General features: G+C 39.4%; 2 protein-coding genes across 2 annotated transcripts; both read right to left on the minus strand.

Moving 5' to 3' along the window:
• Nucleotides 1-15576: 15576 nt before the first annotated feature.
• On the minus strand, nt 15577-28070 carry thbs1b (thrombospondin 1b). Its single transcript, XM_062437086.1, has 23 exons — nt 27975-28070; nt 27705-27812; nt 26958-27517; nt 26660-26735; nt 26215-26298; nt 25984-26093; nt 25405-25530; nt 24335-24431; nt 23162-23335; nt 22751-22927; nt 22473-22646; nt 22131-22258; nt 21861-22013; nt 21330-21548; nt 21121-21228; nt 20552-20711; nt 20288-20406; nt 18876-19110; nt 18491-18718; nt 18125-18396; nt 17916-18013; nt 17682-17821; nt 15577-17542 (listed from the first exon to the last, which is right to left on the minus strand). The coding sequence occupies exons 2-23, from the start codon at nt 27766-27768 to the stop codon at nt 17535-17537; spliced, it is 3510 nt and encodes a 1169-aa protein (XP_062293070.1). The 5' UTR covers nt 27769-27812; nt 27975-28070; the 3' UTR covers nt 15577-17534.
• A 15036-nt stretch (nt 28071-43106) lies between these two features.
• On the minus strand, nt 43107-50296 carry LOC133997972 (sterile alpha motif domain-containing protein 3-like). The gene is made up of 7 exons (XM_062437713.1): nt 48953-50296; nt 48669-48811; nt 48397-48520; nt 46315-47257; nt 45764-45916; nt 45283-45372; nt 43107-44415 (listed from the first exon to the last, which is right to left on the minus strand). The coding sequence occupies exons 4-7, from the start codon at nt 47248-47250 to the stop codon at nt 44110-44112; spliced, it is 1485 nt and encodes a 494-aa protein (XP_062293697.1). The 5' UTR covers nt 47251-47257; nt 48397-48520; nt 48669-48811; nt 48953-50296; the 3' UTR covers nt 43107-44109.
• Between the last annotated feature and the right edge of the window lie 21793 nt (nt 50297-72089).

Below are 72089 nucleotides of genomic sequence, written 5' to 3' on the forward strand. Positions count from 1 at the left end.
TTTTTTTTGGTCTTACTTACATACTTTCTTCTCGGCCCTCTGTATACTCCACCATCAGCTAATACCCATATTGCAGTCCACTGTAAAGCTCATCATGAAGCTTCACTAAAAAGTTCACAACAGTTAATGACAACAGTAGGCATCTGATAAATTCTCATCGGCGTTAAGATAAAAGAAATAAATTGTAGTCCTCCGCTGGACGTGGCATTGTCCCTGTCCAGTGAAGCACAAAGATAGACAACAACAGAGCATGTCAGTGGAAGTGGCGAGAAGTAGAAGCTGATGTAGCGTGGTGACCCTTCTCAGAGGGCAGTGTTGATTGACGCACAGTGGTGTCGTGTGCAGACAGAAACATGTCAAACAAGGAAATATCTCTTTAACTCTTTCCAGGGGTGTAAAGGACAAAAAAACCCATCTGTAATCAATTGTCAAACTTTTGTAATCTATCAGTTATTTGAATGAGTCTGCCATATTGGTACAGTAACACCTGCTGTTAATATGCTTATTGAAATCCCTTATTGAATTTTGTTTTGAGACTGTCGATTGTACAAACGGAAGATATTCTTCCTATTTTTTATGTTTATTGTCATTATTTTTTCATCTGACGATTATTTTCCCTAAGTATTTGGTCTACACAATGTTAGGAAATAGCGGAAATGTCTATCAAACTTGTCTTTAAATATCTCATTTCCTTAAACAACAATCTAAAACGAAAAAGGTATTTAGTTTACAATGATATAAAACAGCCAATCCTCTAATTGGAGCAGCTGCAATTAGAGTGTAATTGGAAAAGTACTTTTGTGGCTCTATTTTATTTGTTTTTGGTGACTTATTTTCCTTTACATTTCTCCCACTTTGGAATGCACAATTCCCTGTGCAGGGTTCTGTTTTATTTAAATATACTTCTGAAAGGGATTTTTAGTATGAGCATATACTGTATGTAGAATCAAATAGATTGAAGTAGTAGTTTAGTTGTCTATCCACTATGTCTCATGTATGTCCAGAGGCACGGACCACACACTTCTGACCCACAGCTGTTTTGGTTTTAGTTCTTACAACCTCTATCAGGCTCATTTGTGGTTCACTGAAACCACCCACTCCCTTCAATGTGGCCCGCTCATTTCTGTACAAACCCCAGCCTCACACGAACAAACCAGCTACAGGTTTAAATGGATCATTTCCACACTGATATTCACAAACCAAGATCGCTGTGGGAGATTAGATATAATTCCTTGGCCTTCTTACGACCGGAGACACATTTGAGTGTAATTTCTCCTGACAAGTTTACAGACATGATGGTTACACCAGGCTTAACCCTCATCAGGCAATGTGCTTTAAATGGCTTCATCAGCAGGGATGCTGACTAGCCAGCACATGTAATCTCACTACGGTCACTGTCTTAAAGTAAATGCATGCAGTCTTTGAGGTGATGGAAAAATGGGAGTTATTCTCTGCCTTTTTGTGGCGGGCATCTTAAAACTCTTTAATTCCTAAATTGCCATGTAGATAATAACATAAATACATGTTTGCTAAGTGAGCAGAACACTTTAAATGTCAAGCTATGTAATTACAGGAGTTTTGGAGATAAACATAGCAAATGCATAAGTGTTTTGGTACATTCATGGAATGGATGCAGGAAATGTAATATTCAAGCAAAGAATTGAAAAAGCAAATCTAAATTCAGTGAGCCGGTATTATTCCTATTACCCCCAAACTCTTGCTAAATTAGTCTGCGGATGCATTTAGTTTATTTATTTATTTTTTCTCCATTGTGTAAATTCTTAAGTACAAAATCTAAAAAATATTTAAATGTTTGTCTTGTACAAGAGTCTGGGAAAAATGTATAAGACCACTGACTTTAAGCTTATAAAAAGACTTTGGTTAACTCATCAAAAGATAAAGAAAAATATTTATTTTAACATTTGAGGAGCTGGAGCTAGTATTCTTTTAGAATTTACATTGGACAAATGACTTTTTCATTGTTTCCCTCAGACATGTGTTTAGCAGAGGTGGTAAGCTTCTCGTCTTGTGATCAGTTTAGTTATTCTGTCTTTTAATTATTGACGATGTTAGTGGACGTGGAGGAGGCTTTAAATTCCTACTGCAAATTTTACAATTCGCAAAATGTTTGTAGAATATCTTCTATCAACAGACTAATTGATTAATCAACTGACTTACTGGTTCAGCAGCACTCCCACAATTTTGAGTTTTTAACAAGAGACTAGAAATGAAAAAATAGTCAATTAATTGATTAGTTTCCAACTTTTAGTAATAATAATAATAAGTTCTATTTTGACCATTGTTTTGAGTTATTGTTCCATAAAAATGTGCCAATTCTCTGATTCAAGGTTAGGGTTAGTCTCAAATCTGATTATTTTCTGTGTTTTTTTGGTCTCCTATGTCAGTAAACTGGTCAGCTTGGGTTTTGGGAAACAATTATCAACAATTTTCTGACATTTTATGGACCAAACCACAAATCAGTTAATCAGGAAAATCATTGACATATTCATTGATAATGACAATAATTATTAGTTGCAGGCCTACTCGGGACTTCTTTCTGGAGTCAATAAACAAAGAATGTTTTGGACATGTGACTCAAGTAGGTTTCTCACCAGAGATATTCTTTTATGAGAATTCAACTCAACTTTCAAAAGTGACACACACCAGTGGCACACCACCACTGACTTACCTGCCTCCCTCACATGGCCAGAAAACTCTCAGGGCCTCCATGTAATTATGAGGGATGTCCCCCTCTGGTAGATAACAGCTGAAACAGTTTAGTGCCTCTTTAAAAAGAAGGTCAGGGATATTTTTTTTACTGCTGGGCTGTTTGATGGCACAAATACCAATGTGTACAGTAGATGAAAGGATTTTTACCGACGAGGATTGTACCATTACAACCCATCGTAGGCTTGTTCTGATGTTAGCCTGTCATTTTCAGAGTCTGCCAACCCGACGCTAGTGAATTAGGTCACAGTGTCTGTCGCCTGTGGATGGGAAACAGCCAGTGTTTTGGACTGTGTTCGATCAGTATTGCAGAGTTATTTTGTTTTTGTTTTTTCTCACCGCAAACTTGGATCATATAACCAAAACTACAAAAGGCTCACAAATGGGAAATCTAATGATCTTTTTATTCATATGCGATGCAGTCAGCTCTGTAATGTTTTTACAGTAGTTCCATTTTTCTGTCATAATAACTTATCTCCCAACCTCCTGAGTTGAATGGTTGCATTTTATTTAGTCATTATCAATAGTTTGCCTTCATCCAGAAAACCATGATGGTTAAAGTCAAATAAAGGACAGAAAGCCCACAAATCTATTAACCACAGTGTTGCTTCTGTGTAATTTTGGGAGCAATTCGTTTTGGGTATTATTGTGCAGACATCCCATCAAAAGCAATATATTTCCAATGACATAAGTGCTATCTGTGTGAAAACTGGTGACATAAATCTGAGTTTGGTTTGGTGGTTTATAATATTATGAATGATGATTATAGAATAGTGTGCGTCACCAATGAGACTAAAACAACTTTACCATCAGGATCTTATTAGGAAATTTAACGCAACTTAACATGTAGCTGTCTACAAAACAAGAGGTAATGCTACACTCCTTTGCAGGGCTGATTCAATACAGTTTAATTTAGCTGTAATTTAAAATAAACTGATCTCGAATTTTATATTGTGTAATGAGACACAATAGGTCGTAATGTCAGTCGCTCAAAAACAACATATATATTTTTACATTTGAGTGACAGATGCCATCTAGTGGCCATATTAATTATAACCGCAAGCAATTGTGCAGTTTAGACGACATATAGGTCGGCAGATTTCCTCTTTAGGAGGAGGCAGGAGGGATGGAGATGATAACTTTGCCACAGGAGTCCTGTGCCATTCATTTCTTGACAGTTTTTTTCCACCTATCCTAAATTGTGTAGTTATTTTTGTAGCCATGGCGATGGAGATTTCCTAACGTTAACCCGCACCATATTTCTCGAACCTTAATAAAGTGATAATTTGAACCAAAAACCATGATATTTCCCTAACCCTAACCAGACATTAATCCCAGTGTTGTCACATCATAAAATATCATTATATTTTACAGTGATTCCTGATGACAAATGATGTCATGCCAATTACTGCTGATAATTGCGCCAGATTAGAAAATGCTCCTATGTGTCATTCATTCTACCGTCAAATGGCACATTTGGTTGTTTAATCTGGAGGAAGTTCAATCAACAGTGTATTAGTTTTGAGTATATATAGCTGAAAGCTGTCGTTGTGTCTCAAGGTAGCTGTATCTCTGCTTTATTGATGCAGTATACACACCTAACCAAAAGAAAATCAAAGACTCAATGCTATGTGTACTTTGGACACTTTTATTGTTATTTATAATGCAACCTCAAACTATAAGCCTATAGTGTTTTCATAACCCCATTAAATGTGCCCTGTGTTCCTGTCTGCTACATTCTTTTTTTTAATAAACCATACAAGCTTCATCGAGGTACGTTTTATGAGACAGAGCAGCATATTGTCTGTGTGCATATGTCTGGATACAGTACTGTATAAGGAGCCCACTGTTCTTGTAAGCTGTCACGTTCTGAGCAGTAGCCTGTAAGTTCCCCAAGGAATGTCAGTAATTAGCTCAGTAATCACAAGCTTTAGGAAATCCGCAGGAAAACAGACTTTATCGCTGTGTGAAAGTCTTCTCTCTGCACTACTTTGGTTGTCAACAAAGCTTGTTTTATTGTGACATTAAAGCTAGCAACATGTCAGCAGGTTACAGTATGTAGGGTGGCATAACATAGTCTTTAAGGAGTTTTAAGATTCAAATGAATATTCAATATTACCATACTGGAAAGAGAAGAACATTATGATAAGAACTCCATTGTCCTTGACTTGTTTCTTCTATCAACAGCTAGACATTAATCAAGTGTAAGCATGCCTCACATTCCAAATTATGTAAGCAGTTCAGCCGCGCCATCACATATGGATCGCCTGATGCAGGTAATCCTACAACTTCCACCTCTTTTATGTCTAGGTAGACAGAGACAGGAATGTGGGCAGGTGGCTTTGATAGAAACGTGAAATCCTACAAGAGCCTTGATAGACAGCACTGAGAGATGTCTATCAACTCCCCTTTGGATGTCTCTTATGGACCTGAGTCACAGTCCACCTCAAGGGGCTTCTGTGTTTTTCTTTTTGAATGCATGAGTGTCTGGTTTTCACCCACCTGGTTCACAATTCACCATGCAATTTCTCAATTTTGTTTGGACTGATTTGCAGTACAAGCTATTTTGATGTAAGGGTCATTGTTTACAGAGCATGTAGTCCTCATGGGATTGTCACAAATGTTCTGCATAAGTTTCTTCTGGGTTTTGAGCACAATACATGTGCCAGTTTCTTTCTCAAAGAATATCTACGATCTCATTGTAAATTAGTGTGTGAAAAGAGAGGACAGAAACGAGGCAGCTCTCAATAGCTACATCAACAGAGTGTGGTATTTGTGTCAGGACTCCTGCACACTCTAAAGAAAAAAAAAAAGATGAACATAGTCAGATTTTATAACAAAAGGCTGCAGTGTCAGGTGAAACGAGGACAGTGCTTTTTTCTCACTCTCACAGTTTGTAGTCCAACCAGACAAATGTGATTGTAGTGACTCAGCAAGCGAGTGAATTCACACCAACACAAAATACCTCAATCCCTCCCTAAAACCCCCTCCCTAGCTTGGCAAGCAGGAGGGATTCTAAAGAGGGGGCCTGTGTGTGTGTGTGTGTGTGTGTGTGTGTGTGTGTGTGTGTCCATTATCAAGGCAACCCATCTCCCCTCAGTGCTGAGTGCTTCTCCAAGGTGTACAGTACAGCCAGCCAAGCCGGACAGAGAAAGAACTCCATTCTTCTACCTATCCTGACTCACAGCAAAAGTGCAGCACTACCTCAAGCTCTGGTTTCTGTAGTCTTTTTGTCTCGCGCCACCGATTGAGGACACAAAATGGGTCTGGAGGGAACCCAACACCGCGCCCTCACGTTTCTCATCGCCCCTGTTGAAGCTACAGTCTCAGGAATGAAAAAAAAAAACGGTTTTCGTGAGAGAAACACTCAAACAGTTAAATTTGTTTCATTATAGACAGCAACTAATTCATTTAAACATGCATGCTTTTTGTACATGCTCATTCAGTAGTGTTATCCATCACCATTAACCTGATACTAGAACCACTATCCCCCACTAACCTTTAAATAGGTATTTCCCACTTACACTTGAAACTGTCCCAGGTGGGCTGCCCAGTGAAGCAATGCCATTGACCCAGTAATGTGAGCAGAATGCCTTCCTCTCAGTAGCTTTGCTCTGCAAGCATTGGACCAGAATATTACAGAGGCCAACCACAGCGGGGGCTCGTAACCGGATATTTTTGGTGAAGGAATGTCGCCGGTAAACACTGATTTGCCATGAGATATGTGTGGTACCAGATCTGACCTTCACTATCAAAAGGGTACAGTATCTGTGCAAGAGGCCAGTAGTTGAAAGGATTAGTATTTGTGTGTGTGTCTGCGTATGTGCAAGTCTTTCTTTTTCAGTTCTATATCAGATTAGATATACGGCACTATATTTGGACTGATTATTCTGGACTCCATAAAAGCATCTCTCAGGTCTGTGTTTTCATCCCTGTAAGGTCCAACGACAGGTTTGCATCCACTTGTCAGGGAGCTTTTTCCTTCTTTGACTTTCCCCACTTCTAACTGTCACACGGCATGGCACAGGCCCATGGGAGTCTTTTGCAGCCGGAGTGGAAACCTGGGGTCGGGCCTGGCCCTGCAGCCCATTAGTCACTTCTGTAAACCTTGTCATTGCACCGGCAGGACCTTGAGACTGGAGGTTTGCCCGTCTCTCTATTTCTTCTTGGTCTGTTCTTTCCTGGCTAGCGACAGCAGAGTAGAACCGATTCAAGTCCAAATTTGAGTCTAGTCAAATGTTTGGGAAGGCAGTACTTCAAGCACAGGCAAAGATGTGTATAGCGTAAACAAATGAAAGTCCTACTTTGAGAAACTTGATTGTGAAGTAACCCCTAGGAAGCACAGAAGAAACCACAGCAATGCGTCCGTAGCACAAAATGAAAACAAGAATTTTATAAACCTTTATAAGTGAGATACACTTCAAAAAGAGTTTATCACTAAGAAGCTGAAGAAGCAAGTAACATTGTAATTAACTGAAACAAATCTGTGTCACTAGGTTGTTCTGGACTGTCAAGACCTACTCACAGATTCAGCAAGTGACATCTGACAGTTGCCAAATTACACCAGCATAACATTTGTAAAATCAAATAAATCTCAGCATATATCTGACTTCATCCTCGCAGCGACACAGAGACAAAACACAGGTGTCTCTATCTGACCTGTTTACGTCTCTGTCTCTCACGCGATGCCAGCCTTAAGGGAAGTTCAGTGTGAAAACCCGTCTGCCACAGCTATCTCTAATATTTCGCACCTGTGTGTGGAGAGTGAGGGTGGCCGATTTGCGGTCAACAACACTCAGAATACTTCCAGACTTCCTCTTGGTGGATGGAAGTAGTCAGTCTTTGCTGTGAATGTTCAAACAGAAGACATCGTGTCTGTCTTCAGAGCACGTTCTGTGCCCTGCAGCCATCTTTAGACCCGGTGCCTCTGTAGGCATTGATGTTTAGTTCTGAATGACTGTTCATATCAGAGTTATGTGAATGTACTCCATGTCCAGTATCAATATGAGCTGACATTGTTGAAGGAATGATACAAAAGCAACAAATGCAGAGCATTAGGTAAGCAATTCAACAATAATTCAGTTCAGATTTTACTGAATTGTGAGGTGTTTCCCAAAATGACAATCAGTTTTACTCTCATGATTTTGTATTCCTACCTAACCCAGTAACAAAGTCAGAATTAGGTGAAATGTTTCATTAATTTCAAATGTTTAAAGGCTACGTATCATGCTTTTTTATTTATTTTTTAAAATGTTCATATTGTTACAATGTCTATGTTAAACATGGTCAAATGTCCAAAACTTGAAGTGCATGCCCACAAATGACCATCCATTCTGTAGCCTTTGTTGCTAAGGTTGTGGCTAAGGTTGCTCCATGGGTTGCTCACATTGCCCACTGGCATATTTCATATCAGATTAGGGTTTGTACCCGCTTTAAATACAACCCACAAATACAGTTTATTGCTGGTCTCATGAACCTTTTTTGCAGAAGTTTTCACACATACGTTTTTTTACAATGTTTTCCCGCCACTTGGACTGTCATATTTCATTGTTTTACAAGTTAGACTCACTTAATTAAGTTTGATATTACAAAAGACACGTTTCTACAAAATAAAATTTGATTAAACACAAACAGATTTACTTCACCACTCTATTGTCTTTCCTCTTGCTTGACCTTACTACAGGCTTTAATACCATATCCCATCTACTCCTCATGGATCATCTGGTTAGCACTGGAGTCAGGGGCACTTAGTATCAGTGGTCTGTATCCTATCCAGACAGCACACATTTTGTACAGATTGAAAATTACCTGTCCAATTGTTCCATATAGTCCACCACGGAGTTCCACATGGTTCAGTGTTGGAACCACTCCTGTTTATTATTTACCTCATCCCTATTGGCGACGTGGCCAACATTATGGTATCCATTTTCACTGTTATGCTGATGATACACAGCTTAAACTGTTGGTCCATCTCTATTCTCCCCTTCAGCATCCTCACCGCTTCTCTCTATAATTTACAGATATGGATGACAAACAATTACCTAAAACTCAGCAGCAGTAAAATCAAGCTACTCCTCATTTCTTAAATCTACACTCACTACTCACTCTGCAGCAAGGATTATTACACCCTCAAGTTGAACTGAACATGTCACTCCCCTGCTGACTCAACCACACCTTCTCCCTGTGTCAGAATAGATTCACTTAAAAATATTATTACGTTTTAAAGCTCTACACAATCTATCCAGACTAACACTCTCTTACTTCCTGCTGTTTTCATCAGCAGCAGACACAATGGTCTCCTTTACAGAATTCAAACCTGTTGGGTTTTAAACCCATCTTTTTTAACTAGCTTACTCACTCTGATCACATCAACTGCATATTGTTTTTTTCTTCTTAATTTTTTTTCATGTCTGTCTTAACTCATTACTGAGCTATGCTCTGTTATTTATTGCATAATCTGAACTCATTACTGAGCTATGCTCTGTTGTTTATTTCATGATCCGAACTCATTACTGAGCTATGTTCTGTTATTTATTGTCTGTTTTATTGATGAATGTACTGATGTTTTATTACTGCGTGTTGCTTATTGTATTATTGATCTTATATAATTGAAGGTGACTTGAGTGTCATAAAATGTATTAGTATTATTATATGGTCATTGCTAGAGCTTGTGATTCTACATTGATGTTAATGTGCAGCTGAGTCATACTGGTACAGATAGTGGAGGTATACTGTATGGGCACAGTGTCTTTGTTGTGGCAGGGATGCTGTGTGTTTGAAGCTGAGTCTGTAACTCGACACAAGGCCAGGGCCAGAAGGAATTACAGGCCATCGGATAAACAGAAGCTGTAGAGCAGTAGCAGGGCGTACTCCCTTCAGGAAATTAAAAGCCATTGCTTCTTCCTTCAGTCTCCCTATCCTCTCTCATCTGCTGCCAGTCCAGTTAATGAATAGCACACTAATAGTGTCTGGGGTTCTCCTTTTTGCTGTTGTCTGTAAAGGACATTCACCTTTATACTTATGGTGTTATTTGAAATGAATTGGATGTTGTAATTACTGCTATGTCAACACTGTGAAAGAAATTAGAACTGTTTGGAGATGGAGATGAAACATTGCTGTTTGTGCACTGGCATTATACAGACCTTGACTTTGTAGTGGTTTGCTGTAGATATAGGTGCATTGTCAAAACCTTGCTGCATTGCTACAACAAATCGGCTGCTCTATATCATATAAATTACACTATGATGCATTGGTATTCCTTTGAAGGAGTCACAAAAAGTACTTCTACTGCTTATTTCATGAAATAAACATCTTTTATTTCAACAAACACCTCAGCAGAGTTTAGCATACATCACACAATGCTTTGTAGAAGTTAGGTTAATATTCAGTACTTTCACATAACACCTTTATCAAAAATGTGAGGGATTTAAATCAAATTCCTCAGATTTGATGGGATTGCTGAAAAGTGGGCATGGTTGTATTGACAAATGGAGCTGTAGAGGACTGTCGGCCTTCACCCACACTATCCTCACCATGTCATTAGGTCAGGAGGAGGAGGAGGAAGTAATGAATAAAGCCATGCTCTTTGGAAATGTGAACAAAGTTTTTGTCAATTTACATCCAGACACACTTCTGATACTACAATAATGCTAGCTTGGACACCCACAAGTCAATTGCAGTTTTATAGGATGAGAAGTATTAGCTAGTTGGCCCAAATATATTTGATTTTGATAAATGTATGTACATGCCCCGATTCGGCATGCAAGAAGAGATTATTTAACAATTCGCACAGAGACACTGAATTAGAACTTTAAAAAATATTTTTTTATTTCACTGTTTCTTTAAAAATGCTAAAACGAACTCAAAATAAGGTCATACTTGATTTTGGAATCTTACAAAGGAAAGGAAAAAGTAAAGTTAGGAAAGAGTTTTAGGTCACTTCTTTCAAATAATGAGTTAGAAAGAAGTGGAAAAGATCTAGTGAATGGATAAGGAAAGCCACTCTACTTTTTGAGTCCTCATTGGATACAGGGTGTTTCTCCATGGAAACCCGCTTGACTGGTCCTCTGTGTATACTTTTACATTTCTACATTTTCAATAACAAGCTACACATGAAAAAGAGATTCTATCTCATTGTGGTTAACATCAATAATGTTAGAGTAGTATATTAAACTCAAGGAGAGCATGTGCTCGGTGTTTCCACATTGCAGAGTGAAAGCAGGCATTTGGCGTACTTCTCAAAGCAATAAAATAAGGAAATAATGGAGTTCTGGTCATACACCCAGTGTTGCCAATATGGTCCTCTTCGGGTTGTTTTGGAACATTCATCTTTTCACCATTCAGATAGTTTCCCTACCTCACTGGTGTCCATAAGAAGATGGAGGAAAAACAAATAGTAGTAATGTACAAAGCGCACATCAAGCAGATGTGTTGTGGGTTCAAGAGGCCTCAAAAAATGTAGTTGATTAGATTTCAATGCATGGTTCACATACCTGACACTTGAACATGGTCAACAAATTCTTTACCTGATTATCCTGTTGTTTTCAAATTGTGAACTTGCTTTTCATAACCTGTCATTTCATTGACGTAGAGGCATACCAACATGAGAGCAAAGATTTATGACATCTTTATAATGATGTTTGCAGAGAGAGAGTTTTTTACCTATCGCTATGCGTCAAATGTGATGAATGTCACTTTTTTCCATCAAAATATTCCCTGCCTGTTTGAGTTTTCCAGGTGCAGTCAGCTCAGAGGTCAGAGGTCATAGCACATCCTGGTCAGGAATCCCATCACTACTGCCAACAATCACAGCAACTATATTGTTCTGTTTGGGGAATTATTTTATGATGGCTTAGAGAGGGGAATTACAGAACAGTAGTTTATGTGATTGTGTGTCACAGTGTCTGACACAATCAAAGGAACAATTCCTCTCTTTTTGCTGATGTCGTGATTATTGTAGTTCTCATAAAACTGTCCGAGAATAGTGGTTTTCTGTTGTTATAGGGCCTTAGGTCTGACAAACGCAATGTTCAGACAGTTCTGGTTGTTAAAACAAGTGTCCCAAAACAACAGATTTTTATTTGTTCACAAGTATGAAAAACTCCCTACGGCTCAGCAGAGTTAAAGAGCCGAAAATAGTGAACAAACAGGGTTCAGTGTGACAAATGGTGGCTCTCAAGTTCCTAGCTAGAGAGAGTAATTATAATTCATTCAAAAGTTTCTTAATCCATTTGCAACTGAAAACCCCGAATTAGACCTTTGTTATCAGCCCAAATCACAAGGTGGGACTGCACGATATATGTTTTTGCTGTTTTTCACTTTCATATAATTGTAAATTCAATATCTTTGAGTTCTGGACAGTTGGTTGGAAAAAACAAGCAATTTGGAGTCAGTGATCAGAATCAGATAATAATTAATTGCAGCTTTTTGTGGAAACACTAAAAAGTCTCCTTAAGAGATAAGATAACAAATAGGACTGATCAATATTAGCTCTTTTGCCTCTTAGCCTTCAGAACAGTATCATGTCTTATAGTTCTTGCATGTGGATGCTTTCGTGGAAGCCTCCAATATGCAGAGATCTCTGTGTGTAAAAGCAGAAAGTTCAGATGACTCAAGGTATTACATAATTACTGGGGTGTTTAAAGTAGATGATTTTAACAGTTCTGCAGCCTGCGGCTATTTTCACTTTGAAACTGTGGTGTGCAGGTGTCATTGAGGGTTTATTTTGATCCCACCCTGCACACCCAGCTAATACTACAGTGGGAAGAGAATGCCATGACTAAACCACATTCCAGACTTATTTTCACTCGTCGTTATTGTTCAAGAAAATGTTATTATACTCTTATTTGAGTCTCAAACACTGTATGTACAGGTGGTGTCTTACAGCTCCTGCACTTACACACATGCATGGTGGGTAAAAGTGGCTGTATTTCTCCATCTTAACATAACACTTCAACACCTCAATACACAGAAGCATTAGGAATGACAGATGAAAGGAGAGGGGAGGCCAGTTCAAATGTAGCATTTCAGGTTTGATGTTTGAGGTTGGAGACCAATTGTGGCCGCTGGCTCTGGAGCGCAGTCTGTCCATTTCCCTGGATGGATTACAGGAAACTAAATAAAGCCGTTGTGGCTCCAAAGCGGACAGCCTTTGTTCCATTCACCAGCACTGTACATTAGTCACTACACTTCAAGGCTGATGTTCATATCCTTTTCCTGCCATAGGTGCTTTTTTGCAGACCTATTAAAGGTGCTGGGGGTAACTGGGTGGCTGTTTTAAAGCTTTGCTCTGTCATTATTTGAGGAGTGTGTGTGGCAAGTAATCATCGTAGGGACTTGTAACCGGAAGGCTGCCAGTTTGAAGTCCTGGTCTTGATGAGCAACACCACACGCCATAGTTTCCATAACTATTCACCATCAAGATGTTTTACAGGGAACTTAAAGCAAACTTTCAGTGATAGAGCATGAAGTTCTGAAGTAACAGTTTGTACATCATTTTATTGTATGAAACAAATTTCATCTTTGTAAATTGTGTTGTCTTCAATGTGCCATTGTTTAGATCAGACATGTCCAAACTATTCCAGAAATAGTTCCAGAATGTGCCTGAAGGTTTTTGTTCCAGCCAATCAATAGAGCATGATTTGACCAATCAAGTGGCTCAAGACTGAGATCAGTTGATTAAATGAGTTGAGCCAGGTGTGCTCCTGCTTGGTTGGAATGAAAACCTGCAGCCAGGAATAGTTTGGACACCACTGGTTTAGATTATTCAAGAAGATACTTGGCAGATTGATTGATTGTGGCAATAATTGCTAGTTGCAGTACTGCCTCAACTTATCATTGAGAACATGGGCTTAAAAGTAGTATTTTTTAATGAAAGTTTTGCAAAAATGACATTGCGATATTATTTTATTTGAAGTACAGTATACAGTATGTGCCATGTAAAGCCACTAACAAGAGACAAAATTCATGAATTTTCCTGAAACTCTCAATGTGGCACTCACTTCCTGACACGTGGTTTAACAAGGTCTCGGAGTAAACATGTGGCTATTTGTAGACAGGTGGCAGAGATGTGTGAGTCCTGCAGCTGGTATTAAGATGTCTAGCCTTCACTGTTGCCATATTGTAATAATGCATAATAACCCAAACAGGACTCTTTTGTTGATAAGCATGAGTTTATGATTGACTTCCTGAGTTAAAAAGGACTAAATTGTCATAGTTTGGCCCATAAAAGAACAGTGAGTCATCTTACACCTAGTTGTTTGAGCACACTATCTGGAAACTCTTTCCTTGGTAAAAAGCTCTGGTGCGCATGAGGGGATGTTTGCATCTTCTTTTTAGAATAAACTGAAGAAGAGTTTGGGTTTTTTGCATGAGCAAAGATGTAGCCACCATGGCCAAACAGACAAAGACAGATGTACTCACAGAACCTCAAACATCAACAGAACACCCACAGTATGTCAGAAGACACCACAGCACAGGGCTCATTGTTTCATTGACCACTGAAATGAAGGTCGACCAGGTCCAACTTATATTCAGTTTGATGAGGTTGAGTAGTGTATAGTTTCATTGATGTGGGATTCAAATGTGTATGTCAACATGTCAAATATCCAGTCAGTGAACTTGCGATCACCTTTGATAGCATGGAGCGTTATAATTATTGTGGGAGAAAAATATGTTGTTTGATATGAGACAGAGAGTGTGAACTGTTAAGTAATACCACCCTTTAGCACCCTGCTGCTTGTTAATTGGTGATTCATCAGGCCTGCTGCCAGTTTTGGGGTGGGTCACCTCTGTTTGACCGCATTTTTGATTGGGTCCTTGAGTTCATTTGGATCAGGTCTGATTGTCCTTGTGTCCCTTTTTGGTTTTGTAAAATGTTTCAGATTCAAGAAAGTTTTCCACAGGTCTGTTTTGGATTTTTCTCCAAACCTTTTTGATCCAAGAAGACCTCTACCAATGAGCTATAGACAGATATCTAGTGCTGAAAGATCATAACATTGATGGAGACAGAAACATTGCAGTCAATAAGAAGGATATAGGTAGCACTGAAATAAGCAAGAAACACAAACATTTCTAGGAAACTTATATTGCAAAAAGAGCAACCAAAAAAATAGATGATGATGTATAGGTACAGGAGGGAACAAATAAGAGGAACACCATAAAAACCCTGCATTAAATTCAGCTACAACTTTGTGAAACTTATATAATGTTAACATTTTGTTGAGATTGGTGTAAATTTATGTATGAGACCAAAGCTTTTGGTATCACTTTGTTGTGTTCTTGTTATTTTGTCCACCAGTGCATTATCTCAGACTCCCAAAGCCACGAGCCAATGTCAAGGTTTGTATCAGCCTAATATTTGCTCTACGTGTTATTTAACCTCCTGCACAGAGGTCAGTGCAGATCACAGAGGGGTCAGGCAGATCAAGCTAAGGAGCAGACGTCTGTGCCACATTCCTCATGTGGCCTTCATCACAGAGACCATGTGTGCCTCTCTGCAGACAGAAAGGACTGAAAGTACAACTCTACTTGTGCCTCAGGGGAACTAGGCAATCATTTTGACTTTGAGCGCATTGAAGCGTTGAGCATTGGGGCTACAGTGGTCCTAATCAAAGCCGGGTATCTTTGTGATGTCCTTTGGTTGGAAGAGGCCTACAGTAAGTCTAGTCTGAGTCCTACCAGTTTGTGTTTAATGTAAAACATATTTATATTCCCACATCATCTAAACATTCTAGAAAACATAAAATAACTCCAATCTGATATCGGTTTTCAAGACAAACAAAAGCAGAGACAAAAATGAGAATTTTAACAACTATTTATTGTCTTGAAGTATGTAACAAAATAATCGCTATGAACAAAAACGGCATTTTTTGCTTTGTACAACTAAGAAAATGTTTACAGACAAGCAAAACTAATTGTACAAAAATAATGGTAACAATGATACACAATAACAAAAAAAAAGTAAAAACGATAAAGAACAGAACATCCTCACGTCAGTGTGCAAACCGTTTATACAGATGGACACGTGCCCCTTTTTTTAGGCAACAAATCCTGATAAATTATTTAAATAGCATTTCTCTACATACACGCACACACACACATACACACACGCACACGCACACACACACACACACACACACACACACACACACACACATACACACACACAAATCAACCTCTCACAAACAGCTAAGACAAAACAGAACAATAATTTATCTGCTAAAAACAGCACTGGACATACATGATAAAGCAAAATTATTTATAAAAAAAAGAAATCTCCCATTTTACTGTCATTTTCACTAGGGTAGAACACGGGATCGGGAGCTCGGTCATGTTTTTAGATATGAAATGTCATACTATTTACAACTCATGCTACAATAGCACTGAGATCATTTCAAAGGAATATGAAAAAGTACTTAGGTTTTGTTTTTGTTTGATCAAATTATACAACAGCAATGAGGTAATATTTGTACATCAAAGATTTCCTTTGTTTTTCATCTCTCTCTGAAGAAAAGCCACACAAGTCACATACACTTCATGCTAAGTAGCCCTATCTGAATAATACGTAATTCACTTTGCACAGCGGGAGATGATAGAGCACATATCTTACTTCTGAAACCTGACTGTACCTTATTTTGGTCAGTTTTCACTCTGATGTTGGATGGATGTTTCTACCTTTTTAAAGTATTCAAATTGCCTTTGCTGCCTACACTGTAGGCAAGAGTCAATAAATTACATGTATTTACATGATTTCTAATTAAAACCTCAAAAGTTAAAGGGTATAAGTCTCTTCAATGACCAAGGTTTTGTTTTCAGATGGGGGAGTATTATGGAGGGGAAACAGCCCTTGTTGGCTCTGGAAATGTTCTATTAAATATAATCCTAATTTTTCTTACTGGTTTGATATGGGAAGATCATCACTTCCATCTCACCCTGAGAGTTGTTTAGTTAACCAGACAACACCAACAAAGCCTGTGATACTTGCATGTTTGTAATATATCTGATATAAACTTAATTTTGGATCTCTTACTTCTGCAGTTTTCTCTACATGGATTGTTAGGTATATGGGTAAATGTGCTTTCTTGTTCCATTCATGGCCAGACTTCCACATACATACATGAACACAAACATCCACAACATCATGTCACCCTTCTTTCTAAGGCACTCCACTCCCAACAGTTTTCTTCAGTCACAAATCACAACAAAGATTCCTACAAATGTTACTGCTTTCTTCATCCTTTGAGTCCTCAAAAGTTGTATGAATCAAAATCTACATCCTGGTAAAGCAAAGGGAATATTTCATCAGTTTTTTTCTTTGGGATGTCCATCCAGAAGATAAGGTAATAAGGCACACAGGCTGAAGAAGTGACATAGAAGGACAGAGAGAGATGTAAAGGTTTGGAAGTGCATAGTTGTCTATGGGGGAGCCGTTCCCGCACAGAGATGAATGAGGTCTTTCAGAGAGCGAGAAAGCAGGGAGACCTGGGATAGAAAGGTGTTGGTGTCCTACTGGCAAAGCTAGAGGGCATATTTTCTTTTTTTCCCAGCTCTCCCTGCTCTTGAGGATGCTAAGGGTGGAGGAGAAGGGGCTCTCTGATCCTCAACTGGCAGTCAGCCGGTTGGTGCTCTGCCCAAACCAGCTTCAAGTTACCCTGAGGCTGACCACATGCCCTTCGCCCTGTCCAAGTGTGCGTGACGCAGAAGAAAGAGTTGCGGAGATAAATCGGTCCCTGGACTTTGCATCAGAATACATAAGTTCATACTTTTTACAAAAAGGTGCATTCCTCAGAGCTTCCTGCGCCGTGCATTTATGCATCTGTTAAAACAAAAGAGACATAATGTTAGGAATTGGACATAGCCACCTTTAGGACATCATTTTTAAGGGCAGAAAAGCAAATGATTGCTTGGAAGCTGCTTTTGCAATCATATGTATTTAATTGTATGTAGATTCTCACCTCTGCATTCATACTTCAGGTCTGAGAAGTATACCATCTCCTGTGAGAAGACAAAAAGACCTAGCCTGCCACCTGCATATGTCTTGTCATAGAGGCTACCAGAATCTGCCATGATCTTCTTGCCTTCGTACATCACAACTCTGTGGAAATCAAAGAAAAAATAAAGTTGGTTCTTGAAATGATGACATGTGGAGAGGAAACGTCTATGTGGACTAATAAATATTGTTTGCTCACCTAATATGTCCTGTTCTTGGTCTGTGGATCAGATGCCATCTGTAGGCAGTGAAATCTTTCCATCCAACATTCTTAGGGTCGTGCCAGAGAGTGCGGACCTGAAGCATACCAAAATACACAGTCAAGTGTTGATCTTTTCATAAATCATTAATCACATATAAAATATGAGTTTGGAGGTAGAATCTCTTGATAAAGTCCAAATATCTTACCTGTCCTGGTGTATTTCCTGTGTGCCAGAGGGCATTCCTGAGGTGCTCTCCTGGGCCAGTAGTGGAGTTGACCACTTTGATGGACAGACCAGAGTAGCCCTGGGCTTTGGTGGGTTTATTTGACCAGTAGGTCTGTGTGATCTGCTTCCACATCACCACATAGAACCTGGAACTAGACTGGTAACCAAACACGAAGCCGGCATAATCATCATCCCTCTCGGTGTTGATGAAGAAAGTCCCACTGAAGTCCACTGAATTGAACTCATGGTAGCCTAAACAAGAAAAAAAATCAAGTTGAAGGAATTTCAACACTGCAAAGGAATACTAGTGCAGGGCGCAGACTATCACACAATCTCTTTTACTTACCAACAGCGATACCAGGGTCGCAGTTGACAGTCTGAACCAATTCTTTGCCCTGATGGCGGACAACCCAGTTAGGATCGATTTGGGAGGTGCCTTTGGGATCCAAAGGAACCATCTGGAACTTGCGGAAGTCTGTCTGACTAATGTCAAAGTTCTCTGGACATACGTCGTAGATGTCAGGCACATTGTCTTGGTCAAAGTCATCTTTGCAAGCATCTCCACGGCCATCACCTGAAAAGTAATTGGTATATATTCATTATTTATGTTAACCACAGTCTTTTAAACACCTCTATAAATGCTGTGAACCGTGTATCGACGTGTTGCTTCTTCAGAACCCTTTAGGACAACCTGCATCCTTTCAGGTTGAAGCATGTCTTATTGTGCTCACCATCAGAGTCCAGCTGGTCGGGGTTGAAGGCCAGTCTGCAGTTGTCCTTTTCATCGGGGATGCCATCATTATCATCATCATGGTCGCAGGCGTCTCCCTTGCCATCCTTGTCATGGTCAGCCTGGTTGGCGTTAGGGATGTATGGGCAGTTGTCCAGATTGTTCTGGTGTCCGTCCTCATCAATGTCCTGATTGCTGTCACACTTGTCTCCCACACGGTCATCATCTGAATCCACCTGCAGTAGTAAAAAAAATTGTTTGTGTAAGAGTTATGGCTTAATTTAAGGGCATAATGACACTAATATGTCAGGTGATTACATTCCACAGTGTTTATATCCTTTCAACGCAGTGTTTCCTGACAATCCTTGTTCTTTTGATCTCTCCTCTCTTGCTTTTATTAAGGACTTTCCTTAGGCTCCAATCACTCGTTGCTTCTGTAAAGCTGTCAAGCTCAATTTGTCCCAGATCTGTTGGCAGTTTTCATCTACTGTCAATCAAACATCACTCAAGATTCTGTGCTCCTCTAACTCTGATTTGCTTGTTGAACACTGCCAGCATCTGCAGTGAACATGAAATAATATTACCCCTACTTGGCAGGACTAGACGCACCTTGCGGCACTTAAGTAATAAGGGCAAGAGGGATAAATGGAAGGAGATGGAGGAAGGATAAGGGTTTGGGTAACTGTAAAATCCAAAATTCTTCCATAGGAAAGTGAAATAACTCCTTAACTAAATAGAAATAAATTCCTCAAGAAGGCATTGTTGTGCAGTTTGCACTCTTTGGAAAAGCAAATAAAATAAAATTCTTCCAGCCCAGACTTGTTTCATTCAGCCTTTAATTTGAACTTATGCAATTCACTCTTAAAGACTGCATCATTGTAGATTTGAAAGCCCTCCTCCTTTCCCCACCCTCATCCTGTCCTGTTGTTCAACACATTCCTATTTCTCAGTGTAGCATGGCACAGGTGGACTGAGTGAGACTGACTGAGCCACCGCCCAGGGCCAGCCCATTCCTCAGTAATATCCACCCTAGGGCCTCTTTCCTCATATTAGCCAGCTAACGTCAATGGACTATTGAAAAGACCCCTAGCCCCCCACCACGCCTTATTGAACTGATGTGCCCTTGAGCTGCACATGGGCTTTACTCCACCTTTACATGGCGTGATGAAGCTTAGACAGCTACATGGGGCTAATGACTCAGGCTCTCTCTCAATTGGAGAGATATATGCTGAGCTATAGAGAAAGGCAGAGAGATGAATGTGGAGAATTGTTGATGGATGAGGTGGAAGGAAATGGGAAAGGGCACTATGTATGTGTGTGTGTATGTGTGTGTGTGTGTGTGTGTGTGTGTGTGTGTGTGTGTGTGTGTGTGTGTGTGTGTGTGTGTGTGTGTGTGTGTGTGTGTCCACGCACCTGATCAGGATTATGTTCCAGAGGGCAGTTATCGCACATGTCTCCGACCCCATCTAGATCTGTGTCTTTCTGGTCGACATTGTACACGTAGGGACAGTTGTCCTTCTCATTTAGTATGCCTGGGGAATTAATAGACAATGTTTGATATTAAAAGCCAGTACATGGTTTCAAAATGTATTAATAAAACATTATGAGTTCATTTCAGTGCAAACCGAAAAATGTAGGGTTGTAGCATTGTTTTTTATTAAAGTTTCTGGTCCTTACCATCTCCATCGATGTCCACAGCACAGGCATCTCCCTCTCCATTGTTATCTGTGTCTGTCTGGTCTGGGTTACTGTTATAGGGGCAGTTGTCACAGCGGTCACCCACATCATCACGGTCATAATCGTACTGCCTGGGGTTGTAGACGAATGGACAGTTGTCCTGTTTGAGAAAACAGAAAATACAGAGAGTTGAGGATAGGTTTTCAGGTACAGTCCTTGTCATTTGCCATCATACTGAGTGGATGTATTTACAAGGGAGAGATGTGGAATGAAAAGGTGCTTTAGTTTTATGTCCCAATTCTAACATTGGGATTAGCGGCACACAGAGCAGCTCCTTCAGACTGGTACCTCAGTGTTGGAATTTGAGGTTTTGGCTCAGGCCAAGGAGAAACTTTTTCATTCCTTCTGAGCCTCCCCTCCCCTTCCCCCCTGTCCACCTGCCTTCTAATTAGACAGCATGAATGATGAATGCAAAAGTCACAATCGTAAGCTTGATGGCAGCATGAGTGAAGCAACACACATGCTCCCTTGTGCACTGTTTGTGGCCACATCTGGAGACTTTCACTTACCCTATCATCAGGAATGCTATCATTGTCATCATCACTGTCACAAGCATCTCCAATGCCGTCCTTATCATAATCTTCCTGCCCAGAGTTAGGCAGGTTGGGGCAATTGTCCTGAAAAACAGAAAAGACAATCAGACACTCAGAAATAATGATAATCATACAGGTAATTTCATTCTGCAATGTCAGTGTCTTACTGCTTCACCAATACCAACCTTTTTGCAGTGGTAGGTGGCATTCTCCACACAAACCAAGTCTGAGTTGGGCCATCCATCCAGATCTGTGTCCTCTCCACAGATATGGCCATTGCCAGCATAGCCGGGTTTGCACTCACAGCGGTACATGGGATCAGCGAAGTGTCCGAGGTAGTTACAGCGGGCGTTTTTGTTGCAGTCGTGGCTTCCGTCGAGGCAGGGATTACGGGGTGTGCACACCTGGAGGGTGAATGAGGGACGAATAGTTTGAACAATCAGTGATCAGAATGGCTCTGCAAAGTACAAATTCATGACATTCCGTGGAAAGGCAGACATTCATCAGAGTAAATGAACATGTTCATGCCCTGTGGACACAAGTGTACTTTTACCTTAAATGAACTATTACTTCTATCAGTATCAATTTATCATCAGTCTAATCAACTCAAAAATCTGTCTGTCATCAGTCAGACAAACTCATGAATACATCAGAGCATTTGCTCTTTGCTGCTCTCTGATTGGCTTATTTTATGACAAAGACAGGACTGTACTTGCCTGTTTCTTAGCAGCAGCCTGCTCCAATCCTTTTCCAAACGGCTGGGGTCCAGAGTAGCGAGCAGGACATGGAAGGCAGTTGTAGCCAGGCTCTGTGTTCTCACAGCGGTGCACACCATTAAACTCAAAGCAAGCATCTGGGACCTCCTTGCACTGTTTTAAGGATAAAAAGAACAACAATTCTAATTGTACGACTTGGACATTTTTACATGAGGCGTCAAACTTACAAATTTGACAAATTCAGAATAAAAAGATTTGTACAATTTGTACCTCATCAATATCTTTACACTTGATACCGTTGCCGGTGTAGCCAACTGGGCACTTTCCACACTTCCAGGAACCATCAGGGGCACTGATGCACTTGGCACCAGCAAAGCAGGGGTTGGATAGGCACCCATCTGAAAACAGCAATGTTGGCTCATTATTAAGACGTCTACCAAATCCAAGGTATTACTTAGTTTTAACCTTTTTTAATCAGGTAAATCCTGTTGTGACTATGATCTCATTGTGAAGGGAGCTCTGACATATAATTATAGAATTTAAAACTTACTAGAAAGAAGACATAAACAGTAATAGGATACAGAAGCCCTGGTAATAATCAGAATGACTCACCAATGGGACAGGTTTTCTTGTTGCATGTCTGGGTATCTTTGGCGTCACCAACGCAATCTTTGCCACCGTATTTTGGTGCTGGGTCATTGCACAATCGTTTACGAGTCTGGGAACCGCCTCCACATGTAAGAGAGCAGGTATCCCACGGTGACCAGGGTCCCCAGTTGCCATTGACTGAGGAATACAAGGAGGACACATGTTGCATTATTAATTGATATCCTTTCTGTATAGATCACACAAATGCACTCAGGCTGTGAATATCAGATGGTGGGACTTACTGGGGCACGGAGACTTCTGACACTTCTCGGTTTGTCGGCCCTCTCCTTCACACTCTTTGCCCCCAAGCTGAGGGGTTGGGGAGTTGCAGAGGCGGATACGGGTGATGACACCCTCACCACAAGTGACAGAGCATGATGACCAGGGTGACCAATGGCTCCAGCTGCCATCCTGCTTGACTGAAAGACAGAACAATAGGTCAGAGGTCAGTTATTAGGAAGTAAAGTGTTGCACCACTGTGGCACTCAATCATAAAAACCATTGCAGCACAGAGGCTGGCAAAACTCTGCTCAAATAATTATAGTACAATAACAGATAAATGAATCACCATCATTAAGGCTGTTTGACATGATGTATGTGTTTGTTTGTGTGTATTTGATGGATGTGAGAATGTTGTGTTACTGTTAACTCACAGCGCTTGTCACACTCCTGAAGGTAGCAGTCGCGGGTCTGCACAGAGGTACCCTCGCAGTTGTTATTGATACGGTCGCAAGAGCGTCCACGCTGCTGGATGCCCCGCCCACATGACACGGAACAATGGGTCCATTCAGACCACGGGGACCAGCCGTCCTCTGCATAGTCGCTCGCTGAGCAGGAGGGAGAAGGAGAGAATATGAGAGAGAGGCGAAGAGGGAGACAATAAAAGAGCTATTCCACCAAGGCGCCCCTCCACCACTACCACCACCGTACACACACACACACACACACACACACACACACACACACACACACACACACACACACACACACACACACACACACACACACACACACACAACAAACACCCCCAAGCCTAAATGAGCAAGGAAAGCGTTTAAAGCAGAGGGCTAATAGTGTGGATTTAGCTGGGACTTAGACAGAGAGAAGGCCCTCTGTTGAGAGGAAAGGCAGGGACTGACACTTTGAGAGAAGCTGAGGACATAGAAAGGCCTACTGTCCCCAGGATACACAGGGATGCCCCACTGACTTATATTTTCCTAAAGAGGAAACAGATTTTGCAAACATGGCTCTGGGTGTGTAATGACTTCAACAAGTGGCTGAGGTCGGGATGAATGTGGCTCCCCCTGTTTATTTAGGTTTTAGGGAAGTATTGCAGCCAAGCCTGCATAGGTATGAAGAACATGTCACTTCTCTTCATGTAGAAGATGGCTTTACTAAACAGCCAACCAATTTTCCATCCCGCTCTAACCAATTTGGCAAATTACAGCCATTTCAACTTGAAGATTCAAAGATGTTTTGGAGCACAAAGCGCCAATGTTCCATACACATAAGCACCCTTTCATTTACTCGGATGTTAGTGCAGTTAAGTCATCTCTAAATTAACATGTTTTCTCTTGAATAGAAACCTTTACATCTAGGGAAATAGTTGTGGCTTGTTGTTTTATATGGCAAATAACTTCTCAGTGAATGGGGCAGTGTCTGAATGCCACCATCTGTTGGTTGAAACTTATACATCCTAGCTTACAGAGGTCATTCATACAGTAGCTTATAGTGCAGGTTTACATAACTTTAATTACAGTGTACTTTACTATAGCTGTGCAGATTCTAACAATATGAGCTTGGATATAGAAAACAGAAAAGCTTACGTGTTCCACAGCGCGGGCAGCATTCTCCATCAGGAACGGTAGCATTAGCACAGGGGATCAGGGGGCAAGAGATCTTGCGGCACACAGTAGCAGAGTTCTGCACAAACAGAGAGGTAGCATTTATGATATATTTCAAGACACTTTTTTCAAAAATATTTTCAAGTGCTGGGTTTATTCCTTTTTCCAAATGTAACTGAGACCCTACTTAAGAGTATCAAGTAGGATTGATTATTGTAAACGTAATTAAACTAGTGAGTGTAGCAGGGTGATTTTCATCTGAGTCGATGTCTGTGCAATAAACTCGTTAAATTCTCTGTTTGACATCTGAGTGTGCACAGAAAAACTAAAAAGGAGAAATCTGGCTGAGAACGAAGACCCCTGCAGACAAGCATCTGCCCACTGGGTCAGGCGACGGTGGGAATAAGGCCAAACTCTAAATAATGGAAGTTAGTTTCACTGTGGAACCGGACTGGGCACTGAGCCCTGAACAAGTAAAGCTAGCCTGCCAGCCCAACCTGTGTGTGTGTGTGCACTGTGAATGACTCAGGGATAGTGACTGCCTCTAAGTATGCATGCTAATGCTCTCCCTGCTGGATCTGATAACTTACAGGGGAAAAAGGGGGGTAATAGGACAACTAGTGTATCAGTAGAAGAGGACATCAGGAAATTAAGCCCCTCAGTGAAATGAAGTGATCTTCCCTGCAAAGTATTTTTCACCTGACCCCATCCCATATTTTCCCACTTGTCATGGCCAAGGTCTTTTTCTTAATTGTAGCCAATACATCACTTTAAGTCTGGTCAAGTCCCTTTAGGCCACACTTGAGTTGAACTTCTGACAACAAAACTCTCATTACAGCTGTAACTGCTGCTGGATCTCTGCCAGGCCTTCACACTACTAATTACTGACCATATCAGTTGAGTGGTGCTAAGTGTGTGTGACTCGGTGTGGTTAGTCATTACATATCACTGTGTGCTAGTGTGCATGTGCAAACAAGTCAGAGAATAGAGTGCGTCCACTTGCACGTGTGTTCAAATGCTGACACAATACACACAACCTGTCGAGGTCTTACCTGACAAGTGCACTCGGTGCAGTCATCAACAGTCCACTCATCTCTGTTTTTGTGCACAATGCCATTGTGAATGCAGGCGCCACTATGAATACCGATGTGGTGCTTAATCAGCTTGTTTTCATCCGTCTGGTATAGGGGAAAGTTACAGCACAAGGTAATTTGTTTGTTTTTATACCAAAAAAAGTATATAAAAGATGGTGATATGCAGGTCGATTGAGGTCAACGAGTTCAGTACTATTAAAACTACTAAAACATTTTTATTTTGCAGCAATATTCAGAATACATGGCACTTTTCACCAAAAACTGCAACAGAGCTATAGATGAGTTTACAGTATGTGTCAAAATGTTGATTTGTTGGCTGTGCACAGGTGGTGACCACACACACACACACACACACTCACACACACACACACACACACACACACACACACACACACACACACACACACACACACACACACACACTCTCACACACACACACACACACACACACACACACACACACACACACACACACACACACACACACACAGGCAGACAAACATGCAGCAGACAGGGTCAAATGAGTTTCCCCCTTACCAGCTGGCGGAGTTCATTGGACAGCTCCTTGACCACCACACCGAGACCCTTCAGCTCCTTAAACATGGTGACCAGGTCCTCACAGGAGAAGCCACAGACCATCTGCAGGTCTTCACCAGAGCAAAAACAGAGACACAGGTCATAAATATTTGCATTCTCATTCTATTGTAGTTCAGTCAGATGTGAGCCTGGGGCATAATGGGAAGTCTAGTCACATGCAGTAGTGTTTACCTTTAGTCTTATGTCCGGTGTACTCTGTTCTGATGGCTGAGGAGCCATTGAGATTCTCCAGGATCATGGTGTCAGCTGTCATTGCTGAGGATAGAACAGTGTCATAAATCAAATCACATAACTGCACACTCACATATATATTTAATTGATTACAGTGTCACACATCACACACTGCTATAAATTATGTTGAAAAGTAATTATTTAATTCTGCTTTAGAACAGAGAAAGTATTTTGAGACCACCGCACTCTGAGATATTTGTAAATTGACATTCCATTGTAACAAGTGGTAAACAGCTTCCCACGGAGAGAGTGTTATTTTGTAGAAATCAGCAGGCAAATTAAGTATGTACACATTTTTTTGATAAGGACTTGTTGGTCTTTGGCAGTACATGAAGCAGATGAGTGATGAGCAAACACGCAAGACATCTTGGTTAGGATTACTCACAGCTTTGGCATCCTTTGTTGCGGAGTATGGCATCCAGCGTTGTTCCAAACACAAACCGCACATTTTGTAGGACCCCCTGTAAGCATTAATGCTCAGTTTAAGCCATAATCAGGTGCAGCAGCAGATAAAAACCTCTCACCATTGCATCACAGTGAAAGCATTCAATTAATTGCTATATTCAGTCCTGTTACATGTGCGTATTTTACGCATTTGGAGATATATACGCATACATTAAAAAAGTACTTAATAGCTTCGTCAAAATCAACATTCCTATTTAAAATCTCCAGTCACTTCTCACCATAAATCTGTCCTTCACGGCTCCCTTCCCAACCCTGAGCTGCGCGGTGGCAGGGGTCTCTTGCGTCAGGATGCTCTGGATGGGCGCATCCAGCTCTGCGGTGTCCACCTCCTCGCATCCCGTGTATAGCACCGCCCGGTCCTCCTGCACGAACAACGTGATATTCTTCCAGTGGCTCGTAGCCAGATCCACATCTTCAATGGAAACCACCAGCTGCTTGTTCTCCGTGGAGAAAACTATGTCCAAAGTGTTCGCCTTTCCGTTGGAGACGATCTCAAACACGGGACCGGAGCCGTCCTTCCTCTCCACGGTCAGGAGGCTTCCCCTGGTGCGTTTGAACTGCTTGAAGTTAAGCAGGAGAAGGAATCCCTTCTCGGCATGGATGGAATCGATCAGGTCCCTGAAGGCCCTCTCGGGGACTGGGGGGATCAGGTCCGGGTTGAGGATCTTGTAGGCGGGGCTGTACGGGTCGTCTCCTTTCACCAGGGAGACGCCGTGGTTCTTCTTGGGGACTTGGACGAGCTCAAACAAGTCATACACGCTATTGTCGTCTCGGCTCTCTGCGGGTGAATAATAATAAGCAGTCAGTCTTTGTCTGGCAGTGCCCTTTCTGTCCTTTTCTCTTTCAATGAAATGTGGACTTAAAAGTATATATTAGCCTCTTTTTTTCATATTAAGCAATAAATCGGAACAGAGAAATAAAGTTTCACAAGTTCAAGTTGAATCTCTCACTTTAACCAAACTCACCTGCGACTCTCGCACCATCGCAGCTCCAAAGCATCAATAGCAAAAATATCCCTGTCAGCTTCATGGTGCAACACCAGCCCGGCTGCCAGCGACAATAACGACAACAATCTAAAAAAAATGAACAACATTACTGTCAGTGTCAGACAAAACAGATTGATATGCAACAGGTTGGAAACATAAAAATGCGTAAACTCGGACCACTAATCAATGAATTTATGCAGCTGCAGCTGGTAAAATAGTTGCACTCATTAGAACATATTTGTAACTCACCTGCTCAATGAAAACAGAAGGAAAAAAGTAATAAAATCCCCCAAATATATAGAAATCCAGCAATAATCCCCAAAAATTGATGTATATTGATTTTTAAAAGGGAAAAAAAGTTCCAACGTGAAAAGTAGAGAAATTTAAAAAAATCTTGCGCGTCTTTCTTCTTGATTGAAAACTTTGTCCCTGCTGGTATCAGCCGCTAAAAAACTCTGTTTTAAGCCGAGGGGGGACAAAGTGCTATTTAAATAGTTTGATGCCATTCCTAAGAAGTGGACTCGTCCAATCACAGTGAGGGGAGAAAAAGGGACGAGCTTATCCTCTTAGTTCAGAGAGAGAGAGAGAGAGAGAGAGAGAGAGAGAGAGAGAGAGAGAGAGAGGAGGGGGGCAACTTCAGCATGTTGCACTCAGACTTTTAATGGACCAGTGTTTCCTCTCACTGGGTCCATCCATCAGTCCACAGAAGCATTTCCATCTCAGATATTCCCTTAACGCAAACTGCAAATAACTGTAATACTCCTCTGATATACAAGTGTCTCTGTGGCATGCAAAGTGAAAAATGACAAAGAGTTCCACAAGATCTATCATAGTCAGATTGCACTATAAGTGTTTTAATTAAGAATCTTATAAATAGCTGTAATAATATATTTATCCTTATATTTCGGTTTATATATGTGTTTTTTTATATTTATCTGCAACGATTTGATAACAATATATTTTTACTTGATCGGCTCTGATACTACTTGATGTCTCCACTAATAGATGTTATTCTATTTGTTTGGGTTATGACTTCATTTTGTTTTATGTCCTTAAATTTATGTTATAATTATTCCTGTTCAGGCACGTGCTTTTTTAATGGAGAGAAAGCACATTTTCCCCGGTTTAATACGTCATATCTGGTCTAAACAGTGGCGAGTTTCAGTTCCAGATGTCAATTATTATCTTCAGCTGTCTGCAGTTCCAACTCTGACCGCTAGGAGCCGACGTGAGTTCACCGGAGAGTAGCCTAAGGCAGTTCCAGGTGCTGCTGCTGCTGCTGCTGCTGCTGCTGCTGCTGCTGCTGCTGCTGCACACCATCACAAATGATTTTCACTGGTTTGGTTGAGTTTTTGTACAAAATAATATTTTCTTTAAAAATAAAAATCAATTTGCTGATATTTAATGCATCATCATATTTGAAGTCTTTGAAAGTATAAGTGGGAAGACATGAAGTGTCAGTGAGTAAAGCTCTGCATTTCTGCCAAAGTAGAGGAATAGGTCGGTGAAGAAGAAAACAACATCACAAACAGGGTGATAAATCATGTAGTAGCACTGAAGCATATGGAAAAATAAATGGAAATAAAGTAAACAACACAAACACATACATTGAAATACACAGAAACTATTAAATTCAAGGCAACTCTTCCTTAGTTCTAAGTGGGGAAAAAAAGTAGTTATGCAATTTTGAATTGATGAGTAGTGAGTCAGGGGTCATTTATTAAAAATATTATGATCATCTAAACCAAACAGTCTAAACTGTTTGGATTTTTAAAATGACTTTATGCCTTATTTACAAAAGGATGACATAACTATTTTTTCTTTTTCTTTTTAGGTTTATTTCCAATTTATTTCTCTTTGCTGGAGTGCACTTACCCGTAAGCCCTGAAAAAAAAGCTATTCTGACAAATGTAAACCAGTTGACACAATATCAAGCCAACAGAAACAAAGCAGAAATTCTCTGCAAAATATTCACTTGATTCATTTCTGTCACTTTATTCTCTTTCACTTTGACTGCTACTGGCTCTGCTTGTAGTCGTAGGAAACACAGTGACATCTCATCCCTCTGTTATTTATCAGCCAGTATCATAATATTTAAGCTTTTAACCTTTACTCGACAGAAATATAAGCCAGGAGACATTTATTATAACAAGAAAGCAAAAGTGTTCCTTCTGCTCTGCTGTGTAAAACAGGCAGTGTTTTGACTACCTGTTGATGGTAGACAGATCCACCTTTGACAGAGAATTTGCCGTTCACAGTGACAGTGAAAGTCAAGCTCTTCTGGCTGCACAAAGGAGTGTAATTTATCTACTTGATGCATAAGACACATGCCTTTATACGTAATGTGACAGGCTCTCAGCGCTACGAATGAATTTAACACACAGGTGTGTAGCGGCGTAGAAGGTCCCTGTGATGGAGCTGAACGCTGGTTGAGGCGTCTGGGGATTTAACCTGTACCCTGAGGGGTCCTGAGGTCAGAGCTGAGCTGACTCTTGTGGTGCCTGCAAGTCTCAGTCTCAGATCAGGACACCTGATGGAGACTGTAGGTAGCTTGTTTCAGCCTGTGTAAGAAACACTGTCAATGCCTCAGGTGACAATTTTAGAAAATTGACTTGTTTACAGTGAGATATGAAAATATATAGTGGTAAAGATTTGTCAGCGTGGATAGGATAGATAATGGACAGTTAACCAGAGTGGCGCACGATTTGGGAGCTTTATAAGCCAATGTAAGACTCATGTTAGTGTTTGGTTGTCGTTTTGTAAGCTCGGCCTCTAAAGTAGCCGGCATATGTGCAGAAAGAAACATGTTGCTGTTCTTGGCAGCAGAAAACATAAATAAAGAGGATCAGGGAAAAATTTGAACGGATGCACACATGTTGTCCCAAACATTCACACCAGACTACTGGTACATGTGCAGTAAACAGGCGTGTACACAAGAACACCCTTTTCTCCTTTCTTGTTTTTGTTACATGGGAGAGGGGAAGGAGGGGAAGAGAGAAAAGCAGTGGAGAAAAATGAGTGGAGAGGAGAGGAGAGCAGAGAGAACAAGAACAAGAGAGCAGAGGAGAGGAGAGGAGAAAGAACAAGGAGAGGAGAAGAGAGCAGAAATAACAAGGAGAGGAGAGGAGAGGAGAGGAGAGGAGAGGAGAGGAGAGGAGAGGAGAGGAGAGGAGAGGACAGGAGAGGAGAGGAGAGGACAAGATAGAAGAGAAGGAGAAGAGATGAGAAAGTAATACAGACGCAACAAGGATACAAACAAGGAAAAACAAAGAGAGAAGAAACAGGGACAGAGGAGAGGACAGAAGAAGCAAAGAGAGGAGGAAAAAGGAGAGGAGAAAAAAAGCAAGTAGAATAGAGGAGAAACAAGGAGGAGAGAAATACAGTATATACTTGCACATGCATGTCATCCCACTGCCCGCTGACTGTGCCTCTTCTGCATCCATGCACGGGAAATCATTTTATGACAGCTGACAAAACTTTGCGTAACCCCTGCGTGTCCTCTTGTAACTCAGGTTCAACATCTTGGCAGGTCCTGACCTGGCCCTCGGGCCTCCTCCTTGGCTCCTACCCAAATATTGGACACACCTTGCTAAGTCATCCAGGGCTTTCTCGTAATGTAGCGCCAGGAAGCTGATGATTAAATGGTTGGAGGTATAAAGTGATGAAATGTGCCTGTATTTATTGACAGAATCCACAGAGAGATGCCCTAACTAGTCTCATCTAACATCTGATTTCCAGTCATCTGGTGGGCTTCATGCATACTTGAACTTGTTTCATACCTGCTTGGAAACAAAAGGAATGTTTTCCATGCTGTATTTCGGTAATGAGTCTTTCTTGTTCTGTTCTGTACACACAGCATCTGTTGCATGTCTGTCATTCCTGAGAGAGGGATCCCTTCTCTGTTGCTCTTCCTGTGGTTTCTTCCATTTTCCACCATTAAAAGTAACTTTGTATGGAGTTTTTTTCTTATTCAAATCAAGGGGTCTAAGGATGGAATGTAAGATGTTATACAGTATTACTGTGCAGACTGTAAAGCCCCCTTAAGGCAAATTTGTGATATGTGATATTAGGCTAATTGAAAGATGACAGCATGATTAGACTTATTGTTGGTTTATAAGATATAATGTAAGTTGATCATGGTTGGTTGTTTACAAAGGTTGCTAAATTGTGACATAAAAATTGTAGTCCATAATTTACTGTAAATGACATCAAAACAAGAGCAACAAGTGAATGATATCAATGTTCTTTACTGAGTTTAAACTCTTAAAAATGCATTGTTGTTTCTCATGTTTGCTGCTTGTACAACAAGCAGGAAGGCTCATACCCCACTGAAATTATTCCCACGCCTTGCTCGCAATTATGACAAAGAAGATGGCATGGGGAATTTTTCCCAGTCAGCAGCTCGTATTTACAGTAAATCCAATATGGCATGAACTTGGCATTTGCTGCCTCATCATCAGGGAGCTGGAGAGCAGTGATTCTGTGTCACTGCAGGACAGTGATTAGGAGCAAATGGGAACAAGTTTAATTTGTCCAAAAATTAGGGGGCATTTTCTTAATTTTTCATGGTTGGTGGTTATTTTTATATTCAGTTATTTATCAAGCAAACGTTTCCAGTCTCTCAAATATGAGCATTTGCTGCTTTCTCTGTTTTATACATGACATTTTTGGGTGTCTTATTGTTTGAAACTTAAATCAAACTTTCGAAGACTTACTTGGCTTCAAGTTTGTCATCGACTTCCTGCCTTTGCTTCCCTCCTCCCAGATTTCCTAGAAAGCCCGGTCCCTTCCACCTCATCAAGGGATTGCCGTCACCTGTTGGGAGCCTTTATAAACTTGGTAAAGGCTTCTCTCTCTCCCTCATGGAAGGCTGGTACCTTTCGGACACTCCATTTTGGTTTTGTTTTGCGTTTTTGTGTTTGGTGTAGCCTTGGTTCATGTTCATGTTCTTTGTTTACTTAACTTATTATCTTTAATAAACGATTTCCTTAATTTGAACTGTTGCTGTGTGGACCTCCCTTCCTTGTTATGCTTTTAAATGAGCCTGCCATAAAACTATGTCAGTGGGGTCAGATTTATGACTGTATGAATAACATAATATGCCCAATATAGTGTCAGAACAGAACAGTCCATGTTGTAGTATATTTGCCCCTAATTCTATTAAAAAATGTACTGTTTCCAGCCTCTCAGGTGTGAACATTTGCTGCTTTTCGTTGCTTTATACCTTGACTGTCGATCAAACAAAACAAGCAATGTACCTTTTTTTTTTTTTTTTTTTACTATTTTCTGACATATAGACATGACAAAAGTTCATGAATCATAAAAATTATTGTTAATAATAAAAATAATCATTGGTTGCAGGTGATCTCCACCGTGGAGTGATCCTACACACGAAGGTGTCAGTTTGTTATTGAGCTGGAGTGTTTCACCTGAATGAAACTCAGCCTGGGGTCATACCCTCCCATGGAAGATTACAGCTGCTATTGCTCCATACTCAATACAACACCCAGCCAGACAGACACATACACACGCCCACACACACACACACACACACACAGACACACACACACACACACACACACACACACACACACACACACACACACACACACACACACACACACACACACACACACACACACACACACACACACACACACACACACACACACACAAACTCCGTCAACCCCTCTTCTTATTTACGGTGATTAACCAGCACAAAGCACCCAAACACACAGCTTCAATGGCCAAATGATGCTATTATACACATACATGTCAGCATAGTGGCACCTTTTCAAAACCTTGTTCTTATCCAAATGATTGACTGCTTAATGTGAAAACTTGTGAGGCATTCATAATGAATGCTACCTTTTGATTGAAAACACTGAACGTTCCGGGTTTAAAATTTCAAACAATTAAGTAACTGTTGTCCCATATAGGACAGACGCAATTAGATCTGATGCATTCTTGTGCTCAAAATCCATTTTCCGGTGATGCAGACCCACTGTTGACCACCTGTGTGCGTCTTTCATTGAGCCCCCTCCCTGCTCTCACTAATTCCTAATAAACTACTCATTGGAGTGTTCACCCATGACATTACTGTGCCCGAGCCAGGACCATTAGCCGGGCCCTACGCACGGGAAAAGACACAGGTTGCCAAAGGCTCAGCCACTCTGTGATTTCTAAATATCTAATAGTGTCTAGGAATGTACTCTTGATCCAGTTCCATCTTCAGCCTATTAGGAGGTCACGCTGTGCCAGCTTCTTTTCATGGGCGTCCATGGACAATGTAATTTGCATTCCACAGCCCAGCGGGATGGGGAAAAAAGATGTTTGGGTGTTCTGAATCATCTGATATAATTGCTGCTGAGAGCGTAACTGCCGATTCTATTTAATTCCAATTGGGCCTCCAGTGAAATGTTTTCCCCAAATTTGGAGAATTAATACAGCGACCTGTCTTGACCATTAGCGATGTCGCAGCTGTTAACCAGCTGTTTATTGCTAAAAAAAGGTACTCATAACAGAGTTTCACAGGCAGCGGTGGAGGAATGACCATTTTTAATCAGTTGGCTGCGCAGCCAACGACAGTCTACACAGGATGCTTTAAATACTGGAGACACATGCTCTTTTCTTATCAAGTGCAGTGAACTTATAGATCTACAATCCTCATTAAATTCACATGTTAAGACATTTTTTAGTCTCCTTATTTAATCAATCCCAAAGGGAGAGATGGAGATACATTTTGAAACTTTGACACCTGTTTTCTTTTATTTCAGTTGGCACCTTTCCTCCTTTTCCAGAGTGTACAGCCATGTTAGCAGCTCTGTGAGGGTGTACAGTGATGCTGTCAGCGAGATGCTGCTCACAAAGGCTTTACAAGTATGCTGATGTTTAGCTGGTATAATGTTTAACACATTTCCCCTTGTCATTAGTAAACTCATAAACTCACCACCCTCTATTGCAGTACTTCCATCTCCAACTAGCCAATGGAGTTGCAGAGGTTTAAGTACCTCAGCATCATCTTGAACAATAAACTGAGCTTTGATCACCACATCACAAACATCCATAAACGCTGCCAACTAAGATGAGAGGACAGAATGGCCTCTGCCATCTGCAAACTTAGGGCTCCGTCACTTAAACCCCACCTCCCCCTCCTTCTATAATGAAGTATTATTGAACCCATCCTCCTGTACCAAGTCACCTGCTATGTCATGCTCTTGAAAATCACTAACATATCTTCCAACATAATTAGCCTCCCCACTCCCACCTTGCCAGCCCTCACTGACACTGACACTCCCTCAGAGCACTGACCATGACCCCTGCCTCCCCTCACACTCATGCTTCATCCTCCCCCCCTCTGGCAGATACAGTCAACCACACAGACACACAGTGGAGGAGGAGAAGGAGGAGATTTGTGCCCTCAGCAATTACTGCCTTAAATAACCTGGGCACACTGTAACAGACTTCTGTTGTTGTCATGTTCTTATTTGTTTATATCTTGTTACTTGAATCTAATCTAATAATGATAATCTAGTTTTGCAAATAATTAATAGTAGACTCATTGAAATTTTAACCTGAGGTGACCTGAGGTGAGCTGACGCGGCAGATGGTTTATTACACAGTACCATGTGAGAAGTCGTCCATGGATACTGTTTGTAAAAGGGAAGACACTGTCAAAAGATACTTGGCAGGTGATTGGATGAACCATCTGTCTGTCACTTTTTTACCTTGGTGGCTGGATTTTTGACACTGATTGGTCCAAATGATCAAATCACATGCGCAAAACTTGAAGGCTGTTTAAGGGAATCCCCAAAGTTTTTACAGTTCCTCCTGAGGGGAACATCAATCATTCAATAGCTGTTTACATTTCACTCAAAATCACAAACATCAACCTCACAGTGGTGCCAGAGGAAAGTCAGGGCATCACCAAATATGGTAGGGTTCATCCTCTGTGAACCATGAATGTTTGTACAGAATGTACATGGCAACTCATATTTGTCAAGAGGTTTCAGTGAGTCATCCCTACAGCGTGGCTAAAAGAAGAAAAAGAGATTAACTAAATTATCCAATCAACTTTAATGGTGTCACTTTGTTTGTTTCTGAGATTAACTGGTCCTAAGACTGCAGATGAAAAGTAGACAAAGAAGTAAATCAATAAATAGAAGAGAGCATAAATTGAGTAGAGGGTGTGTGAAAGCGTGACTGTTTTTTGACATTATTTAGAAGTTGTCTGAGCTTGTTTGCTGAGGCATCAACACTACATGCATCATCACTTGCGGAAAATCACATATCCTCAGGCTCAGTACTGGAGCATATGATGCATTCCCCACCCTCCTCTTACATACATACACGCACACACACTCGCGCCCGCACGTTGGGAAGTTTAAGAACGCGTTTTTTTGTGTGTGTGCGTGTTACCAGAGACATCATTTTTAAGGAATTTTAAACAGTGGCGGTCCTTAACGTCTTCACACACATTCCTCCAATAAACAAACACAAACTTTTGTGACCTGGGCAAAAGCAGCAATAAACAGTTGTCAGCCGGCCTTATTCGGAGATATAGAGAGGTCACCTGCCATGTCCACATTCCCAGCATACCTCTGCAGCGTACATAAATATCCTGGGAGCCTTGTTCCATATGCCTTGCCTATTTATCTGTCGAAAAGCTGGACATGTCTCACTCTGATTGCCTCCCAGCTCACTCAACGCAACAAGAGGCATAACAATACCCCTCCTTGTCCTGCGTCATCACTGAAAGCAAATCTGAGTTCATCAAAGGTGTTTTCACGTCGTAGATTCTGATAGAGTTGCATAAAAGACCTGTCATGTTATCAGCGCCACAATTAGAGAACACTTTTAATTGTGTTTTTTCCTGTGCAGGTTGGAGCGACAAAAATGTGAAGTCCCCGAATCTCATCCTAGGAGAGTGTAAAAAAACACACAGAGAAATGCAGTGTGGAAATGGAGACGGGGTGGGGGGGTTATGGACAAAAGGGAGGATCGGTCCAGACCTGCACAGCGAAAATCGAGCAACACACAATTAGATGAGTGTCTCAAATGCCAGCAGTTACGGGCGTGGATCAGGACCTGGCAGCGACATGCAAAGTCAGAAATAGCCTCTCAGCGTGGGCTTGTTTGTACATCGCTTGCAGGTACGAGCACTCCACACCCTGGCAAGGCACTATCTTCTCATCCGAACATCCCTGGATTGTTTACATCAGGTGTAATGGTTTTACTGAAGGATTTGCGCCACACCTCATTTGCTTCATATTCTCCTGTTTGAACCAGCTTGAAGCAGTTGGTTGGTTCTACCTTGGTGACTGAAATCCTTGTAGTGGCTGTAAGGTTTAACTCTGCAGCAGATTTTGCCCTTTTTAAAACGTTTCTGCCCATTTTCGGACTTTGACATCTCACCATCATCCCATTTTCTTAACCCTGAGAATTGATTTCTGATGTCACCTGTACCTTTACTATTCACCCTGTCATTTTTGTAACACTACTTTTTTTCAACAACTTTTACTGTGACCCTTTCATGACCTCCCCTGAGGGTCACAACCACCAAGTTAAGAGGCTCTGAGTGAGACGGCATCCTCAAGCAACTATTTAGTGCATGAATGAGCAACTGACAGTTCAATGAATCTTCCCACCACCTGCTTACTCACTCAGTGTCCCAGCAGTTATTCCAACAAAGTTGATGACAAAATATATTGTTGGTGATTGCCTTTCAAACTGACAGATTGGAGCATGTTCTCATGTGATGCTTCAAACAACAGAACATCATTTCTTTGCCCTTCAAATCTTTTATATGACCACTGAACGATATCATATTATATCCAACGACCGCTCTCTGCTGCCTTTATTTTAAACATTTTGTTAGGTTTAGGCACAAAAATGACTTGGTTAAGGTTAAGGGATGGGAATGATAGTTTCAGTGATTAAAAAATGACTTGGTTTATAATGACAGCTGGTGGGAAACGGGATGTGACTAGCGAGGGTCAGAGTTTGTGCATGTGTTGTTTGGTCTGTTTGTTCCTAACAGACAAGAGTAATACTTCAAACGGCTATTAAATGTCTGCCTTGTCAAGTAAACCCGTACAATAGGTCATCTTAGGCATTTAAACAAATGACTAATACTACTGCTATTTTTTCTTGTAAGGACAGTCCTAGTCATTCAAACAAATACGACATTGGATGGAAAAGCAAATCAGTCAGTTGACAAACCTATTATTCACTTAATAACTAGTAAGGAATGTCTACGTGATAGATTAAGATACAAATAATTTATATCTTGTTATAAAAGGCATGGAAAAGTACACTGTATTTCTGTCATCTAACTGTATATAATATCATTACATGCAACCCTATAGCTGCTACCCACATAATTTAGTAAAATTAAAGATAGCATAAGATATATTAGTTCAAAACAGTGTTCATGACTATTTAATGTGATGTTTTTACCTCCTTTATGAATGAATCAATGCCTTTATTGTCATTGCATGTTCACATACAATGACATTTGCTGTCTTTCCAAAAATATTTAATACTGTTCTGTAAAGTTGAGGTTGATTCTTAAATGGTGGTCCAAACTCTGCTGCATGAGATGAAATTTAATGTACAATTAATGCACAATTTCAAAGCCAAGATGAGCTGATATCAACATGTTCATATCTGACAGCAATGCAGTGAAGAGTTGTAGATAAATATGTCTCAACTTTTACTTTTACTGCTTTTGTATTTTCACTATACATACAAACTGTCACCATCCATTCAATGTCAAGATGTTTGCTAGCTGGAGGCAACATCCTGACTGTCATGTTACTTCATGTTATCAGTTGGAGTGCAGATTCAGTGGGACAGTAGAGGTTATGTGTTCATGTTCTGGAGTCTAATGTCTCTACAAAAGGCTTATGCTGGGCAGGTTTCTGACGCTGAGAACCTCTCGGTGTGTTTGGTCTCAGAGGGAGAAATCCTTTGTTTACCAAATCCGTCTCACAAAACAGATGTTAAAATGTCTGTCACGAAGACATTCATTCAAGTGTTTATTTAAAGCCTCCCTATTTGTAGCTTCATGTTTGGTATTTTATCCTCCGGCTTTAGCATAAAACATTTGCTCGATATAGGCTACCCGTTTCCAGAGTTGCTGTTTTTTTTTTGTCCTGACTAGACTTATTCAGACTTATTCTGTAGAGACAGTTTTGAAGATTTTGACAGACTTTAGGAAGCAGCTATTCTCTTTCACATCTGAGACTTTTAAGCAGCATGGAAAATCAAACAAAAGTTATCATGTTGGAAAACACCCAGGCTTAAGCTAAAAAGATTAAGCAGAGGTCTCCGGTCCCCATTACGAGCATTCAGAAAAGCATGCAGCAGCTTATTTAGTGGCTTTTAAGCTTATTCAATTTAACAAACCACTTATAGATAATGTTACATCAGTCAGTTAGCATCATATAGGAATACCATACTTTGAACGGTAAAAGACGTTTCTCCTTTCTTCCTCTTCGTACAGCTACTGCAGGCTGAATGAAGCCTCCATAGTCTGCTCGGCTCCAGGCTACTTCAAGTTCTTTTGGTGCCAGAATTAAATAACCATCCAGATTCCCCTTACTGTCTTCATATATGTTTTATGAGTTTAAAAAAAAGTTTTTTATCATATGTGAAAGGCTCTACAGTCAGCCAAAAGTTTGACACCGCGAACGGTATATTAAGGTGGATATGTAAGTGTTCATTTTAGTGTTAAGTTTCTTATTTAAGAATATAAAAGGGTTGTGTGACGTCATGATTCACAGCTGTGATTGACAGCTGAGCTGAGTGATTGGATATTCGGAAGAAAGATGCTCACGTTGTTCTTTGAAGTGGGCAACTTTTATTTAAATGCAAAAGTGGTTCAGTTTTATGTAAAAGTTTATAATAAAATCTTTAAGAAAACTTCCAAAAATATACTATAAAGTATGTTTGCACATGCACACATACAAGTCACATGCCTATACACATTGTGTAACAGTATAATAATAGATCATGTTAATAATTGTTTTAAATTCCCAAGCAACAATACAACTATTGTATTATTTTTCATGACCACATCCCACAGCAGATGGCTCATGGTATGTTGTAATACCTGAAGTGTATCCTTTTAATATCAGTCTTAATTGCCCTGTATATGAAGTTCTGTATTTCCTTCTAAGTGTGTATTCTGTGTAATACATCCTGATTTAAAATCCCTGTTTCTTACATTGGCAACTGTAACTAATAACACATTAGCCCAAATCAGTGACGTTTGATATAAAATTTGTTGTCACATCATAAAACCTCATTATATTTTAACAGTGATTTGGTTTTGGAAAGCACTGATAGAGGCAGCATATGAGGAAACGCTCTTGTGGTCATTTAACTATGTAATTATGAGGATGTGTTGGACAGTAATGCATCTAAAAATGAAGTATCTCAATAAACAGCTGCTTATGTTGGCCAAATGTCACATTTTTTTCATATTAGTCCAAGTGTGATAAATGATTCTAGATGATCTAATTTTGTTTCTCCTTTTGAGTCACAGTTGATACAAACCAGGCTTGTATTACAGACTGTGTTGATGAAGTTGCTGAGCAACAGCAGGATACTGGGAGGGAGTGGGATGGACTACAGGGTAACACGGGGAGCTGTTTCAGGGTTATGACCGCAAAGTAAAGGACATAAACCCACACAGAAACAGCAGGTTGAGATGTTGACATGCACACAGTCCAGCCTTGTCTTGTCTCAAGGATTATAAATTAGTCAACTCCACAGTTGAGCAAACTCAGCTTCAGGTCATTCTTGATAATGTTTGTTAACTGTAAAAGCTAAGACCTGCCTAAAATACAGAACCAAAGAAAAGGCACAGGCTACAATGCTTAAATATTTTGTTAATAATTTATATAATTTTTAAAGCCAAAATACTAAATATCCTTATTTTCCTGCTTCTCAAATGTTTGATTTAGTGTATTTCTCAGTTTCAGATCATTCAAAATAAAATATCTAAATAATACAAGCAATCAGATTTCAGCTTGTATTCTGATGAGCATTTCCACATTTTATAATCTAAAAACTGAACATATATCATTCATAAAGAGAATCATTAATTTCTGATATCTCAAAACAATGGCTTCTTGTGATATCATTATCTTAATATCATAATATATGGTGCTCATATTTGGAATTTCAAGTCTGACATCCTGATTTAATTATATCATTTTGACATATTCAACATTTCTTCCTTGGGAGGTAAATGAGAAACTTTTAGGCACGTGAGTGAACTGTGTGCAGCTCTGAGAACTCTGAGAGCTCTGAGAGCTCTGATGCTGTTAATCGTCAATCATCCAATTTTAAGCTCCTTAGCATATCTGGGTCAGTGAGAACATGTCAGACAATGTCAGACTTTGTACTTTCATCTGGCATAAACCCCCTGAGGATTTGTTGTGACATCAAAATTGATGTTTCTGTTGATACTTTGTTTTTATAAGTGCTCACCTGATCGTGACACATTAATATGTGACAGCAGTTCATGTTTTTAGGACATGGTGATTCTTAAAAATCCATTTTTTAACAGCAATAAATCTTTTATATGACTTTTGTTTTATCAGCTCATGCCATGTACTTCTGCAAACGCATAAAAACTGGAGTTGAATCCCCTTTTTGTTCCTCCGTCCTCTCACCATGGTCAGTCTTGACACAGCTACCAGCAATGCTTTGACCTCTCATGTGAAGCACAAACAACGCCACCTGTCGTGGTTGCATTCCCCGTCTTTCAACCCATATCAACATTTCCGCAGGCCCGTCTCACAGTCCTCTAGGTCAGAAGTTCAGTGTGTCAGTCTCAACACTACGATGAGTTGAACCAGCAGTGGTTAGAACACGTCAGACTACTGCTCCTTCAACACATCGACAACACGACTGTGTACCCAGCTGCTGAGAGAGGAGCAACCTGGGATAGAAAATGAGTAAAGTGGACATGGGCACAAATGGTTTTTCAGAAGACTCATCTTTCATGTGTTAAGGTGGGATGCTTTTATTTATTCACCGGGACCGCAAATATTTGGCAAAGACTCATTTAGATGATGAGTTATGCCACGTTCAGACTGATAAAAGCACTGCATCATAAAATGAAGCACTTCTAATTTATTACCCGTTGTGTTGACACAGTGACCGTCCTGATGTAGAGGGCTCCGGTAAAAAATGCAGGGTCATCTGGCAAAAAGGTTAAATCTCTAACCCGACCCTTTGGTGCAATGCAAAACATCATCCAGCAAAGCAGTGCCCTGGCCAATCAAATACACATATTACTGATTAATGACCTTGTACTCAGTTTAATTTCACTGTTTAACATTCAGTGATTGAGAGGGAAGAAAAACGTTCTATATAACTGACCAAAATGCTTTTGTGGCACCAACTTCAGAAAACTGTCAGGTATTGAAAGCTAGTATCAAATAACTCGTCAATTTTTGATCTTGTGTGTCTGCTTGTGTTTGGACCACGCTTACTGTAACATTTCAGAGGTTTGGCTTTTATGAATAAATACGCTGGAAAAACTTGTGTATCTTATCAGCACTAGTGTCAAAAATGAAAAAAGATACTTAGCCATGTGTCAAGAGTTTAAAAGTTCATAATTTTTGTCTGTTCAGCCTTTAAAGGTGCAGTGTGTAGAATTTAGTGGCATCTTGTACAACAAACTATTACATGCAATGTAATATTATTATATTATAAGTATGTTTCAATTGGTGTATAATCACCTGAATATAAGAATTGTTGTGTTTACATTACCTTAGAAAGAGCCCTTTATATTTACCTAGGGAGTGGGTCCTCTTCCACGGAACCTGCCATGTTTCTACACTGTAAATTGTAACGTGTTGTTTCAACTTAAAAATACGAGTGAAAGGGCTGCCTTAAAATTTCAAGTTAAGTGAAAGAAAATAATTTGTTATCTCGGTTAAATATTCCTTGTTGGGTAAACACCTGTGTTAGTTTGGGTTGATTTATCTTTCATAATTGATTTAACTCATTCAAGTAGTTGTTTGAATCTGAAATGGTCAGTTGTGTAAACCTTTGGTTTCAGTTAAGTTAACTTGGATTTGTCAATAGATTGAACTATTTAGGGTAGTTGTCTGAACTAGCAAATCTGTTTCATTTCAACTAAAATTGTGAGTTGTGTTAATCTTTTGTATCAGTTAACTTGACTTGGATTTATTAATTGATTGAACTGCTTGGTTGTTATTTGAATTTGCAAATCTATCTTAGTTTAATTAAAGTGTCAGGTCATTTGAATTAAATTAATCAATCATTTGAACTTATCCAAGATTTCTTTGAACTTTGAGCGTGTTTGCTTCAAAGAGAAATATGACAAAACAATTAACATGCAGCCAGTTAAATATTTATTGGAGCACACACCTGTCACGATTTACTGAACCTCCTTCAAATTTACAGCATTGCAAGCATTGTGACAATACTGCCATACAAGAGAACAAATGGCTTTACATAATGCTCATCTGGCTGTCACCAAAAATGAAAATGTTGTCAGTGGAGGGCCACAAAGATCAAGGATAACATTCTTTTTCAACACCACAGGACATATTTCAACATATTAAGACTTGCTCTAAGTCCTTCATACAATCAAAAACTGAACATTCCAAGTATCAATTTGTCGATACAAATAAATGAGTAGCTTTAGATGTGTAACATTTTCTTGAACTGCGCACATGCCTGTCACCATGAAACTGAAAATGTCAAATGCATAAATGTGCACACTACTCAGCATCTCACATTTGTTGAATTGAATTTTTCAACCAAATCCACTGGACTAATTGTTTAAATTGTTGTGTCTTGAATACAAAGACAACACTTTTTGATGCAAAATTGTCAAAAACCAGATAGAAATGGTGATAGAAGAATGATCGTGAAGATCTTCAAATAACTACAGTATACTGTATGGACCTTTGCAGATGAACTGAGTGTCATGGAAATAGGTCCATCTTTTGCCTTGAACATGGCACTTTGTAAACTGTCTGCAGGTCTATCTGTATGAAGACCATTTCTGCCTGTGAAAAGAGAAAAAATGTTCCCATGGTATTCAGGGGACGTTCTGACCCTCGTAATTTTTTACATTTTTAACTCAAATTTTAAATTTCATAATTTGGACATTTTCTCATCAATTTGACTTTTTTTTTAAACTCAAATTTGGCTCTGGGGAGGGGGGTCTTTTCTCTTTCACTGGCAGAAATGGTCTGCTGTGTTCCTGCTCATTTAACAGAAAATAGCATTAGCAAATGCTACAAAAAATAGACAGCAAAATATGAACTGACTTGAATACCAGACAATTTTAACATGAGTCCGGTGCTAGACAAGTCATCCGAGCACAATCTCACATGGTTTTCCGCAGGAGTCGGTTTCTGAAACCATGGACAAGTGAGGAACACTGTCCTCCACCGATGTTCATCAGGACTTTCTGAATGATCTCAAATGTGTACCTTAGTTCCTTTGGATAGTCTATGTTTAGAGAAAAAAGCAGACCCATCAGCAAAGCAATGGCACGTGGGATGTCCTTCAGTTCAGACAGGATCACTGCTTCCTCAAGGACCACAGCGGTGTCAATGATTTCTTCTCCATCCTTCACCATCACAACACCGACTTTCATCCCCTTTGTGAACGTGTCCTCTTCATCTGTGGCCTACAACACAAGATTTCAAATAAAGCAAAAATATCTTTAAATGTTCTATCATGTATATATGTTGGCATCTCAGACAGGATTACCATTTCAGACATGTCGATACCAATCATTAGCTGACTAAAGGGCCACAGAACAAAAAGTTCAATTTCGTGATTTGTGTAGAATGTGAATCAGTTTTATCTAAGCTGAACAGATCTTTTCAACCATTTTTGTGAAGGAATGGTGTGCATATTTTTGTCTAATACCTACAGAAAGCACATTACATAATTGTTTTTATAGGCATCACTATGCAGGCCCTACAAGTCATTGTAACTTAAAGCAGAAGTAAGTGATATATTTGTGTTAATATAAGTTTTAAATAGTTATATCTTCCGACAGCAATCACTTACATGGAGTGTTTGGACTGAAACACGGGTCTCTCAGTCCCTCTGCTCTGAGCCGAGGAGAAAACTTTTATCGTATCCTACAGTTTTTATCCAATGAGGAGAGAGAACGGCATGCAGGGCTGTGTGTGCAGCCAAGGGACGCCGTGAATGTGGTGACGTAGGGACGAGGACTGTTATGGTGCGTTCAAGGAAACTCGTAACTCGTGTTTTTCCGACCTGTGAAGTCGTACCAGTTTGATCTGGTACGAGTTCACGGGTCAGAAGTTACAAGTGGCCGTTATAGTGACTTTCACAGGTAAAACAGGTCGGAGAAACACGAGTGGGTTGCCTGGAACGCTACAAAGTCGTAAGTTGTGACTTGAAGCTGTAATTTACGGTTTCAAAAGCCTGCCTGGAACACAGCATTAGCCAAAACGACCGGATCGCTTACTTCTGCTTTAATTTATTCTTGACCACTGCAATAAAGTTAAACAATGTTTACCTCGACAGTCTTAAAAAAACCGGACGGATCCTCCTTGAGAAAGTGAGGAAGGCCCAGCAGAAGAACTGTCCTCTTGCGGTGTGTGGAGCTCTGTTAAAAAAGAAGAATGAAACAGTATTCAACAACTGGTATTTGGTATCACCTTGTAAACAATTAAGACCTCTCAAGTTAAAATAAGACATTAAGACTTTCTGCCAGCCACCTCGACATTAATAGATAGGACAAGTACAAATCAAATAATTTTTGTTTTTTTAAATTAGCTACTTGATGCAACAAAAAGCAGGTTTTAATGTCATGACTGACAGCTCAACTCTGCTCATGACTGAGTCTACCAGCTGTATGGGCAGAAACTTAAAACATTTGTATCTGTACTGTATATCAGGATCCTTCCTGATCTGCAGTACCATCACAAATATGGTGTGAAAGATGCTAACAACAAATGTGGGAGACATGGATGAGGAAAATATAATTTAACACTTACATCATCATTGAGACATCTCATCAACCTGTTCAGGCCCACTATGCCACTTTTTGCTTTGTACAGCTCAAGGAATCTTGCCAGATACTGGTCCAGCCCAGCAAAGAAGGAGCCCTTCAGATCAACAGATGTAAGGCGAGCAAATTCTGCTTCAATCTGTGGATAAAAAACAAAACAAAAAACAGTCAGAGTATGCTTTTAATTAATACTCAAACTGGACACTTTGGGGGGTATGCTAACTAGCATCTACTGTAGCTACTACACTGACAATGAATAAATACTTAATACAAACCCACTTCAAATAATCAAAACTATCTCTGTAGACTTAAATAAACTCAGTTTGGAGAAGCAGAGACAAGCACCACCAACAAAAAGTGTTTAGAAAGGTCCATCATAAAAAAAACAAAAAAAAAACCCAGCCTTTTCTGATGGGAGATCCCCCAATACTGTATGCAATACAATGACTAGGATAAATATGTCTTAGAATCAGACTTTGATTAATCCAAACTATCTCTTTAGGAGCAACATTTCATTTGACTCAAACAGCACTTTACCTCCCGTTCAGCAAACAAGGCTGGCCACCTGTCTTTCACTTGTTCCACAAGGGGTTCATCCTCAACAATTTCTTTCCTCCGTAAGGGGAACGTGTTACTCATCATCTCACCAATTTGGTTCCAATCAACCTTTCTTTTCTTCATCTCGCTGACCATGGTAGATCTCTCTGTCTCAAGGTCACTTTGGGCTTTCCCTTCTGGAAAATCTGGCAGGAAGTTCACTTCTGACTTTCTGGCCCTCTTTAGTCTTTTTGAACTTGTTGATCCAGAGGTACGTGCGTTCACTCTGAGCTCGGAGCAACCAGCCACTCGCATTTTCTGCCGGAAATTTCCCATTTTGAACTTTAAACTAAACTTCCAGCAATACCACCCACCAACAGACCCTGGTTCCTTCAGACAAGGATGCTTGTTGATGAGAGCTTGGGCCACATGATCATAGTCCTCACGTGATGGGTAGGGATTGTGAGCATATATGGCTTCTGCTAACTTGTCTAAGATGTCCGATTTCATGTCTTTTGAAATGTCAAGAAGGCTCCCATGTCTATGGAAGGCATCATTCCCTTGCCTCAGTTTCAACTCAACATCAAAAGAAAAAGCAGGAATGACGAATGGTTGAGGCAGCTGACGAGTTTGGGTACCATGGGGGCTATCCTCGAGGGAAGATGACAGGCTTGCCGTGTCTAGAGTTGAGTCTGTGTTGTATTCAGAAGACTTGGTGTGCACTTTCAAAGTTGCTTTATCTTTATGAAGCTCCGACATGCTACTTAAATTGCACAGTTCATTGTCGAACTCGGGGTCCTGATACTGAATCACAAGGTCGCCCTCCAGTCCCAGTTTGGTCTTCAGGATTGAGCAGAAGTCATGAACAGTCTCCGGCAAGGTGTCAATGGTAACCTTTCTTATGTCATTTTCGCTCAAGATGATGCGCAGCAGCATGATGAAACTGAAATGAAAATAAAATCCACAGAAATTACATAATTCCACAATTAGTTTGAGTGTGGTCACATTAATAGAATTCAAAATATGATCAGGTCTTTGAAGTGTCTGTTATTTATTTGTGCATTGAAGTATCATTCTGAACTCATACTTGTTAATATGTGCACTGAAATTAAAAGGGGTACTGGTCAGGTAGGCAGTGTGCCTCAGGTGTATATCATTCCATGAATATCACTTTGGCCCCACGACGGACATTTTTGTCCAATGAGGGAAATTTTAAATCATTTTTTGGCCATAACTTTCACTGAAAAACTTGCCACTATTTCTAGATATTTTAAAAGCTTTTCTAGATATATATTTTATTTTACTTTTTTGGGGATAAAGTTTGCCCTAAAGAAAAATATTGTTTTCTTAAATCTTACCACTTATTCTTGATTTAAAAAAAAAAACTTTTTTCCTTGATTTTTTTTAAACTTTTATTTTATAATAGCCTAATTCTCTACAAAAGAAAAGACTCACACTCTGCTTCTTGCTTGGCATCCCCATTTAATGAATCACTGACGTTTCAAGTCACAAAACGAAACGTCAGCCACCATTAAATGGTGATGCCAAGCAAGAAGCAGAGGGCGGCCTTTTCTTTCAGACTGCAAGCCACATTAAACTCTGCACCTGCAACACAAGACATGGATGTGCAAATATCCTCTTCAAAAAAATAACCTAATTCTCTCCACTTTTCTAGATTTTCTTCTTTTTTCAAGAAATTTCTCTACAATATTTCCAAAAATGCTTGCCATTCATGCCTATTTTGAATGTACAAAAAAGTTTGTAAATTCAGTCTCAGAAAAAAAAAGTGTATTTCTGGTGAAAAGTGTTTTCAAGGTTTTGTCCAGTGGGGGTCCCATGGTCTACTTTGTGATTGATTTAGGGGTCACTGATGTAAAAAGGTTTGAGAACCACTGGTTTAAAGGATGGACGATGAAGTGGGGCCAAAGGGCTAATTACTGAATTGTAATAAACTACTATAACATACCTTTATCTGCCTATGTGGTGGCTCAGCAGAAACATCTGTGAATAAGTCTGAGGATATTTGGAAGCTTGAGTTTGTGTGCGTAAGTGTGTTAATGAGTGGTGTGTGTTCTAACCAACCTGAGAGAGGCCTACACAAGCAGACAGATCTTAAGTGGACTTGTGACTGCTGGTTTTCTTCAGCTCGATGGAGTTGATCTTGGACAGGATGAACTAGCACCGTCTTGTACTCTGTTGTTGACGTCTGACTGAAACACACACACGACAGAAGCTATGAGCTGATGCTCCAAACTTTAACTTTGAAAAAAATAGAAATTACATTTTTAACAAACTGAAAAACATGTGTGCAAAAGTGGGGGGCTTAAGAGCTTTAAAAAAAACAACAACAATACCTTAATGTACAAGAAATCCCTGAAACCACGAGTCAGCCTTGCACAGTGTATGCTGACAACGGGGATGTAAGTGGTTCAGCTACCGTCAGTTGAGCAGGGTCTCTCTTGCAGACTTGAACCGTCTTGTACTCTGTCGTTGACGTCTGACAACACACACACACACGACAGAAGCTATGAGCTGATGCTCCAAACTTTAACTGTGAAAAAAATACAAGTGACATTTTTAACAAACTGAAAACCATGTGTGCAAAAGTGGGGGGCTTAAGAGCTTAAAAAAACAATACCTTAATGTACAGGAAATGCCTTCGGTGAAACCAGAAGTCGGCCGTGCACGGTGTATGCTGACAATGGGATGTAGTGGTTCAGGTCTTCAGGTTCGGCTACCGTCAGTTGAGTAGGGTCTCTCTTGCAGACTTCGTAACATCGTAGGTGCTCCAGATACCAAGCTGAGAAAGGTTCCAGAAGAAAAAATAGCTTGTTGCATACAAGCAACACATGTATAATCTTACAAAAATCAGGAAGGCCACTTGTGCTTCCAACTGACAAGAACATTCCCTTGGTGTATCTTGTCCCGTGAATGTATGCGGTTGTGGCCAGAGATACACTGCTCAGAGTTCTACATTTCTTCTCAATCACTTGTTTGACAGAGGGGGCCAGAATGTCCAGGGAAATATTTGATACTCCTTTTAATTCCACTGTTGGTTTAAACAGGTTGGGCGTGTCCAGGTAGTATGCCAACATAAGTTCATGTCTGAGGGACAGAGTCAATAGAATGTTTTTGAAATTATTGACATCACGAACCACTTTTTTGAAGAAACTATGTTTCGCTTCGAATCGTAACGTCCAGAACTCTACCAGTGGTCCAAAGCAGCGGATCAAATGAGTGTAGTGTTCAATAAAATGATGTTTAGGTTTCAGTTGCAGTCCTGGAAACACAGTCAGTAATAGTTTTCTGTGCTCACTTATTTTGGCATCAAGATAACACAAGCTTTCATCTGTAAAACTGGAGGATGCCAAAAGTTCCACAATGTCTTTAAGTTCCAGAATTACAGCCCATGCATCATCATTTTCAGGAACAACATCCCCTATGAACAGAGGCAGCAACCTCAAAAGGGTCCAATTTTCATGGCCGTTGCCTCCTATAGTTTTACTTTTAAGTACTTTTTCTGGAATTCTCTGTGGACGGTTAACACTGTCAGAAAATTTGTAGGGGAAGCGCTGTATGACAGTGTTCAAATAGTCCAATGTAAAGTACTTCTGTTGAATTAATTTTTTCAAACACAAACAGAGTTCAAAAGGTACAACACCTTCTAACAGGTCATGTAAGAAGTCAGGAGGAAAACCTTTTATACAATGAAAGTAAGATAATTTGTTCAATACACAGTCTCTTTTCACTCCGTCAACACTTTTCAAGCACTCATTCTCCTTCAGCCTGGAAATACTCTCATTGTAGGACTCATTTGTTCTCAACAAAAATGACTTACTTTGCACAGAACAACTCTGAATATCACTACGACTGGCTAAACAAAAACGACAAAACTTGTCAACATTAAAGGACTCCTGAAAACCAGCAAATGAATGTGCTCCCAAATTATCAGATGATACATATAACACTGTTCCCTTTAGACTGGTTCCCAATAAATCCTGAATTCACCGAGTGAAAGTTTTACCTCCGAAGAAACATGCAGTCGACGATGCCCTCCAACTTGCGTCCAAAATGGAGGAAGGGAGGAAAGGAGCACATGTTCACCTGCTCGCAGCTGCATTCCCACAATGCATTTCAAGAAAAGCGTGATGACGCAGGCGTTTTTATCTCCAAAGTCAAGTTGACTTACATTTCTAATTCAGTTGGGCCTGGATTTTCAAATTGGCATTTATTTTGTAGTTGAGACGTTTTTAACTAATAATTTCATGTTATTATAACAACCTCAGTAATCGTGTGTCCTAATGACATAGAATAATATGTTAAGATAACAAACAGACAAAATCACAATTTACAGTGTACAGTAACCCAGAATGGACAAACCAAAGACTGGCTCACATTTTGTTGCGAGTTTTCACCCTAACCGACAGATGCCAGTAAATCGCACACACTGCATCTTTAAAGTAAATAACCAAATGTTAACAGAATTGGTTTCATTTTTCTCAAGCTAGTTTGGTTACAGCTCATTATTATAAACACTTGTTGATTGGTTGGTTTTCCCTGGGAAAGAATCCTCTACTAAACAGGAAGTTTTGTTTTTGTTTTGAAGCAAACACAAGTAAGTCACACAGTATTACCACTTTAACTTCTTGTATCTTTTTGCACATGCAGTTGTCACGTGCAAAGCCCAAGGGTAATAAAGCTGTGATGATCACATGCCATATTGAACATTATAAGTTACATCTGATATCAATAAGACTGTGGTTTATAAAGCAAACTTTTGTTATTGAACAAAGACATTCATTAAGCTCAATTAATGGCTTTGGCTTTGACTTGCAATCAAATTGTCAGTATGTTGTTATTCTGTGTGATTATTACATTCCTGTGGAGAATCATTACCAAACAAAACTGGGTGGAGTCACCCTAATAAGACTTTGAACTTTCACATAGAAGCAAAGAGGAAGAACCACTTTTCACAGCCTCTGGAACTAAGTGCTCCTTACCCTCAGATGATCTCTCTCCCTGACTTTCAGATTGGAAAATGTCTTCTCTCAACATTTTCTTCCCATTTTTCTTTAAAATGATTCAGCTTGTTTGACTTTACAAAAACAGACATTACAAACCACCCAGTAGAATGTGCATGACCACAATGTTCCAGTCTTGATTGATTCATAATTTTCTTAATCAATCTTTTTCTCTTGTGACTGTTATAATTGCTAAAACAAGTTCTACTGCTGCTACTGCTATAGAAGTACAGTGCATAACAGCCATAACTGCTTTTGTACCAACAGTGACATTACTGAGTTTGTTGTGATGAAGTAAGATTACATTTCCAAAACTGTAAACATTGATTAACTTTATATGTAAAACCAAGATCTATTGAGCTATTTTTAGCTTGAGATTTAAATACATTTTCTTTTGTTTTTGTGTCAACCAGCCAATCAGTTTTTTAAAGGGCCTCACACACTCCTAAAATAACTATTGCATGTCCTGTCCTTAAAGATTAAGTTGGGACATTGAGTTTACTTCCCTGGATAATAGAGAGGATTCAGCAGAAACACTCTGATATGCCATGATAATGCAAACCTGTCATCAAGGACAACAATATAGGATGATACTGTAAAACTTCTGATTGCATCCAAGGCTGTTTTTTTTTTTGTTTGTTTTTTTAAATTTGCTTTCTACATGCCTATGGCATCATATTCATTTAAGACAGTGAGCAAGAATAATAAAAAGAACCACCTCCAAGGATTTCATCATAATGTGTTAAATCCACTATGAGGAAACCAGACACAGCTCGCCACCTGGAGTCCCGACGGTCCAGTAAACTACAGCAGGTGTGCGTGTAGTGTAACTAATCGTGCCATGTGTGTCATGCTAATAATTTTGTGCATATTGTAATAACTCACTTCACAATTTAGACATGTTACACATAATGCTAAAAAACGAAAGTTCTATATCATCGAATGAATTCAAGATAATGCCTTGCCCAAGGTTAAGGGTTAGGCAACTACAACACCTAAGACAACAGTTATGTTTAGAGACGTGTCATCTGTTATAGTTATTAAAAATATGACCATGAACTGCACTTCTGTGTTAGAATCCAAACTAAGTGGGAACCAGTGTTGGGGAGTACCTAGTTACTTGTAACGCTGTTATGTAATTTAATTTTAAAAAATAAATGTAACTGTATTCTGTTACAGTTACTGAGAAAAAATGCGTAATTAAATTACAGTTACTTATGAAAATGTTGATGATAACAAAGGGCAGGGACGTGCACAGACATGTTGAGGGGCTGTTACTCAAACCGAAAAAAGGGCTCCACCCTCCCTGATTTTAGGTATCACCTGTCAACATGTATCTGAATGATGTCAAATTTAGCCTAGCTTAGCACCCCAAATTAACATAAAAAACTTAATTAAGCCACATTTGAACCACATTGAACATTACAAATGATTATCTCATGAAAAGGTGAATAATAATAATAATAATAAAAAGGCGACTTCTATCAGCTACATCTGCTTGTTGGTTGAAAATGAATCACAACCTGAATGAAGCAAGTTAAAGAACAAACTCAGCAGCTCATGTTTCAAGCTAGAAAGAAGCTGAACACATCACACAGCTTCTTACTGACTGTAAACTATCTCTTATCTAGCATGATTCAACAGTCGCATTTAATGTAATGGTCATAACAGAGCTAAAGAATTATCCTGATACAGCTAGCTAAGCGATAGCATAGTGATAGCATAACATAAGGGAATATTATGCAACCGTGACGTGATGCAAGCATGACAAGCTGGCTTCACATTCAGAAGTATAACGGGAGATGTTTATTCACAGAACATCCCACAGGTTATACCATCCATCGTTTATCATTTCCACAACGTCGAAACTCACCTGGTGCCCTCACAACGGCAACAGTGTCACACTACGTCTTCCTGACAGCCGCATTTCATTGTTTTTTCGGCCCTGGGCCAGATTAAGTGGCTCTATTCCGGGCCCCTCCTATCTCCAACTGTGTCACACAGAGGCATGTCAATCAAAAAGTAATAAAAGTTATATGCAGAGCTGTCAACCTTGGAGTGAGATATGAGCGGCTGAGTGGATAGACTGAGAATTATTTTTTACAACATGCAAAATAGCGTTGTGGCGTGTGTGTGAAAATGTTCATTTGTGTGACTGGTTATATGGTTTATGGTTTTAAATTAATTTGGTCTAATTTCAGCAATTGCTACTTATATTTGTTTATACAACAACTAAATTCATACATTTTAAAAAACTTTTTTTCCGCCCCTCAGGACGGGCAGCCCAGCCAAAGAGGGCAAATAGGCTGTTGCCCGGGCAACAATAGCCCATACCTGTGCACTTCTTTGACAAAGGGAGATACATCTGAAGTCAGACCTTTAAGATTTTGCTCAGGAGTATTTTTTCCTCATTTTTTAAATTATTTTAACACATTACTGAATACGTTTATTTCTGTATTTATTCTTTGAAATCAATCTTTTCTTATACTTTGTAAATAAATCATGACGTGGGCTTATTTGGAGCATACAAGGGCTTAATTTTAATATTGTCACAGTACCAATTAAGCCCATGCCAGACTTTTGACTTTGTTCATCAAATATCTTTATTTTATATTCCAAAATCTACATCGATAGATATACATTTTGAAATGAGAGATCAATTTTTTTTATCTCCCTTATAAATCATGTCAGTATCCATGAAAAACACCTGAACTTAGATTTTGGTGGGTTAATGGGTACACTTACCCTAACAGCTGAAAACACTAGTTAGAAAATTAAAAAAGTAATCAAAACGTAATAAGTTATATTACTTTGATTATGTAACTAAACTAGTTACATTAGTTATTACATTTTAAATAGATGTAGTTCTTTGTAGAAGGATATTGGGTTGGAGGGACTACTGAGACTAAAGTCATGCTAATAGCCAATAACAAGACATCTTTATATTTATGTATATGACAACCAGAGGAGGTGGAATGACTTTTAAAAGCAACATATTATTGTTCAAATTTTAATAAATTTACCATTTTTAGACACAGGTGTCTTGCACAGTTTCACTGTAGATTTACTGTAACAATTTTTGCTGGGGGACATAAAAAGAAACTGTGCATCATCCTCTGCAGCCCGTTTTGGCGTCCAACCAGTTTCATCTTCTCTGCGAGGGCCTCCTGAGAAATATTTGCAAAATAATCACTCTTCATGGTGCTCTGGCCCGGCCCCAAGAGCAGCACAATCCTGAATGGAAGTGTCTGCAGAGAAGGTTTATAGCAGCCCGGCCTCTCTGCCGTGGGAGTCAGTGGGGTCATGTTTGTGTGGGCATCAACAGGATTTACGGCACAATAGCAGTCAAGTCCTCCACTTTGATCCAGACAGTGTGACACAGGGTGCAGGTTGTTTCTTCCAGGCTCCCTGTTTTTTTTTCAAGCCTCTTTAACAGGGCAAGAAGTTATTTTTAGCAATAGCACATATGAAAGGGTAATTTAATGTTTATTAGTTTTGGATTACAGGGGGGTCATCTGTCAAAGGCAATTAATGTATCACGCCCGTTAGCATTGTAAGTCTTAAAGCAGCTTCACTGAAAATAAATTTATCTGAAAGGAAATTCTAATAGTTTAAAATGGCAGGTTTTAACCCTCATTTTAAGTCTTAACCTGACATTGTAATATTTTACCATGGGAGTACCAAAACCAATGTAAATATGGTAAATAATAGAAGAAATCAATGTTCCCAGCTGGCATAACTTATTGTTGCGAAATTATCTAACAAAATGTTCCTGGATATTATCAGTTCAATCTTCCTGAAAGAATATTGACATGACGTGACTTGTGGATTCAAAACACTGATATGAAACTTAACAGACACATATAAAAGCCCCGTGCCAAGAAAGCATCGTTTTATTTAATTTTTCTCCTTAGTTAATTCAAAAAACATCTCTTTGAGTGTTTTTCTTTGTAAATGTGCCCCAATTTAGTTTTTTTAACTTCTAGTATTTGTTCAAAGATTTTAACTTAGTTACAGAAATGAACAAATATGATTTTCTCAAGAATTGGAATAAAGCTCTTTGTATAAATATCTCAAGATCATGTCAGTGTCCCTGACATTAGACCAGTAGCTTATGACGTGTTTGGAAACACTGAAGGCTGAAATGTTCTCCACTTCAAGTACTATTTGAGTTCCTGTAATCTGTGTCATTTTTTTGTGTTTCTCCATGGAAATGTCAAAATAAACAAACTATAATCTTGCCCCGAGGAGAAACAATAGAGCTGGAATAGCTTGACCTTGCAGTGATACAAAGGCAGACGGAGTTGAAACTGAGGCTGCTGATAGAATCTGATGGCTGTATTGCAGCCGCTCATTTCTCACGTGGCAAAATAAAGGACATGACAACATTTCAAGTTTTGATAAACTTATATAAAATTATACACCAGAAACTCAACCGACATCAGAGATTAATTAGCGTAAATCTCAAAAACAAATAGTGGCTCCAAATAATCCATTATCCTTGAAATACAACATTTTATTACAGGATTTCTTGATGACTGAAATCCAGTTTCTTTTTCAATGTGGTTGGCAGTTATTTTAGGAGGTTTTTGAGCCAATTACTGTTTAATTTAGGGGAAATTTCTATCTTGTAAATTGCAAACAACGAGGTCAAGCGGTTGTTGTTTTGAGGCTATTTCACATAAAGCATTTGATTTACGCTTTACAAGCACTTATTCATGGTGGTGCTTCACATTTACAAGCATTACACGAGGTGTGTTATGTGCAGCAACTCCCTTTCTCAGAAGCTGTTGTGCTCCTTCAGATGATGTAACGCTGAACTTTGACAATGATGGTTCTGTTACAAACTCACATCAGACTCATATCTTTTGGTCATGTACTTTTGATAACATGTATAAAGATGTACCAACTTGTGATTAAAGTGCCAAGATGACCTCAAGATGAAGTTGGCAGTGTCTTACTCAGATTTCAGTCTTTCGATCAAGTGTAAACAGACATGCACGGTTCTAATCTTGATCCATGGTCCACAATGTGAAGCATTGAGCGTTGGTTTAAATGCATTACCACAAAATCACTCATCCGATTGTCCTATTGTTTGCATGCCACTTTCTTGTCTATTCACACTATGAATTAAATTGGAATTGCCCAGTGATGCTTTGGTAATAAATTAATCTCACGAAAGACTGAGGCAGTGTCAGGATGGAGAATGCAGCACAAACAGAAGTTCAATCAAAACCACAATGCGACCGTAGTGTGAGAAGAATATGTTTTTTAAATGGATGCGATGCCTGCTGTCATCTTTGTGTTTTTCTGTTTGTCAAAGACTCCCAACACTGTAAAACGCTTTCTTGAAAGTATTATTTTTTATTACATTCAGAAAGAGTACAATGCTTTCAAGCCCAGATTCACCTGACAAAGAGCCAATCTGGATTGAAAACGCACTCCTTCTGAATGTAATAAAGAAGAATATTTTTTTAAGGAGGTATTTTATAGTGTTGAGAGTCTTTGAGAAACATGTTTACAATTTTTTGGACTTAGCAACTGGGAATAAAAGACGTGCGTGTGCTCATCACACTGACTGCTTTGTGCTGTTGTCAACATCGCTGTCAGTTTGTATTGTATTGGTAATGTGGAATAGGGGATTTTTCAGTAAAGCCACTTATTTTCTAACAATCCTTTTTAAGGGCGTATTATTTTAGACTCATACTGTTACACACCCTGTACGTTTTTTTCACACACTTCAGCTTATTTTTGGTGGCGTTCCTATTTTATCTTTTTTTATCTCTGTGTGAGCCTCGTCAAAAAGACACATGTCCATTTCCTTGATAATGAAGTTTGATTCTAAAATAGAAGGTTACACAAAACGGGAGATATGAAGTCTGTGTTGCCTTACTTGACACAAAATACTGTATCATACATATCTAAATAGACACATGACCTCTATAAATAATGCTCTAGGGCCAACTTTTATGTTCATGTCTTAATTACATCATCTGAAGTGTGTATTAAATGATGTTGTTAGTAACAGTGTTTTGCTTGTAAAGCTGAGTTGGCAGACATCAGTTATCATGACCTTTACTAACACCTAAATTAATACTTTCACCTCCTTCTTCTCCAATCCCTATAAGCCAGTAAAATATCATTTGATTTGATTATACATGCCCTGAAATTTCATGGTTAAAAGCATCTTGTTTTTCACCAGCATCTTTGGAGGGATTTGGCTCATAGGGAGGGATTTAAAAGGGATTGGATTTCCACCTCGAAGACCTTAAAGACCGCAAAAACCTCTCCACACAATGAATTCTTATTCGACATTCACATCGGTATATTATTGGTACAAGTATCCCCTCAGGAAGACACTTTCATTACAAGGGCCATGTTCTGCTTATTAAAAGTCCACTCCAGTGAAAAATGCAATTATCCAGCTTTCTGTTTGGTTTTGAGACTCTGTCAATAAAATTATGCGAATGAAGTTCTATGTGCAAGCAGAGAGATACTTTTAAGAAGCAAATATCTTTTGTAACAATAAACCCAAAGTCCAGAAGACACTTGGTGCTGTATGCAACACAAAGTCTATGAGGAAAATTGAATCAGCTCACTTAATCATTAAAAAGCCACTGTTTAATAATATCTACTTTCATATGTTAATATTTGGTTGATTTGCATTGTGTGTAGGCTTTTGTTATTTTTTTTTAGTAATAATCAAGTAAACTTGTATTGAATTTGTTTTTTGTTGAGACTGTCCTTATTTCAGTTAGTTTATTTTCACCAATTATATTGTAGTTTTGACTGGTCTGCCATTCCCATGCAAAACAATAAAAGATGGGTTTTTTTTGTAATTTTATATAATTGATTTAACCTTCCCTGTTTACCTCTCTACAGCTTCATCAAAGCTGTGTGAAGTTACCGATGAAGCAAAGCAGACATTTCAAGCTGGTGATTCAAATTAAAGTCGACCAAATGGTGAACCACAGAGTGCTCTTTAATGTGAAGCAAACTTACCCAGTCACCAAGCTTAGCACTGATGGCCACGGCCCATTAAAAAAGCATTTTTGGTGTTTCAGATCTTAGAATGTGCATGTGTATGTCATGTTACTTTTGCATTCCATAATCACAAATACAAATAAACCAATGAATCCCTCATTTAAAAACAAAAACAAACCATAAATATGCAAATGTATTTTTAAAGTTTTCCTGCTGAACACAAGATGTTTCCTGTTTCACTGTCAAGTCTATTCTCAGTGTGAACTGGAGGGTTCTAGTTTCCACGTCACACTAATGTGAGTTCAAATTCATTGTGATCATCATGCTTGTAGGCATTTCAGACATCCAGCGACCTCAGAGAAACTTTCCACTTTCAGCAGATGAATGTGAAAACAACCTTCTGGTGTCAAACTCTGCACATACATCATTCTGCACAGTGGAGCTCAAACATCCAACACATTCCAACACATTTTTGAGTGGGGAAGGACTTTAAGAATTATAACTTAATTTCCCCCATAGCAAATTTAAAGGATTTTAAATTCAAAATCATTCGCGCTTTGTTTTTACTCTTTTCCCTTCATCAATGGATTATTTACCCAGCATGAGCTGATTGGGGCCACGAGTCAACAACACAATATGGGTTCAATTTCTCTGTGTCTCTTCCTTTATTGGACCATCTAAGGAAAAAACTCAAAACACTGTCCTCTGCCAAAGTCCAACATCTCGAATCAGCATCTCTATTGCACTACTGTAGTTGGCTTAGAAGAGCACACACCAGCAATACCTTTACTGATAGACACCTTATTGCATAACCGACACACGTGTGCTCCAGCTGTTCTGCTTGTTTTTAAAGGGTGATATGGAGTCTTCCACCTTTTAATCATTCAGTACAGGATGTTTCCTATTGAGGCACCTGGGCTTACCAAAAGGCCTGTTAGATGTTTAGTTCATATAAACCACATATATCCAGTTCATTCTATTAGTTGTGGCGAGATGATTCTAAGCTGTTGATTGGTGAGATGTTGTGTATTGTGTTGGCTTTCTGCCAGAAAACTTTCAAAAAAATGCAAATGAACATTAAGTTGCTCATAACATCTGACCTCAGCATAAAATGTGCTTTCACATGGATATGATTCCAAAAGTCAAGCCATTGCACAATAAAGTCAGTTCAAATTAATTGAGTGAGGATGTCGGCACAATCCAAAGAGCCATAATGCCTTTTGAATCTGTTCGGCATCAAATGGCATCAAAGAAAGAATCTGCCTAAAGATGTGAATTATTCCAAAGCAATCTGTTGCACATGCTGTTGCACCAGAATTCTTTGTATTGTGAGGACTGTGAGCAAGTTTCATAGCTGATGGCTGCACTGATACAAAGCAGGAAACTGAGACAGAGGGTCAGTAAAGTCTCTGATTATGACTGTTGGCATGGCAACAATCAAAGCAGCATTTTGTTGTCTGTGACTTTTATCAGCCTCTGGTGGTGAACAGCGGGAATTCTATGATTTGTCTAAGAAGGGAAAAGCACAAGTGTTACTACTGTAATAACATGGACAATGGTTTTTTCCTCTGTTCGAGTGTCATATTAATCGATGACACTGTGACTGTGAGCCAGCATGCGCAACACCAGGACCAGGACCCTGAAACTGAAGCGGCTAAATGGAACTTAGTTATTCATTCATTTTATTATTTCCACCTGTGTTTTTCCTGAGATATGTGACAACGTCTTCAGTGAAAAAGGCCTTTGAGAATGTGTCTTTCTCTAAGTCAGTGGTTCTTTTAGCTGACCTCATAAAACAAAGCAATATCTACAGTACATGCAAATTATCATCACATATGAGTTGTGATCAGGTCAACCAAAGAGTGAATTCAGCAACAATGGCTCAGTGTTTTGCTCACAACTGCAACTGAAATATTTGAATCCACTAACAAAAAATCATTTAAACTGGTGGCTGCAACATAAACCCATAGGGTCATGAGAATTCATAAGTCTCTTCCTCTCAACACTGTCTATAAATTATTATGGCAAAATTGATTATTTTCTCAACTAAAGAGGTAAAGCAGTGGAGGTTTGGGATGTAAGAATATCTTGTAATGCCAAGTTTTGCAGTTTTTTAATTTAAAAAAAAGCTAAGAATTTTGTCAGAAATGTGTTTTAGTCATTCATAGACACATTTATTGTGGCCAGTTTCTGCTATTGGACAGAAAAATCTTATTTTATTGACACATATATCTTTTTCATATCCTGTTAAAACATCCAAATCCAAATGAACCGAAATATATCTTTTTAGAGGCTTTTTTTGAAACTGTGAGATGTTTTGTGCCAGTGGGGTTTGCACATTACTGTAACCAGAGAAGTCATGGTAACCCTGAACCATAATGATTTACTATTATGCCTGCAGTCCTGTTATTGCATGTGCAGGTAAGCTTGTTTCTCTCCATTTACACCCCAGGTGGATAAGCCCCAAAAGGTATGCAGTGTTTGTCACAGTGATGGAGCATGTAAAGACTCAGTTTCAAGAAATATGCCTACGCTTAATGACTTGCACATAACTGGACTTCTGAAGCATGCTGGGTATGATTTACTGTGTGTTTAGGTGTGTGTGCACCAATGCAATAGACACTTCTCTGTACAGTGCAAAGCAAATATTTGGGAAACTCCAGCGGTTTTTCACTGGAGAAGTGATTACATAAAATCAAAAGCCAATTGTGTTACTGTGGTCAGAAAACACGCAGGGGGAAAAAATGGAGGAATATAGCGAGAGGGAATGATATTCAGAAAGCATGTGGCTGACATGTGTCTCCCAGCTCCAGCCTCTACTTGTATGGATTTGCATACAGAGCGGCACATGAAAGACGCGGCAGCGCAGACAAACAATGGGCAGATGAGTCATTGGATGCATAATGCTGCTGTCAGAGAAAGTCTGGGTAGAAATCAAACCCCAATTTGAACACCCTACTGGTGTTTACTGAGAGGGGGCAGGAATGCAAAGAATGTCTGCCGTCTGAGTTTGTCCTGAATGAAAAGTGCTCATAAAATGCGTCCCAGGCAACCGTCCCAGTTCTTATTTCAGGAGATGGTTGCTGGGAATCCCCATCTTAAATGAGATGAAAGATCCATTGCATATATGGAGCACCACATACGCTTAGATTATGTGCTGACTTTTTCAGTTGAGATGTGCTGCAGGTCGCATGTCAGAGCACCACTTGAAAGTTTGGATATTAAAGCACTGCTGTCCTTTACAAAGCTCAGCTGCTTCCACTAACTTTATTGGTCCTCCACTTTTGATTCAGACTTAAATATCTCAACAGCTGTTAGATGGATTGTCGTGAAATTTTGTAGAGGATGAATCCTACTGAATTTGGTAATCTTCTGACTTTTAAATCTAGCACCACTACTGGATCAGAAGTTTTTACTTATCTCAACATTTACTGGATGGATTGGTTAAAAGTTTTTTATCAAACATTCATGGTTCCAAGGCGAAGATCCTCATGATGTTTGGTCATCCCCTAACATATTGCAGAATGTAATAGGAGGGTTTGTATTATATTTGAGAAGACATTCAATGTCAAAAGTAACTAGTGATCAGAGAATATTGTGTAAAGAGTATATTGCAACTTGCAGAATAAGCATGCAGCAATCCGCCCTGTAATGCTGATTAGAACACTTTGTCTGCAGGGGATGGGATGTCTCTCAAGCTGCTAAATCGAGCTCATGTGAAGCTGAACTCGGTGAACCTCAGTAAAATACCTGTTGCTAAGAGCATATAATGATGATGCATCATTTTTACTTAAAGACTGTGTTGTGCCTGACTTTCAACATTAGTTGGCCTCATTCAACTCCTTTCTTTTAGGATCTTGAAAGTTTACAGTTTAGAAACAGGCATGCCTGGTTTCAATAAAAAAAGATGCCCTGAAAACCGTCACAGTTATGGTTGGAAGAATGAAACAGCCAAGAGATGCTGATGTGAACAGAGCCTCAAACTTAAACCAATGTCTAAATGTTTAAAGTCTGTCTGGTTTGGCTTTATTTTCCCCATAGTTTCACTCATCCAATAAACTCTTAAGCAGTACATTTTTACCTCCTCTGTCACACAGGAAGTGATGTACTTTATGTTTCTAACAGCTGTAGCAGTGGTTTGGTACAAACAGGACGAGAAGTGTAATTAACATAAGCGCTGGCAGCCGCAGTAGCTGAACAAAAAAGTGAGCTCCGGCTACAGAAAGTCACACCTCATCAACAACAACAATCCAAAGAAAATAATGTCACAGTGCTGGACTGTTTGATAGAACTTTTTGTGGGGATGGAGGAACTAATTGTGCCTGAGCAGAGAGTGTTTCAGAACATTTGTCTCTGGCTTTGACCTCCAGCACAGATGGAATGAGAGTAAACTGACTTTAAATTTAACTTGAAAACATAGTGCACTTGTCATTTCATACCCTGCTAATGAAAAGTGACTCATAGAAAATACAGGTGTCATTTAAATATGTCTTTTCTTTTAATTGGGTGCGATCCCTGTAACATTCCGGTTGCCTTTTTTTAAAGGCATGTTCCATGCACCCTGCCCATAAAAGTGGTCACGTTGCCGGCCTTGTGACTAAACATTTTGTGGCACATTGAAGCATATTTTGCACAGTTAATTTAGCAGGAGTTGGAACACAAATAGCTTTGCACCCACTTTATTTAAATGACTCATGTTGGTTCTCAGGCTTGTCATATATTTGGAACTGCATTAAATCCATGTGGAGGTTAAGTGAAGATGCCTTCATAGTTGCTAGATTAATTTGCGTACTAACAGCTAGTCATTAATTAAAACAGAGGCGGAAGAAATAAAGTGGAATAGTAAGGAAAAGAGAGAAAGTGAGGGACAAAGTAAATTGTGAATGTAGGAGCGAGTTTATTGTTGATGACTCCTGTTTGTGGTATGCGTGACTACTGTGAGCGGAGCCTGGCAGACAGGATCAGAGATCAGTGGCCATCCTAAGACCAGAGCTTCAGTCCTGATATTACCTGCTGGGAATGACTCTCTTGCTCGTTTCCGGGGGAATGCAGAAGATTCCCAAACTGATAAAGAAGAGAGGAGGAATTTAAATGATATGTTGTTATGCATTGGTGAATGCATCAGTCTTCCATCGTTTTTATAAACTGTCATCAACTGCAACTGCTCATTCATTCATAGTTCTATAGTATTTGTAGCTGTTTGTTGATATTTCTATCAGATTTGTTGCTTATTTTTTCCACCATACAATTTTAAATCTAAGATCTGGGTACATGAACTGATAATAACTGACTTTATATCACACTTGCTCAATTAACTGGTACTTATATTCTATTGGAAGTCATTTAGATTCCTCTTCAAGTCAACATTATTAAGAAAAAGATATAAATAGATCCTAATTTCAGATTAAATCAATTGTACTTTGCATATAAACCACCTGTTATTTTTACTTCCACAACAAACCAAATGAAAGGCAGCATGTCCACACAATGCAGCAGCCTTTTCTTTATTTACTTATTACACTTTGTACTCCAATACATCTGCAGCCCCCATTACATGGTAAAAGTGATTACTCTGATGGAGTAATCTCCAAGACTTTGCATCAAAACCTGCTCATTTTTAGGACCCAGTCATTCACAAATGACTCAACATCTCTACATTTAAGGATGAAAACTCGTGATGAGACTGTAGTTTTTTGGATTAGTAATAGGTCGTCTCTACAGCTGAGAAAACAAGTATGAAAGAGAAGGTGAAAATCTTTGTTTTCAATTTTAACAATAAGCTGTCTGTGATCCGCAAGTCAAGTAAGCTCATGCTTTGAAAACAGCTCTCTCTGTTTGGTTAGTTATTGAAAAGGGAACGAGCCCGTGCTAAAGATTGAGAAATGTAACGGTCGACTGGGTAACCTCAAATGCTTGCAACTACAACTACAGATGGCAGAAAGAAAAAAAAACATATTTACAGAGAAATCCTGCAAATGTGAAAGCTGAGCACATGTAAAGACAAATTGTGACTCGGTGATGTCTGTACCTGCCCTCAAACCTGCAGCCTCTAATAAGACCTGCATTATCTGTCATTGAGGTTTTCTGTTGCCAAAACATCAAAATAAAAACAATGTCTCTTACGCATAAAGATCAGTATGAAGATCAGCATGAAGACTTGATACACCAGACTGCCACAAACTGCACAAATCTGTTAGCGTTAGATTTTAGAGGCTCTCCACCATGTTTTCTTAAACTCAGTTTGGTACTGAAGCCTTATTTAATCTGGCTAGTTTAGGGTTTCAAATTTGTCTTGCATATTTCTTTAATTTTTCTTGCTCATTCTTTCTTTGACTTCCAATATGTTTGGCATGATTGACTTACTGAAACCATAGTTGCTCCAAACCGTCTCCAAGTCTCAGATCAGACAAAACTACAACTACAACTCACTGTGGAGCAACGTAATGTCAACTACATACTGTGCTGTGGCCGTCGCTGTCTTTCAGACTCTCACCACTAATGATAGTGGAGGTTCCCACTTTTATAATTGTGTTTGCATTAAAATTACAGCTTGCGTGCCGCTATAGCATTGGATCATCGGTTCTAACTCGCTCCAGAGAGCAGTGGGAAACCACAAGTTCTGGGGGAAATGTTATACGCAAACATATCAATTTAAGATTAAATATAAATATTTGGATATGTCTTTTCCTTTTATTTTTTACTTAATTTTTGTGCAGGATATATCATTTTCCATTTAGGTCTTCAGTCACAGATTACTAGCTGCAGTAAATGCTTAAACTCATTTAGGTTGGATTGTTTGGAGTGATTTACCACAGCATGGCACAGTTGTTTCTATGAACAAGAGTTAAAGTGATTTCTTTTAAGACTATAGACTCTGTGACCAGCCATAAAAACATCACATAAAACGTTTGTGTGTTTGAGAATAGCATCTTACTGTAAAGCCAGTTTAATACTTAAGCTGTAAATAATTTGAAGCCCATATAGTACATGTACTATAGTTATATAATGTGTTGCTGAACTAGATAACTTTGCATAATGTTATAAATGGCAGCAGCGGCTCAAACCCCAAATACAAGTGATCAAAAGATAACTCTAATCTGTGTTTCCTATGTCTGCAGGGATAACAATAATGGTTGATCGCAATATTTGTCAAGCCAAAAGTATATCATCAAATTTGTGATGCATTGTCATGAAATTTAGTGCAGACATTCATGGTTCATGGTTGAATACTAATGACTTTGGTGACCCCCTGACCTTTCCTGAAGTGCCACTAGCAGGTTGATAGTTTGGTTGTGACTGAATGTCCTAACAACTACAGGACTTGTCACATTCTACCTGCGCTTTCTGTTTGTGTTTTTTAATATGAAAAGTGTTCTCCTTGTGTTTCCAGTCTGTATTTCCTGTGATTTCCCGCCTTAGTTGATTTCCTCATGTGTTTCACCTGTGTCTTGTTTTGCTCACCTGTGTCCTATTTGTGATTACCCCTTTTGTATTTAAATGTTGGCTCTCTGTTCTGTCGCAAGTGCTTTTTTTCAGTCTTTATCAGCCTTCAGTCTCTGCATTTAGGTCCACCTGCTCTGCTATCTGTGACAGGACTACATTTCCATGAAGTTTGGCACAGTTCAATCATGCTGATCTGCTAATGTTTCAACTAGTGCCGCAATCACGAAGAAATACTAATTTGTCTGATATTATCTGAGAATTGATCAGTTTTTTGACCAAATACCTAGAAAACTAATGCCATTCCCACCACTCTGTTCTGTGTTTAGTGATAATTTGCAGATGTTAGCATGCTAAACTTAAATGATGAACATGGTGAATATAACAGCTGTCAAACATCAGATGTTACCATGCTAAAAAGCACTAATCTGCCTCAGTATAAACTTGCAGAGTTGCTGTAAACCTTTAGTTTTGTTAACTTATTTAAAAGCATGTCAAACACAAATTTGCTTTGTGATGGACAATTATACACTAATATATCCTGACATGGATATATACATGTATAATATACATATAAACATATGGCTGAAGCTCATTCTAAATATTTATTCATGTCTTTTTTTGGGACATTTTTGTAGATGACTTAGCTCCAGTGATCAAAATGTAGGTAAGGTGATTTTGTCTGTGCATTTTACATTAAATTATCACTTAGTGCAGCTTTAACTCCACAGGGCACACACAGTCAACAGCAGTTTTTCAGTTTCTCTCTGCATCTGTCTCCTCTTCCTTCTGTCTTATGTAATTTTATTTCTCATTCACTCACTCTCTACCCATCCCTCTCTCTATTATTAGGCTAATTCTTGCAGAACTGGCAGTGCGTGTGACTGTTTCTCAGTAGATCAAAGAGGTAGTCACCCAGTCAGAGGAAACATTGTTAATGTGCCTGATACCGTGCCGTGAGCCTATTTGCAGCATGTTCTCAATAACAGGAAGTCAGGAGAAATGAGTTCTCCCATAATTACATCGGGCTTGTTTTTCCCCTTCCTCCCCATATAGCATTCTGGGGGTAAACTAGCACTGACATCAAAGGATGGAATGTTGAATCTTGATCTTATATCAGAGGGGGCTTCCAGAGCACAGCAGCACTAGTTTAATAAACCCTAATACCACTTCATATACACTCAATATAGAGTCTGCTTATGGACAGGACAAAGGGGTTGGACTGATGGTGAGCTGTGGGAATGAAAATGTGGGGCAAAAAAATAACCCAGAAATTTGTATAAACAAGAGTTCCACTGATATGGACCTTTTGAAGTCGATATCAATAGTTTAGTCTGAAGTCAGTCTAGTGTTTTCCAGGTTTCCCGCCGGCAGTGTAGTTTGTCATAAACACCCTTTCCTATTGTTTTATGTAAGCCCACGCACTAATGATGTCTTGATACATATTACAAGTTGACCTGCATTGACATGTCTGGATACTCCACATGAATGTTATTGCGAGCCAAGTGGTTAAGTGTGTCTGCTTTAACCATGCTGCAAGCCAAATTTTCAATGGGGCAGCAACAACAGCTGGGTTTCCATCCAATAGTGCACATTTTGACTACATTTTTAGAATACTAGCAAAAGAAAATGAATGTACATTCCCATCCACTATGGCTGTCTTATATACAGTAAGGTCCAAAAGTCTAAGACCACTTTCCCATGGACCTTACTTTACTTTTTACTAATATCAAGATAAATATTGTATGTTTTGACAACTGAGTGAATCTTGACTGAATAAGCTGCATGTGATCATAGACACACCTGCCACACAGCTGTGGACTATTGTGCAATTATGGGCTGTGTTTAAGCACTGCGTCACTTTATGATTGATATGTCTTGAGAAAGGTTATTGTGACTAAAACATTGACTCTTTTTAATAAATCAGTGCAGAAATGATGAATGTGTGCGGAACCGACTTTTTTCTTGGAATTAAGAACGCCAATAAAATATCAAAGACCAAAAAATAACATACAAAGCGTGATGGAAACATGACATTTATTAAGTTGAAAACAGATCTGATGTTTTCATCCGTTGCTGTTTTCCATCGCTTTAGTGGAGCAGAAATGGAAGTGGAAGTTTAAATTACTTGCTCCATGTACGTCATGATTTAATCGCTAAATCTTTTTCAATTGCAATAAGTATAACTATAGTTTTTAATTCTAAACAACTATCCCAGGGTGTGTTGTACTTCACAGTACTTCTGCAGGACAAAGGTTCTTTAATAAACTTCACTGCCAACAGGACAAGCTTAGCAGCCCAGAGCAACAACCTCATCAAGTTCAGTCTTATTGATGTTGATTTGGCCAATACACATATACAATGGCATAACACTGTACACACATCCAACATGCAGAGACATTAGACATCATTGCTCCATTGAAGACATCTTTACAATAAAGACCAACATGGTCAAGGATTACACTTGCTAAACCTTTGCTTCAGCTATGAAGTGCATACATGGCATCAAGGAATTGTGGGATAAAAGTTAATGTTCTGGACAAACAAGTGAAAAGAGCTGTTGATCTGTCAGATGATCACCATCTGATGGTGACTTGGACCAGACTTAAGAGGCTGCCAGACCCAAATGTGTTAATCTCTGTTTCTTAAGCCTCTGTTTTCACCTCTGAGCGAACTTGTCCCGTGTTCAAAGAGAGGTTGGGGACATTACCTCAGAATGGACCCTGTTCAAAACTTTCATCATGGAAACAGCTGCAGGGATCTGTGGCCAGAGGGTGGTCATGGCTTGTCATGGCGGAAACCCAAAAACGTGGTGGTGGACCATACTGAAGAAAGAGTCCTCCCAAACCTAGTTGGAAACGTGAGTCCAGGCTGAGCACAGAAAGGCTACACCTGTGGCACAGGCTGCTGAGGATGACAGGAAGATTATTGCCCAGTTGATTCTCAGCAAGGGCCAACAAACACTGACCTCATCTGCAGATGTTATGGGGCTGTGGAAAGAGAATGTTGATGGGCTCCTAAATTGGACAGACAGGAAACACCACTGTCATATTTGCAAAAGATATGAGCACACATCCATGGCAGAGTTCTCTGTGGTTGTTAGAAACTTCCTACTATGTGGCAGAAGCTGAGGGAGGATGACATTCATCCTGATTTAAGAAAGGCTTTTGATCAAGGTTTGGCACCATAGCCGGCTCCAGTTTGGATCCAGTTCATGATTTGTCTAGCTTAGATCATTACAAATACCTTACTAAACTTTTTAATTAAACTTATTAGAGAAGAAAAATGTACAAAACACTATCAGTCTTGTCATTTTTAGCCAGCCCTCACCATCACCAGTTACAATTTCAAATGTGGCCGATTACATCAGCTGGAGCTAATTAATGTTGATAAGATTCAACGGCTAAAATTACACTTTTGGTGGTTGGCAGCCCAATATGCTCTCGGCAAGCGCATTAGGCAAAGCTAAAAGCATTCAGGCTTGATAAGCGGATTTATTACCGGTATTCAATAAAATGCTATTGAATCCCAACCCTATTTCTGAGACTGCTGGGATTTTTTACAGTCACATGTGCGGTGTTGAATAGCTTTTGGGAAAAGTGGCCTTGGATTCACAGACAGAGGAGGAAATGATTTAATGAAAAAAAAGACACAAGAGTGTAGTTGTTGAAAGATCTGTCTTTCTGTGAATGTACTAAAGATTTCATCAGAAGGAGCGCTGCAGATATTTTAGTCATAGGAAAAAGACCACCCTGTTGCACATAATCAGTTCCTGACATAGTGTTTATGCTTCTATGAAACACCTACATTTCCTGAGAAGCAAATCGTGACTATTTTCTTTCAGTAGCAAAGAAAATAGTCTAGCTTGATGGTTGGATGTAGAGAGTGGTAACTTCAACAAGGGCAATTAGCATAAGCATTCATTTTCTTAAACCATGATAAAAATGTTTTCCCAGCTTTAAGCATGACCACAATCTTTCCATAACTGTAACCATGTAATTTTATTAGTTAACTCAATCTTGTGAACAGTAATGTAGATCATATTGAAAAGTACAGACAGATAACTCCCTACTGACACACACACAGACCCCTCCATAAGATCCCAGCGAGAATTAAACAGATAATGATGATAACCATGATAAAAGTTTTTACTGATAACACCATAGAAATCATTTATATTAAAACAGCTTTGGAAGCAGTTTTGAACTCAGTGACCGTCTGAACTTTTTGCCGCTTTTCATCTTGCAGACCATTGTTTCTACGCTCATTTCGTGTCAGAGTGTTTGTCAAAGGATTGGACACCTGGACAATGTGAATTGTGAAATTTCGAACACCAGTGAGTAGCTTGACGCATGGTTCTCACCCTTGGAATACAAAAGAGTCTGTGGAAAATAGAGACATTGAATATGAGCAGCAGAGGATCACAGATGTTGTACTTAGCTGTGAGCTGTTTTTCCCATCGGTTTCTCCTCAAAATCAAATGCAGCATTGACATAGAGACACACACCCAGACAATCAGAAGGCTCTTTCCAACTGTTGATTTTCAAATTTGCCAAATACACAAACACAAGTCACTATCAGCTTAATATCAGAGGGGAAGTCCCCTGTGATTGTGGCTGTTTACTGTCTTTACTGCGCCTGCTCTCCATTATGCATGTGTTTCCCCCTTCTCTCTCATACTAATACTGATTACATAATACAGGATAAGCGGCTCATTAGGTCTGATTACCATTCTTTAATGGGCAACGGGGAGTTGCTCTTACAGGATATAAGGGAATCATACTTATCATGTATCAAAATGTGGATATAAGCCACTGTAATAGGATTCAGTTGAACCGACTGCATATGCATTGGAAACTCTGTTCAGTAAAAAGTCAGCCTATAGACACATTCTTCTATTTATACTTTTTGAGTCTAAGATACTCCTACCATCACTTCTAAGATGGTTTGTAGCATGATAATCCATTCAGCAAGAGTCACCAGTTTGTTCCGTTTTTGTGACAGCAAATAAAGAAACAAGTATCTAGTTTACTGATAGAGTAACAGATACAGTGGATTTTTAATTTGAACAAATTATTATAGATCAAACATTCAATTTTTACACATTCAAGTGATAAAAATAGCTTATTGTGTTTTTTATTTAGGCCATTTGTTTTAAAATGTGGCTTTAAGTATTAATTATAGGAGGAAGGAAGCAAATGGCAAGAGGAAAATAGTAAATGTGAGTGGATATACATGCGTACATATACTGTGAGCTTAAAAACACCAGTGCAAAGTAAGTTAGCTGGGTGTAGTGGTTATAGTAATGCATAATCGTGTGCTTCTTGTGCATTTTCTCACACATTTTCTCTTCATTTCCATTGTCTGACTTATAAGTCTCATGAGTCAAATGATCAGGGTCCAATTGCAATGGGAAACAATTGTTTGGCTATAAAATCGATGTGAAAATTGGTTTAGAGTGATCTGCTCCTTATGGTATTTCTTCATAAAAATCAGTAAAAACAACACACAATAATGGTGTCTGTATGTGCATCTGTATACTTATTGCACACACATACAGTATGTAGTCATGTTAACAACCTCCATCTGCCTACCTGTGTATGCTGTATATGTGCCTGTACATGCACATGTGTCTTTGCGTGTTTCTGTGTGTGTTTGTCTTTGCAGCATACTGTAGTAGGGTTATTGGGAGCAGCTGGAGGAAGCTATTTACAGGTGTCACAGGCTTGACAAGTGCTACAGGGTAGAGTACTCAACATTACAGCGTGTGTGTGGAGACAGCTAAATCTCGTCTGTCTCAAGGGTGCACTTGGTGTGGCGGTACTTGTAGAGAAGAGGGGGAGCTGACAGGCTAATCACTGCCTCTTCACCTCCTGACCTCCTAAAGGTCTAAGAGGCTCCGCTGATAGCTCTGTGTGTCTAGATGCTTGTACTTGTGCTAAGAGTGTAAAGATAAGGTAAATCCAAAAAAAAATCCAAATGTCAACTGTCAGACAGTAGAAGTGTAACACTGACCTAAAATCTAGCTGAGTATGGGAGGGAATCCAGCTGACTTTAGTTTTTAAGGCTTAATCCTACCAAAAAAGATGAAAACCACCATATTTCCATTATGAATTCAGAGGAGACAACCCAGTGTTTTAGTTATATTCAGCCAAGACTAAACATCTTGTAGGCACAACTTAAAGTATTTAACATCTTGACTTTTTCCATATTTTGTTATGTTTCAGCCTTAATTCAATACAGGTCAAACTGAAGCTTCCTGTCAACAGATTACAGTATCTGTGGGCTTCCTCACAGGCAGCATACAGCCCCAATGACTTTCACAAAGAG

This window comes from Scomber scombrus, chromosome 17 (genome assembly GCF_963691925.1).
Source record: "Scomber scombrus chromosome 17, fScoSco1.1, whole genome shotgun sequence".
NCBI classification, from domain to species: Eukaryota; Metazoa; Chordata; class Actinopteri; order Scombriformes; family Scombridae; genus Scomber; species Scomber scombrus.

Bases quoted from the DNA above. Each gene is read 5' to 3' on its own strand.
- thbs1b (XM_062437086.1), bottom strand. From the start codon at position 27,768: ATGAAGCTGACAGGGATATTTTTGCTATTGATGCTTTGGAGCTGCGAT. The intron at 22,259-22,472 runs GTGAGTCATTCT...TGCTGTTTTCAG, and splicing joins CAAGAAAACCTGTCCCATTG to ATGGGTGCCTATCCAACCCC. The intron at 20,407-20,551 runs GTAAGGACCAGA...TTAATTCCCCAG, and splicing joins TGTGGACATCGATGGAGATG to GCATACTAAATGAGAAGGAC.
- LOC133997972 (XM_062437713.1), bottom strand. From the start codon at position 47,250: ATGCTGCTGCGCATCATCTTGAGCGAAAATGACATAAGAAAGGTTACC. The intron at 45,373-45,763 runs GTAAGTGTTAAA...CTTTTTTAACAG, and splicing joins TGAGATGTCTCAATGATGAT to AGCTCCACACACCGCAAGAG. The intron at 44,416-45,282 runs GTAAACATTGTT...CTTGTGTTGTAG, and splicing joins GTTTTTTTAAGACTGTCGAG to GCCACAGATGAAGAGGACAC.